Below are 64,902 nucleotides of genomic sequence, written 5' to 3' on the forward strand. Positions count from 1 at the left end.
ACGCTACCGATCACCAAGTCCACGGCCATCCTCGATTTCACCAAGGCGTCGTTCACTGAGCCCACGTCCGGAAAACTGAAGCGAGCGACCTGTGGAGGCGAGGCCGCTGACGTTCGAAAAAGCCAAGATCCTCCGTCAAGTTTACCGAGCAGCCGCGACAAACAGAAGCGGATGAATAAGATAAGTGAACAGAGAATTTCTTCGGACTTGCGCATTACAATAGACGGTCATGAATTGAGTGCATTAGTTGACACAGGTGCCGATTATTCTGTCGTAAGATATGCACTCACCAAGGAATTGAAAAAAGTTTTGATGCCATGGAGTGGACCCCAGATACGTACGGCTGGTGGGCACCTCATTACACCCCTGGGTAGATGTACAGCGAGAATCGGAATTCGGGGTTTTTCTTACGTCGCTGATTTTGTCGTGCTGCCAGAATGTTCGAAGGAGGTAATACTCGGAATGGACTTTCTCCTAACAAATGGTGCCATAATCAACCTGCAGAATTCTAGCGTGTCATTTTCTACGAAGCAGGCTATAGACATGCGAGAGTCGGAGGAGCTAGAACACGTTGCCTTGCGGATTACCGACGATGACATAACCGTGCCACCACGATGCAGCATGCTGGTTCGCGTAAGAAACGAAGCATTCGACGACTCGGAAGGTATAGCGGAGGCCAACGTCGAGCTACTGTTGAAAAAAGGCATTTGCGTAGCACGAGGAATTGTTCAACTACGCGATGGGTGTGCTGATGTATTGTTGACGAACTTCGGAAGTGAATTTCAGCACGTCGCAAAGAACACAACCATCGCCTTCCTGCACAGCGCTACTGCGGTCACAGATGTATGTAGCTTAGCGTCAAGGCCACCTGCTGTCCAAACTATGCATGACGCCGTAGCATCAGTTGCGATCAACCAAAGTCTGACGCCAGCCCAGAAAGAAATGATGGAGGACCTTATAAATGAATTCGCAGATTGTTTCTCCACCTCGTCAAAGGTACGGCGCACACCAATTGTTAAACACCGTATAATAACAGACGAAGCGACCAGGCCAGTATACCAACATCCATACCGAGTGTCACCGGTTGAACGAGAGATCATAAAGAGTCAGGTGCAAGAGATGCTTGAGGACGATGTCATTCAGCCATCAAACAGCCCGTGGGCGTCGCCGGTAGTCCTTGTGAGAAAGAAGGACAATACATTGAGATTCTGTGTTGATTACCGGAAATTGAACAGTGTGATCAGGCGGGATGTATACCCCCTTCCCCGCATTGATGACACGTTGGATCGCCTACGACATGCAAAATTTTTCTCTTCATTAGATCTCAAGAGCGGATATTGGCAAATTGAAGTAGACGAAAGAGACCGTGAAAAAACTGCTTTCGTAACCCCAGATGGCCTGTATGAGTTCAAAGCGCTTCCATTCGGCCTCTGCTGTGCGCCGGCGACATTCCAGCGCATGATGGACAGTGTCCTCTCGGGTCTTAAATGGCAGTCATGCTTAGTTTACCTAGACGACGTAGTGGTATTTTCTGCAACATTCGACCAGCATGTCCAGAGGCTGCGTTTAGTGCTTCAAGCCATCCGCTCGGCAGGCTTAACCATTAAACCGGAAAAATGCCAGTTTGGATTTCAAGAACTTCGTTTCCTGGGTCACGTAATTAGCGCGCAAGGTACTGCTCCGGATCCCGACAAGACTGCTGCCGTTGCACGATTCCCAAAGCCTACAAACAAGAAGACGGTACGGCAATTTTTGGGACTATGCGCTTATTACAGGCGATTTGTAGAAAACTTCTCCAAAATTGCCGAACCTCTGACGAAACTAACTAAAGAAGACGTACCCTTCATGTGGCATGCTGAACAAGAGGTTGCTTTCAATGAACTAAAGGAACGATTGCAAGCCCCACCGATCCTCGCCCACTTCGACGAGACAGCGGACACAGAAGTCCACACAGATGCAAGCAATCTCGGTCTCGGCGCGGTTTTAGTTCAGTGGCAAAATGGGGAAGAGAAAGTCATAGCGTATGCTAGCCGCACTCTCTCGAAAGCTGAAACAAATTACTCTGCGACGGAAAAGGAGTGTTTGGCTGTCATATGGGCCATCAGCAAGTTCCGACCATACCTGTACGGCAGGCCGTTCCGTGCAGTCAGCGATCACCATTCTCTTTGCTGGCTGGCAAACCTAAAAGACCCATCTGGACGACTTGCGAGGTGGAGCCTCAGGCTCCAAGAATACGACATTACTGTCGTGTACAGGTCTGGAAGAAAACATAACAATGCTGACTGCTTGTCCCGCTCACCAGTGGAGTCGACTCCTTCAGTAGAAGAGGATTTCCCGTTTCTTACAGCGATGACAGCTTCGGAAATCGCCGAGCGTCAACGGGCCGACACAGAATTGCTGCCACTCATCAAACACCTCGAAGGATACGACGTCCAAGTCCCACGCATGTTTATGAGAGGTTTATCGTCATTTTGTCTCCGAGATAATGCGCTCTACAAGAGATACTTTGAACGCAACCAGGAAAAATTCTTACTCGTCGTACCGTCAGCCATGCGACCAGAAATTTTGGAAGCTTGCCATGATGAACCATCCTCGGGTCACTTAGGTGTCAGCCGGACGTTCGCCAGAATTCGTCTCAGATACTTCTGGCCTAAATTGTTAGCGTCGGTGCAGCATTACGTGAAGACATGTCGCGAATGTCAAAGGCGCAAAACACCACCCGTGAAACCGGCCGGACTTCTTAAGCCCATAGACCCACCAAAGACTCCATTTCAACAAGTTGGGATGGATCTTCTTGGCCCGTTCCCAACATCATCGTCAGGGAAGAGATGGATCGTAGTAGCGACGGACTATTTAACACGATATGCTGAAACTGGCTGCCTTGAGCGAGGAACGGCAGTTGAAGTTGCAAATTTCTTCGTTTGTAACGTAGTACTGCGACATGGTGCACCAATGGTCGTGATTACCGATCGAGGAGCGGCCTTCACTGCTGATTTGATGCAATGTTTGATGAAGATGACTCACACCAGTCACAGAAAAAGCACTGCATACCATCCCCAAACAAACGGCCTGACGGAACGTCTAAACCGAAGCCTGGCCGATATGTTGTCCATGTATGTCGACCTCGAACATAAGACATGGGACGCAATCTTGCCTTACGCCACTTTCGCCTATAATACGGCAGTACAGGAGACAACCCAGGTCACTCCATTTCAACTAGTCTATGGCCGCACAGTAACAACCACACTGGATGCTATGTTGCCGGTAGATGATGAAAACAACAACCCGTACGACGTCGACGACTTCCTACAACGAGCTGAAGAAGCCCGGCAGTTGGCACGGTTCCGTATCCGCCAGCAACAACGTAGGGACGCAAGCTATTACAACCTGCGCCGCAGAGAAGTTGAGTACCACCCGGGCGACAAAGTGTGGGTATGGACACCAGTGCGTCGTCGCGGACTAAGTGAAAAACTCCTTCGCCGATACTTTGGACCTTACGAAGTTATTCGCCGAGTAGGTGACCTGAATTACGAAGTCATCCCTCATGAGCAAGAGCGATCAAAGCGGCACATCCATGCGGAGGTCGTACACGTAGTCCGCATGAAGCCTTACTACGACAGGCAATGAAAACACTTCTATAGATAAATTTGTTTCATACGCATCGGGACGATGCGATTTCGGAGGGGGACTAATGCCGCAGAGAGCTCTCCACATGCCAGGTACGAGCACTCTCGTGAGGCACCTTTGCAAGCGTCTCATCGCTAAAGCCCACTACTCGTCGCATCGCCATTAGAAGAGCGCCAGCAACGCCTCGCGCGTGGCGATACAGCGCGTGTCTCCCGTGCACGCGCTCACGGCAGCGCCCGAGTCTGCCGTCCAATGAGAAGCCACGGCGTGGCTCTTGGCCTTCGGGGCGCGTGAGAAGTGCGTTCGGCGGAGAGACGCGGTTGACTGTGGAACAGGCTGCTGTTAACTCCTCTTTTAAAAAGTGTGTGAATGCTTAATATTGAGTTTCCGGGCACAAGTTCGCCCACAATAAACCAGTGTGTTTAGTGTGCTTCATTGAAGAGTGCTACAATATTATTAAAGGCATATACTTCGCGATTCGCTGTCTCAACGACATGACATGATGTGTGTTAAAATCGGCAAAAAATGAGCATTGATATGCTCCAATGTTCTCTGGGTGCTTCTCCGGATTCCGTTGAAAGATGTTCAGTTCTATAAACACAGGGCTGGCTCGTACAATGCCGCGTTGACACTGTTCACTGAAAGTAATGCAGCGCTTAAAAACGAAGTTAGACAAGCGAGTAGTACGCACTGCGGCGTTACTCACTTTGTTGAGTCACCATCACTGTCCACTTTGTGAGCTTTATCTCTTTTCTCTCTGGTACTCTTGTTTGAACGTGTCAGTATGCCCTGCTACAGGGGCGGGGAGGGGGGGGGCATGCATAATTAATGTGGCGCTCGTTTTTTCGTGCGAGGCATCTCGTTACAACGCAGCGACTATAGATTGCACAAGGTGGAACAGCACTAGCCCGTGTTTAGAGATCTGAGGCCATCGTCGATGTCTATCAGTAAATAAAGAGTCCCTTGGTAAACGCGCCAACATTCTTGCAAGTAATCGAGTCATCCCTGCTAGCAGGAAAGAAAACAGTGCAAGTTAAACACTCGTGCCGTTCAGCACTTCAGCAGTATTCCTGTACTGTATCACGGAAAGAGCACTGGAGCATCATGGGAAATACGCAGGTTATGTAAACCACATCCGGACACAAATGTTAAATCTGGCTTTCGGCGGACGCTAGCGAAAACAGCTGTCGAGATGTTGCGGCGGAGAGCAGGGCACTTTTTTGTCCCAGCATTATACATTGGCAGCGGACTTTCCAACTGTGTTATGATAAGCAATCAATTCAACTGTCTGCCCTAAATAGTTTCGACATCATCATCAGCTAATTTCTGTATATATACTGCAGGACGAAGGCCTCTCCCAGCAATCTCCAATTACTATTATCCTGCGCAAGCTGATTCCAAATTGCGCCTGAAAATTTCCTTATTTAATCACCCCACCTTACTTTCTGCCATCCTCGACTGGCGCTTCCCTTCCCTTGGCGCCCAATCTGTAACTCTAATGATCCACTGGTTATCTATCCAGCGGCAGCTGATGCACGTCTTCTAGTCAAATAGAACATCGGCTGTGTTAACGTATTAATGTATCAATGTGTATTATATATTGCCGTGTTAACTCAATATGCATGTTTATATAGCTATCCCATTTCTAATGCGAGCTTCGAGGCTATCGCCAGGTTCACGGGGACGGTCCCCAAAAAACAACAAAATACGCAGGTGCATCAAGTAGCACTTTCATTTGCTTGAAAAAGCACTTTAGCCAAAACATACGTTAAATTATGGAGTTCTGCAGTGAGCCTGACGATTACGCTAACCTCGGGATTCCGAGCAGCACTGCGGAGCTCCAGAAATCGCTGCCTCCACTTGTGCAAACTCAAATCTACATTCGAATTTGTAATATATCATTTCAATACTGCACTGAGAGATATTGTTTTGGACCTTAGTTCACATCAACTAGCTCCAGTATTAGCTCTTGAGTCCTAAGCATGACATGATGCTTCAGACACGCTGGAACTAGCCTACGAGAGAAGTGGATACAAATTGTAATCAAAGGCGCTTACGCTGCGTGTGCTCATTGTTTCAGGGGAGCCATCCTTGAAGATTCCTTCGAGTGATGACCTTCTCGTAATGTTTCTGCGAGCCAGAAAATACAGAGTAGAAGAGGCCTCCGAAATGGTGAAAAACTACTTCCGCGCGCGGCGAGATCTACCGGAATTCTTTCATGAACTTGTCCCTGAGAAAGTTCCCTTTAGAACCATTTGCCACGACCACAAACTCCTGATGATATCACCCGAACCAGGCGAGAATGGCCGGTGCATGGCAGTCTTCAAAGTAGGTAAGTTCCCATAGTAACAAAACCTTCCTGCGAATAATTCTTGTCTGCTGCACACAAAGAGAACGTTTTGCCACAAATGTATTGGTCTATTTTATTCATTCACTCGATGCGAAACCAGCGGCTGTAGAAAGCCTCGCCTGCATACCAGTTTAGAATTTTTTTTTTTTCGCAGGTACAAAGAGAGGGAGAAATGCGGTAATAAGAGGCACTTTTTCTCCAATACTATGAAATCGCAAAACTCACTCCTCCACGTTGCAATCTATCAGTGCATAACATAAACATACATTAGCAGTAAAAAATGTGCAGTTAGAATTCCCAGGCGAACCACCTAACTAAAAGTAGTCTGGGCACGAGTGCATTAGTGAGCAGGCAAGGACAGGTTCCGGAATAATGAATACGAAAAAATACATCCAACATGTGCAAAAATATTACAGCAACAAATAAAAATAATTACATGTTGGTTAAATGAAGGAAACATAAGTAGGAGACCAAGGATATAAACCGTTAAGTTATCTAAGAATGAGTAAACTTGGCGGGTACCTCTTCGATACATTATTTCTCGGGTGTAAACACCATAAAAGACAATTAATCAATAGTGACATGGTTTTAATTGGCAGCATTTGTTTTCATGACATCGAGGTGCTGCCCTGTCTCCGTAAGAGCACAACAGATAAAACAATAATTATGCCACTTGTCGTTGATTTATGGAGGTTTCCCAGAGACCCTGTTTGAGGGAAAAAAATAACTAGCGAATTATCAACTGAATTCCGCACAATATCTGCTTGGTTTTATTCACCATTTTGTCCTTTGTTTACTCGGTTCACGCTAACTGGAATTCCATTTTAGGTTTAAACGCTTTTGTTTCCAAATATGCAGTGACCCATAAGATAGGTTATTTAAGTTCATCATATTGTCGCAAACTGTGATGAATGTATGAGTTGTACTCTCATTTCTTCGTATCAAAACAGCTGAATTTTTAGAGTAGCGACTAATTCTGTACGTTTAGATTTTCTATATTTGCTGCTTTATGAAGTGTTAGCGCTTGCATTGTTGCATGCCTTATATTTTTTTTATACATACGAGCATGTACTTATTTCCGGCTGGCGAGTAGCTCGTGGTTGTCTCGTGATTTGCCTTGGGCGTTTGAGTGGCAAACAGCCCCATATGGTATATGTGCAAATGTAACCAGACCATCGCACTACAATTCTTCATCTGCTCACGCTATTGTATCTTATCTCCTTATCTCCAACGTCATAACTAAAGATGCTAGATCAGTGCTCCCAAGGTAACTCCATGCAGAAGTTTATATCGGTAGTCCTTCACCTCTTGAGGTTCACGGGCGCGAAAGAGGAACATTAAAAACGCTTCGTGTTGCACCTGAATTATGTGCAATCCACGTTCTGTGGGCTTCTCGCCTTTACTTTTCACTTTCTGACCACCTCTCGTCCCCTCCAGATGGAGGGTAGCCTACAACTACTATTATTCTTTCTTTCTTGATGTCCTCACCTGCGCATTAATGTTTTCAATCTTTGAAAGCGCTGACATGGGAGTTTCTGCTCCACTTTCTGCAGTTTCTGGTCTGACCACCAGATAAAGAAACACGCTATAAATATAACAAGTGAGACCAAGCTTGTGACGCGCGGTGCGCCAATGGAAGTGTTCTCTCACACCTTTTGTTCAAGTTCGCATTTCCTGCCTGCCAGCTTGAATACTGTGGTTCTCCAGTAGGAAGGGTGGCCTAGGCAGCTGGCACAGTTTTATAAATTAGTGGCCCCTTACGCCTCGTACTCGACTGTGTATGATGCTGCAGTGAACACTGAATGCAACCGTGGGATGTAGTGGTGAATTTAGCCTCGAATGCTTGCAGGGAAAGTTGGCAGTCACAGTTTTACAGTCTCGACAAAGTTGTTTAGGTGTTATATCTGGCAAATATTTCTCTGTCATGAAGGCCGCCCTAAAATAACTGCGATTCTTCTTCAAGTGTTCTGTGGCCATGACATTGCGATGTCTGGATGCAATCAAGCAAGTACTCCGCAGCTACACCAATCTAATATACTCTCTCATGTTAAGTACGCTGGACCACTGCTGAACGTGCCCCATATCATGTCGGCTTACCTATAACACTGAACTCCGCCTTTTCTTCCAACTGACGCTCAGATTTCAGCCCAAATCCCTATTTACGCCTTTTGGTCACTGATGTGTAGCAAATGCGTCCTTTGTGAATCATCTATTCAGTGGGACGATGGTTGAACACAATCAACACAGCAGCATGCTTGTCACCCATTTTTCTTTTTTGCTCTAAAGAATTCCCAGAAAGTGTCGCCCAATAGCAGTGGACAATTCCTCATTTTTATTTTCATCCAGAGCTTCCAGTTGGCCTGTATTTAAGACAGAAAACTAACCAAGTTGGTGCCATTATTTTGTCGTGTTTGCAGCACAGAAAAAAAAGCGGGAATATACAAATAAACTGGACGGAGGCTAATCTTGGTTTCTACCCATCCTGTATTTATAATGCGCGTGCACGTTTTTTCAGCACTGTAAATATGTCAGACTACGTTGGTCGGTACTCTATTTAGAAATATTAAAGAGCTTTTTTAGGTTCCGTCGCACAACTATGGTCACTGCTTTCACTAACACGTTCCACTGTAATGCTAAAGAGATACAGAAAAAAGAAGAAATGCAGACGAGCTAAAAAAGGAGAGAAACTTTGATATGCTACCCTGCACTGTGGAAAGTGAAAGTGGGAGACTGAAAGAAAGACATAGCAAGAGACAAGGAGCACAGATACACGGATCACCGGTACTCACAATCACCGCCCGCTATCACAGAACGGTAGCACTTGTAGCGTAACGAATTCAGACTACAGCCGTTTGTGCAGGTCGGTTGAACTTAAAAAGTGTAACAATTCCCTCGACAAATTTTGCCGCGATGACTTGTGATCTTGGCATTCTAAAATTATTTTCAGTGATAATGGTCTTTGATCAAAGCCTGCTATCGCGATTGCGAGGGATCGTCTCCGTAAAATTGTAGGGAAGACAGCCACAAAAGACGCGTTGAAAATTCACTTCACTACCACAGCCATAACGTCCATCAGAGGAGGCACGGTCGGCCTATTTGATTCGAAAAGCAAAAGACTTTGTAAAAGCCACTCCTAGCCATTGCCGGCAGAGTCCTGTTCGAATTTGAATGTGTAGAGGAGAGTCCAGGTGGGGCTGCTGCTCGCCTTGAAAATTTAGAGGGTTCCACACGGAGAACGTGATCTCTCGTGCGAGCACTCGGACTTTTTTAACGGCATCTGTCCTTAATGATGGTATCGGCTTCTCTTTGCTGCCCTGAGGAGCGCACTGACCAATGTTATCGGTGCGATCCTTGCCTATGGCGCCGCAGTGGCTTTGAAGCCCTTTAAATATCACGTGGTTCCCTTTCTCGACAAGAGCATGGATTTGCTGTATTGATCAGTTAACTATAGTCTAACTTCCATTGATCCTGCTTGGATAGTATTGCCCTTTCTTTCTCATACTTTTCGAAGCTCAGATATGGCCACTGAAGCATCATGATTGCGAAATTGTCTTTACTTGAATATACAACGCCGCCGAGCCAGAAGTGCAATACTGAGGAAAATTTTCAGCATGTGCAGAAGGCTAAGGAAAGCTTAAATAAAAAATAATTTCTTGCAGATAAGCGCATATGATATAAAGGTTAGCTCGTGCAAAGTGCCCGAAAGAAATTACGGCACATCACGAAAGCAGTAATTTTCAAAAGTGTAGCAATAGGCTGGAATATTTATTCAGACATGCAGTGCATTTTACGCTGTAAATACGTAAAGCATCCGCCAAACATCTGTGACTTTGTCATTCAGCCAGGGGCACCATAGTATAATCTAATGTTGCTTAACATTCTAATCCAAATTAAGTAGAAAAACGGCTGCTGTAAGGCAAGGGAAAAAATTGAATCCTGCTCTAACGACCTCACGTAATAAGTGGGTACAACTTCATTTAATTAATGCAGGAATAAAAACAAGAAAGCCATTGGCAGACGAATTCGCCATGCTTCACGTGGCTGTTCGAGGCCTTACCTGAAGCTTCCTGACACCGCACCGCCGAACCCCCGATAGTAAGCCACATGTTCTTCACCAAATCGGTCAAAATTCAAGCCGTACTAGGCTCCCAGCGTTCTTCAAATTGTGCGTCTGCGAGCTAACTTAATAGATTAGTTACTCAATATGCAGCTGAAGCTGTCGAAAAATGTTTCACGCCGACGCCATTACCTACAGCGAAATCACTCGTGACGTTTTCTCCTTCGCCAAGTCTACGCATCTCACAACTACGCAGTTAATGATGTGCACTATGACTATTCTTTCTAATAGCGTCCGTGTTTAATTTTGTTAACCTTCATTAAAGTTTATGCTAGTGTTTTCCCCGAACTAAATTCTAGAGTCTTACGTGCCAAAACCACGATATAATTATGAGGCACGCCGTATTGGGCTACTACGGATGAATTTTGTGTGCGAGGCGATCTTTAAGATTTCTCCCGTGTACGTTACATGGGCGATTTTTGCAATGCGCCCCCGTCGAAATGTTGCCGCAGCGGCCAAGATTTCACTTGTGGGGTACAGCGCGAAGTAGGGACAAGGGACCCAAACCACCCATCAAATCGCCCTTCTAAGGGATTTAACCCCTCGCCCTTATGCTTAAGCGTGCAACACTATAGCCCGTAAGGCACATGGGGGTAGCTGATTTTCCTTGCTCGTGATTCCTTTATCCGACACAAACATGAGATGACAGCTTTTCTTTGTGCGTGCGTGTCTATGAGAAAGAGAGAGAGAGTAGATTTAATGAACAGAAACGAGGAGAGATTGGCCTGGAGATCATCTCTCTAGCCTGCTACTCCTCACTGATTGTGGTGATCACTCAGGTGATTGTGTTATGATGCAGTGAGCAACTGTGCGTGCGTGTGTATGTCTGCGTGTGCGTGTGTTTGCGTTTGTGTGTTTGTTTGGAGGGGGGTTCCCTAAGGAACGTTCTATATTCAGCATTAAGCCATGCTAGTGCAAGTGCGATCCTTGTCAGAGCCGTTTCCACTCTCTCTCTCCAGGTGCTTGGAACCCTGACATCTGCAGCCTTTCGGATTATACCAGAGCAGGGATTCTGTTGAGCGGCAGCTGGCTCCTTGAAGATGCTCCATCAATATGTGGGATCGAGTGTGTCTTGGACATGAAGGGACTAAACATCCATCATCTGACGCAGCTCACACCATCGTACCTGATGAAATTGGCTAACATTACACAGGTGCAGAGTGACAGCAACGTTCTCGTAACACAATATGCCTTGAAAGGTGCAAATGGGCTGTTAACTTTCCCGCAGTTTCTTTTCTTACTCTTGTGACTAATGGCCATCCAACGCTGGCTTTTCATGCGTTCAATAGTTTGGTGGTGCAAGGGCAAGTAGAAAGTGTCTATGAGCACTTGTGTTTGTAGTATTTTTCCAGGAAAGGGCAATGTTATAGTTAATTTCCACCCGACACGCTGTTTTGAAATAGCTAGGGCTTAGAAACAAGTAGAAAACAAATTAATAATTGGTTGGCATGGGTTCGCTAAAGAAAAGAACGAAAGAATATGTTGGGTCGAGTTCGTCATGGCCATGAAGGGACTAAACATCTGTCACGTGACGCAGCTCACACCTGCGTACCTGATGAAATTGGCTAACGTTATGCAGGTACAGAGAGACAGCTCCGTTCTCATAACACAATCTGCCATTATTGTCAATAGAGAGTTTTAGCCCAGCGGGTTTACGGCCAGCGGAGCGGAGCGGGCGAGCGGAGACACGACTGCGCATGCGCACAATGCTGAGGCGGCCAGCGGTTTTACGGAGCAGCGTTTACGCCCGCTGGAAAGCACTCCCCAGCGGAGGGTATACGCAGCGCGCGAGCGTGCGTAAGCGCGCGCGGGCGTGTATGGGAAATGCAAGATGGCAGCCGCGAATATGAACGCCGGCACTTCTGCATTGACGACGGCGACTGCGGCGCTGACCCGTACCTTAGTACTCAGTATATTATTAACAAATAATGTACTGAGAACATGTAATATATCTTTATTCAACATTTCTTGCATTATAAAAGCAAGCGTAATTCAAATTCATTTCTCAGTAACTCCTATTCGGACCACTAGGTGGGGAAGCAGAGCGCCCCGCTCTCCCCGCTCGAGCGGGTGAGTGATCCGCCGGGCTAAAATTCTTTTTTCGCGAGCCGCTCCGCCGGCGCAACGGTGGAGACCGCGAGCGGAGCGAAACGTAAACCCGCTGAGCTAAAACTCTCTAATAAGGGGGCAGCTAGCTTCCCCGCATGTAATTTTCTTACTTTGTCACATATGGACATCCAACGCTTGCTTTTCATGCAACCAACAGTTTGGTGGTGCAATGGCAAAATGAAGTGTCTATAAACACTGCGTTTCTCGTATTTTTCTATGAAATGGCAATGCTATTGATATTTAGGTTTGACCCGACAGAATGGTTTGAAATAGCGAGTGCTTACAAACAAGTCAAAGCAAATTTATTATTGGTACGCATTGGTTGTCCCCTTGGCTCAAGAAAAGAAAGATATCAAAATGTGGGGCTGCTGAAAAATGACCCAATACACAACATCCACTAAATAGGAATAGTAGTGCGGTGCACTTCCATAAAGTGACAATTAGTGAACAGCAAGATACCAGGGTCGTACAGAAAGTAACGAGCAATAACTTTGCACGAATGATTGCGCTTCTTTACCATAAAAAACTGTGTCTTTATTTCTCAGATTTCTATTCACTTTTTTTCTCTTAGTCTCCCAATTTTTCTGCATTCATTTTTCCCACAGAGCGGGCTGCATAAAGTTATCCTTCCGATAGCACACCATTTCAACTTTGTTGACATAGTGCAATAATGCTGCAGACATTATCTTTGCTGTCTCGCAGCGATGGCCTAGATTTTTCTAGATTTAGAGGTAGGTGGGGGGAAGCACTTCCCTTCTTATTCCTTAAATTCTCTCCGCTTTAAAATAGGAAGTGTTTGGGTGGGCATTCTCGTGCTGCAACATTACTTTTCTAGTAGTCGCCTGTCTCTCAAGAAGCGACGGAACTACTGCAGTGTTTCAACGTATATAACATCACTTAAATTTCGGGGACCTAAGCTTTCAATACCCAGAACTTCACTGTGCACCATTTAAAGCTTTCTGGCCATTTCGTAGCTGGTTACTTCGTGCTCTTCTTCAATGAGTGCATCAGCGGTCTCCACGTTGTATTCAGTAGCGGCTGTCCGACGGTGACCATTCCGAGGCTGATGAGCAGCGCCTGTTATGTCATCTTTAGTATGCCTGATCCATCTACGTACACTGCTCTAGCTCCCTCACGCGTCGCCATGCGCTAGCTATAGCCTCTTATTGATTTCTGCATCTTAACTTCGCTTTTTCACCACAAATTTTAACAACGCAAATTGACGAAAGGAGAGGTCACTTGCTGTCAATTTGCTTCCTAGATTATTTAGGCTGATGATAACAAATTGTCATCCATGATTGCAGAAAAAAACATAGCGCCACATCAACTCTTGTGAATTTTCACACATGCGTGCACAAAAATTGTTGACCAATACTGTCAGTGCCACCTTCGTATATCAGCCGAGATTTAGTAAAAAAACATTCAAAGTAGATGAGAGACGCCCTAAAACCTTTATCGTTTAGTGCTCGAACAACACCCACAAATGCAATGTATGTTTCCTTCTCAGAAATAGGGGTAGTTTGTGCAAATACACGCGAGTATCTCATAATCAACCGACATAATAGGTCCATTAACAAGCATGCACCCACTAAAGGTTGGCAATATTTCACATGGGTGACGTCACTTCTCTTCCATTTAAGAGGAAGCTTTAGCTCGGGTGCTCCTATCTAAATACATGCAAAAGGAGATTCGTTTCTCTCGGCAACCGCTATACCAAATTTGCCGAGGTTTGTTGCATTTAAAAGAAAAACTTAAAATTTAGTGACTGCTTGTTTTGAATTTTCGATTTAGGCTGTTAGTATTTTAATAAAAATTCGCAAAAATCAAAAATTTTCATAAAACTACAATATCAAGTTTACAACTCTGGAACTCACCAATGAAAAATGATATCGCAATCCTGCGAATTGCATCTACTATTACATATAACGCGGGCAAACTTGATATGTTACGCATGAATCTTAAAAAATTTAGTAATATGAAAACACAGCTTTTGCAATACCCTTGTACACAACGTAACAAATTCACCTATGATATAAATTTAGATAAAGAATTTGTCCGCTTTCAATGATCTAATGGGTGCCGTTTTCAGAACCGCGATATCTGTTCTTGATGCATAGCTGTTAATTTGTAAACTTCATGCTTCTATTTATTTTAAACTTGCGAATTTTTGAAAATCTTTTTAACACAAATCAACTTTTAAGTCGAAATTCTGCTTCAACAGTCACTAGAATTTATCTTTCTCTCTCAAATGTAACAAATTTCAATAAAATGTTTCCGGGACTTATCTCAGAGAAACGTTTTTACGTTTTACATGTATTTGAATAGGCGGCGTCGGAGTTGTGCCCCAGATACAGCGTCCTCTTAAGTGGTGTACGGTAGCGCGAACAAAAGATGGGACAAACGAAGACACGCAGGGACACACACAGCGAAAAGAATACACACAGGGACACACATAGCGCTGTGTGTGTCACCGTGTGTCTTATTTTGTCCCGTCTTTTAATCGCGCTACCGTACACCCCTTCAAGATGCGCTACCAATAAGCCCGCATTGCAACCCTCGTGAACATTATTCCTCTTAAGCATCAGATTCGAGTGCTGAATTTATTCATGGAGCTCACATTTCATAGTGAACTTCAATTGCCACTATGCCATATCGGAGCCTGTAACAAACGAGAACGCCTTAGTGAAAACGCATTCACTTGTCTCTTTGTACATTATTAAATAATGATGCCATCAAAGTTGAAGCTTTTCTATGTATTTTCTATGTATAGCAAATGTATTTCTCATCCATTAACCTGATGACTGCTCACCATCGGCAGTTGTAGCTTGGGATGTGCGCTCTAAGGCCAGTTACATTTAATTTAGGTATCACTTGTTTTCTCTCTATGCAAGTTATTTATAGTGATCCATTGCTTTAAAAAATGACTACGTGTTCTTGAGAAATTATTGCTTCCCATGGCATGCAACAGCACTGTTCGAAAGCAGCGACAACCTACAGCTATGCAAATGGGCACGTTCTCAGCCTAATAACTAGTTCGCAGAATAGGTGAAACAGTTTAAGCGACGCCAGCAGTAAGATGTGAAAGGTAGGAAGAGGAGAAGAGGACAAAGCAGTTGTCTTTCCACTACTACAAAAAAAGATCCTACAGAGACCAATAAATGTTTTGATGATGATGATGATGACCTAGGCGCCCCGCCACAACATAATAGCTATGTTATCGGGGGTAGAAGATTGCCCCGCATGCAACTGGGTGTGTCTAGTCTAACCGACACTACATGAAACAGTGCAGGACTTATTGCGCCCAATATTCCCCTGGCCCCGATATTACACCAGAAAAAAATATGCGCCAACCATGATTGGCTTACGTGTTTGGATTCGCTGACAATTTGAAGCTGATATATAAAACAACACCGAGCTGAGCCTTCTTAAACAAAGCACGAGGTGAAAGGCGAACGGCGGGGTAGTGAGTTTAAAGAAAAGGTTATATCTTTCGACTTCACTACTAGAGACGCAATGTACATGAAAGAGCAGGTTGACATTCATAGTTACTGTGACCCGACGAGTTGCCCAAACAATGATTTGACGAAAACGACTGGGAAATATGCACTTATGTATTTTTTGTGCTCGAAATATTGAAGTACCGAACACCATTAATTTCTACAAGGTGTAGGTTTCCCACTAAACATCCCTTTTGAACCCCGTAGTTAAAGGGTCCACCAAGGATGTTCCGCTAACGAACGCACTTATGTTAGAAATATTGAAAAAAGTAAAGATGCGTAAAAGTAGTCTTGACTTCTAATTCAGCCTCGTGGGTGTATTTTTCTTTCTGTGTGGACATAAAAGAGCCTCCGTGGAAAATTGGACGTTCGCAAAACGATCGGAGTCATTAGGAAAATCTCTCAAAGTGGCAGTTTCTTACAACGAAGCTGAAACAGAAAACGCCGCCATTACTGCTTGGCGAAAGTCACGTATGATCTAAGGCGCAGTTTGTCGCCATGACCTCCAAGAATGCAACGACGCGTCCGGGCAAGATCGGAGACGTGCTTTGATTGGTCGCTGTGGTTCTCCTGGCGTTGAGGCGCGAGCTGGCCCGAATGCCCAGCGCCCGAGGCGAGCTGCGACTTACGTCACTGCGCCACCACAAGGCGCACGCATTCGCTGGTCAGGTGTTGCTTTAAAGGCTTCTAACGAAAAAGAAAAGAAAAATAAAGAATGCTATTATGAGCTCCGTGGCTTTGCCATGACTTTTTCATTGCCACTACGCTAATCATTTATACCAAATTTAGCCAAAGTGAAAATTTTCTTGCAGTTGCCTTTTAAATGCGCTAATATCCTCATATTGATGAGGGGTTTTCTTGAACATCTGAGACCTAATGTGTGTCACGTTTACCCAAAACCCACCATTAAACAATCTCAATAGCAAGCCCGTTGATATTGTCACGTCGCAACCGAGAGTGGCGTCAGCCAGAAGAAGATGATTTGACGTTTAGTGGTGGAATCAGTCCGGACAGCCATCTTGTTTATACATCTTCGTCTTGCTTGTAAGCATTGTAAACACATCTTTATCTGGGAATTCTGCAAAGTAACAATATAAATGCATTATCCGCTCCTACAGGCCGACAAATTACTTGCCGCCAGCATTGTTCTTTATTTAATGCGCTTCATAGTGATACTTTTTAGCCATCCTTGCTAATTGAAAGTGGTCAATTTCTCAAACAATTTCCCCCAGGACTGCTGTCCCGTACGGATAAAGGCTGTCTACATAGTAAACTACCCGAAGATCTTTGAAGTCCTCTTTGCTGCAATCAAGCCGTTCCTGCGCAGCAAGCTGCTAAGCAGAGTGAGTGTACTCCGTATTTTCCTCCAGTTACGTTAGTTCTGCCCTGTGTCTTCAGGTGTGTACGCACGTGCGTATCTGAGACTCCCCACAAGCTCCCCTGGAGTCAGCTTTACAGACCAAGTGCAGAAGTTCACCGCTTCTACGGCGTTGAAATAACTGCAAAGGCTTAGCCGTTCATATGGAGCAAGCTTATAGGCTTGTTTGATTTCAGCCAATCTTAGCCACATCTACACAGTTCTTTGGTCAACTGCGCCAAATGTAAAGTCATCCCTAAGAAAATGGCACCTTTTTCTCGAACGTCGTACCCGCGTTATACACCAGCACAGCTGCCGATGACTACGATTAATATTATTATTAATATGATTGTTGTTGTTGTTTCTAGTGATGTAGCCTTTCAAACCAACCGGTGACGAAAAGGCATGCAACCTGTTTTAGCTAATCAAGCTTTACTGTATATATAAGAGCTTTCACGCCATCTTGAAGCGTGAGTGCGTGCACCACCTCCTCCTCCTCTTCACACAGCGCTTTCGAGTAAATCACGCAGCATCCTCATAACGCTCAAGCCAGCTAAGCTGCCGCGGAAGAACACGGCTTAATTAAGGAAAAGCTCCGTCAAGTCAACAGTTCCAAACTTGGACTATCTAATGAACAGCAGTCTGTGATAGTCAACTTATTTGAAGGAATTAAGGGAGTGAGATCTGCCTGACCTGGGGCGCTCTAGCATGCAGCCCGGTACAAGGGGAGAGTGAGCGGAGACATAAAGGCGTGATGAGGGATGATGATGAAGTAGAGAGATGCACATAGGTGAAGATAACTTAATTATTCCTATTATCAAATTAGTCCAAAGATGTCATTTAGAAGTGTCAACAGACTTCCAGAGCTCGCAGTCCATGATGTTATAACTGAGACGTATAAAATACATGAATGACAATTCTTTATGTCCTTTCGCAATGGCACAGAATGTACATAACAGGGTAATATACGAAGGTGAAACAGAAAGTATTTGCCCCTATTTTTTAGCCAAATTACGCCTGTAAATGCAAAGTCAGCATGTCCATTCCCAGCGGTGGACCTTTCTTGGACCGGCCCGACCGTAACTGCCGGTAGCTTCGCGGTACGCCGCTGCTGCCATTTGTTGAAGATGGTGGCTGTGCTTCGCAGGTCCACGGCGAACGAACACCGAAGTATCATTTATTTTCTATGGAGCAAAGGGTGAACGTTCATCGAAATCCCACGTAGAAGGATTTCGTAGATTAAAACCCACGTAGAGGAAAGAGTGTCTCGCTTTGAGCCATGGGAGGTTACAGGACAGCGATAGCCGTGCAACGATGCAGCCAGGACAGCGGTCCGACCGTGGTTGCGTAGTCAGCCGGACATCACAAACTAAGTACTGCGATGGAACAAATCTCTGAACCGGTGTGACGAATATGCCGAAAAATTGTGTAACGTACGCACAATAATATCTATATTTGTAACTATACCTGCGGACCTTATTTTGCTTTATAAAAAGTAGGGATACAAATTTTCTTATTCACCCTCGTAGTTTACGATCGAGTTCGCTCAAATGCTTCAAGCTTGGTCTTTGGAGCCTTACTTGCGCTAGCGCCGTGGTGCTGCCTGCTTGAGCTTAGTTCGAGCATAACTTGTTTATCGCCTGAAACACTTAGCACCATAAGGCTGACTTCAAGAAGGGGCAGAAATTACGTGTACATTAAATCCCAGTGACCAGGTACCTGATTAAAAAAACGCGCAGTTTCGCCCGAAACGCGAAGCATCCATTGCAACAGCAAATTAGTGGACAACTATACAAAGCAAGGATAATACTTTAATCGGGCTTATGAAATTGTAAACATAGGTGTACTAATTAGTTTAACAAGGATGATGTCACAGGCACGAGCAAACATGAATACAACTCACACGATGACCGCAGAAACTCACTGTCAGAACGCGGAAGTGAGGGAGCGCGGCAGCAGCAGCGAGCGAATTGGCCACCGCGCTGCCTCTCGCATCAACGCGAACTAAGCCGCGGAAACACTGCGCACGGCTAACTCTGTAATCTTAGCAGATGGCTTTCAAGATACAGCAGTCCTGCTGGGCCGCCTGGAGTAAAACGTGCTTTTCCCCTTCCACCCTACCCCCGAAGCTTAGCCCTTGACGGAAGAAGACGTGCTTCCTACCCGCTTTCCTCCTTTGCCGTGCGCAGGCAGAGCCGCACTCGCTGGCTCTATTTGACACGCTTTTACTCAAATGGACAGAATACGGCACGCGGAGACAATTTCACATGGCCTTGGACTTTATACAAAAGCTCACGGAGGCGTCGACAGCAGTATTGCACCTGTAGTCTCCGCATATTTCCTGTCGCCTTAGAAGATGCCATATTAAACGTTTTCTTCAGACAGCGATTACATGAACTGCATAAAGGCAGGGGTGGGAGCGATAGCCTTTCGGCCACTGCCACTCCATTTTGTGCAAAGGGCTCGCACCGCCATCCCTCCCCCTCGGTAGGTCAACTGTATCGCTGCAGCACCCATTCGACAAGCGCTGGAGAGGATTTTATCAAAAGCAGTGCCTCGTGCATGATAATTCTAGCTCCAATTTTTCAATTTATGGTTTAATCGCGATTAAGCAGTTCATCTGATATGATTCGAAAAAGGAAAGCAGGGGTTGTCGTACTACTGCGTGCTTTTCCCCGAAACACTGCGCATTAGGGCCAACAACCTTTTTCGACTAAGATTGTTCACACAGGCTACTGTATAATGAGCCACGTGGGCGAGAAGCTATCTGATTTTTAATTAGTGAAGGTTCATGTTAGTTTCTCTAGGTGACCAGTTAGTTTACATTCGTTTAGTTGTGCACTATGAGTGCTGGGTTTTACCAAAGTACATGCATTTTATCCACTTGTAGGTAAGTAGGTTTAAAAACACAAAGTATATTGTTGTGGTGCGTGATGTTGTCAGTGAAGCAATGCAACTAATGTTCTGTCTGGCTAATTTGGTTTGAGTTCACACATTTTTAACCCGTCATAGCCCGAGCTATTCCTGAAAAAGCGTTTCCAGAATGTTAATTCTACCTAAGTGCTTGATTTTTAATGCTTGAAGAACTTTGCTGCTTCTTGGATCTAAAACAAAATGATCAGACAGACAGCAGCCTAAGCTGTTCCCGAACTAGTAATTTTGCTTGCCTCGTGAACTATATAGGCTTCCCCAGCTAACGCTAGCTAAGCTGTTAACGGCTGGCGACAGAACACTGTAGGTCGCATAGTAAGACCTTGCACTGTGCTTTTATTCGTTCACCTGTTTCACTGTCGGAACCTGTGGTTCAACGCATAATATATATATATATATATATATATATATATATATATATATATATATATATATATATATATATATATATATTAACGCTGGTCGCCGCTCGGTGAGCCTCCCCCCCCCCTCCATTCAACGGAGACTTAAGCCCTGGGAGTGTGTGCCGGCGGCTGCGTGTCGGCGGCACAGGTGCGGTCCGCGCGTGGAAGGTTAAAACTGACTCTCCCATAATCGAGACTAGATGTAAGCACGAAATGGCTACCGGAAAAGAAGATTGGTTGGAGATGATAGTGGCCACAACCTTAAAATGTGCGTAGTTCATATTCGCAACGGCACATCACACCGCACCACACCCCGCCATGCTGTGCACTGGTCCATATGGGCGCAATAGTTTCCGGTCACAGACAGAACCTAGTAGCAAGTCTCGTCTCGGTGAAACAGCCATCAGCGGTGCGCCGGACGTTACAGGCTTGGATGCTGCCGGACGCTGCCGGGGCGCCGGACGCGCCGCGGAACTCGCAGGCCGATCGCGTTGAAAAGAGCACAGACAATTCGATCTCAGCGCCAAAAGATGACGGTCAAGTTTATCTGCCTTTTGGACGTCGCCATTGGAAGCGACAAATAAATCTTCAGCGTACTAGAAGTTAGAGCTTGAGGGATATTGCGAACAAACATCAGGAAGAGCTTGGAATCAATTATTTCTTGGAACTTGTTTGAGAAATACTCAGCGCTTGTATGCGGTATTGTCTGGTTGCCCGGATGATCCCCTTTTAAAGCGAAATCGTTACTGGCCGCGAACTTGCGATTTCTCTGTGGCGGTGCTCCGAGGAGGCACATGACGTCACGAGGCGCGCCTCGCCGCGGATATTCCTCTCTCTCGCTCCTTAGTCACTACTGCGCATGCGCCAATAGTAGCACCGAGCCACAGGTGTTCCGCCGCTTTGCAGCGCCGCGCCCTCCGCCGCCGCCGTTTGGTATGACGTCACACCGCGTTCCTCGTCGTTGCGCTCGCCTCCATTCGCTTCGCCAGCTGCGTCGCATGCCTGATAACATGTCGGAGAATTGAAAAGGAGAGCTCGAGTGCTTCGCAACCACAGTTGAGGCGGCAGTATGGACAGCGTCAATTCTGATAAGCAGGAGGAGTCCTGGAATCGACACCGGAACGAGATGAAGAGGAAACGAATCGCCCAGGAAACAGACGAACAGCGTGCCGAACGACTGGCTAAACACCGCAAGATAGCTAGACAACCTGACTAACCTGGACTTGCAATCAAGATTAATCAAGGCTAAACATGCTATGCCTTAGCTTTCGCGACGCATATCCTGGCATAGCCGAGCTAAGCCCGTGCCAATTTTTCATTCTCGCAACTTGCCTGGATATCAGTGCCCGCATATCAGCTCTGGCTTTAGGCTCAATGTTATCGAAGGTCGCAAACAGCGGGGAGCTAGAAGCATTATTATGCTTAAAAGGTCTCTAGAGAAGCGAGAGACGCGCAGTGCCTTTGGTTCCACAATCGACGAAGCCAAGCGGCAGCACGCTAGGCTCAAAAGGAGCAGCGTTGTGTCTCCCACTACTGACGTGAGCGTTGTTTAGACGTACACTCTAAAGTGCCGCAGAATATACCACCCTTTCCTTTCTACTATCACTCTATGGCACAAACACACGCTTTTCTAGTGATCAGATATGTGCATACTACATCGTTCTTAATACAACAGGTTATCTCAGGTTAACGGACAGTACATTTCAAGTTACGAACGCTGGCGGTTATCCTTTTTTCTCACATCATGCACCATTGATGTACGACACCAGCAACGCTGGTGACAGCGCTCCTCGCTAGGCCAGCGTTGTGAGACGCCCAACAGCTTCGAAGGCACTGTTTCTGCTGCACAGACTCCACCGCGCTATCTTAAAGCAGCATCTGAGGAAATGCAGCTCAATGCAAAACGTTGCTAACGCCCTCAATGATTCGTGACTAAGCCACAGAAATATTTTAATTTCCTACTTTAGGACACGTTAAAGTTGTGCTATCAAAGACGATCAGTATATGAAGCCATGTCTGCTTAGCAACCCTTACAAAAAATGTTGTTGGAAATCTATTGATTTTTCGTCGATATTTCATTGTACCATCACCAGAAAAATTGTGGTACCCTTCCTTGAGATATTGAGATACCCTTCCTTAAAGTGTTTTCCAATAAATTGCGGCCATTCCATTTCAACTTTTCTCAATATCATCCCTCTAGCGGTTCACGACAACCTTGGCAGATATTGAGGCCGGACATATCGAAAGTGATGCTATAGCGTTAAGATTTATGGTAGGAAGACGCGAGTTCTGTTAGCGTGTGCTTCAATATTTCGCAAGGGCAAGAATGCTCTCAAGGGAATAATTAAAATTTTTTTGCTAACTCTCTAATTATATAGACAACACGATTCCTCATAACGTTAATTTCCGCCTGTTCGAGAAATGTGAGTGGAGCAGCTGCAAGTTTGGTACCTTTCTGGAGTGAAAGTAAAAAAAAATCAAGCAGGCGGTGTGCTGAAGAAATGTAGATATAGTGTGATCTGGACGGACGCGTATACAAAATGAAGCCACGAAAAAGAGGTGGTGCCTTGTACTGAATATTTCTCTTGCAACTTTCTTCCTCCTTAGGTCCACTTCGTTGGCGGCGAAGCTTCTGAGTTTTGGGGCCGCTTTCCAGGCGACCTCGTACCAGCGGAGCTCGGCGGGAGGCGGGAGCAGTTTGATTATGATCGTCAAGAGAAGTTGGTGCACAGCAGCAGCGCCTTCTTCGAAAGCTTGTGCACCTGCGGATACAGAAAGAATAAGATCTGACAAAGCATGACAGAGGGCGGCGCAAAGCCCGTGTACGATACATTGGCCGCATGCTTGCAAACATCCCGGAAACACATCTTTATACAGGGACACGTCACACGCTCAAGAGGGCTATACCACGGTAGTTTTGGATGGCACCGAATCCCTGAGAGACTCTGCTGCAATGCGCGCAACAAATGCCGCTTACGGAGAAATTCTCGGTGTTGCTCTTGCAATTCGATACGCCATCCGTGTTCCTGAGGAAGTGTATATATTGACAGACTCGCAACAGGCATGCTGGACGCTCCTATCAGGACACGGCATCCCGAGAGCGGCGCACCAAATTCTCAAATAGATCTCGCAAAATACACGTACCACATCTCCCCGCATCCACTTACTCTGGACCCCTGGTCATACCTCGCTGCCGGCTAACGAACGCGCACATGCGGTTGCCCGAGAAATTTCCCTCCGGGCGACTCGGCGTGGTGAGGCGACTAGTTCAGAGTGGGGGGATCCCTTGCTCCGTTACAATGACACACTCCGTCATTATACATGCATTCGTCGCACCCACGCCACACCAACGCCGTCCTTCTCGCGGGAGGAAGCAGTGGCATTACGCCAGTTACAAACCGCAACTTTTCCAAATCTTGTCTCTCTCAATAAATTCTACCCACACTGTTATGCAGATCGTTGCCCTGGCTGTGGCAGCTCGCTCACAGTATTCCACGTCACGATTGAGTGCACTGCAAACCTCTTTCCTCCCTTGCCAACTCTCTTTACCCCCTACGCAACAAAGAGCTGTGGGACGATGGCCTCCGCGACGGACCTCCCGAGGTCCTCCGAGCTATGATACAACGGGCTCGAAACATCGCCGGAATCATCTTAGGGACCCTGGACTGAGGGTTCCTCCCACACTGCTCTCGTCCTTCAAATATTATTAATAAAGATGTTTTACTCTCTTCTCCTAGTGCTAACTTCGTGGGGACATTTTGAAAGACGCGCACACTTATTGTGCTTGGATGAGGTAAGGTAAGTTCACTGTTCCTTCGCATAGAGTTCTATAGGTGCGCATTTATATTGTGTGCTAAAGACATGCAATACGAGGACACGTGAGCTGCACTGCATGCGCTGTTTTCAAGTGAGCAGCGATTGCTCTTTTAAGAACTCTACTGTCTGTTTGTCATGCTCAACGCAGTTTTCTAACTTTTACACAAGACGTAAAATGACATCACCGAGGCGAGAACAGCGTCGTGGTCGATCAAACCGCATGCAAAGCTTTACTAAATCATCAAATAAGAAAATCAAATCGCGCATACCATTCTGCAAAACACTGTCACCTACTGTGCTAATCTGGGCTTCATAAAAGCATTCACTGAGCGATAGGATACCGAAAATTGGCAAAGATGCTTCCAGACGTGGCGTGCACTCCTAAACAATGTCGGCAACATAATGCACGTCTAGTTCTGAATGACAGTCCATTTTTCAGGCAGCCACGTTGTTTAAGGCCACCCGTTAATCTCATGAAGGGTTGAGAACCGCACCTTCTTCTCATTCGCTACGTAGGTTGTCATAGATTCCTCGAGCGCCCGAGCAAGTTGTGAAGCCTTTTGCCGGCTCCTTCTCACATCACGGCCTTCTCGTCGGCTTTGTTCTGGCTTAGAAAGTACGATGGGCACCCAGGGAACAACGTTGGCACAGCATCGCATCGCAAGCGGGAAAACGACCACTCCAATTCCAGAATCATCGTAATCAGCGTAACACGTTTTCAGCTCCAAACACGAAGCGGTGAAATGCACGACGCGTACCTGCGCAAAACCAGACAACGCGGTGTTAGTGAAGAGCAAATTAGCATGATTAACATTTTATCTAGGGCTTTCACGGTATCAATTCTGTGCTCTGAAACGCGACACTTGCCTTTTCCAGTGGAATGTTTGAAGGTGCTTTTCAGGATGTTCCTTAACGTTTAATTTCTCGGCTCATTTCATTACTCGCATACTTTTTTTATTGCACTAAAATAGAAGCGTCGGGTTGCGTAGAGTCAACAATCAGAGCAAGACGGCGCTGGCGCTTCTTGATTCGACGCCGTATGAGTCGGATGCAGCGCCGATGAGTTTCTAAGGGCGTGACGATAATTCACGCGAAATTATTACATTCTTTGGCGAAGCTCTTAGCATCTAGTTGGCCTGAATTTTTCGAATGTGCTCACTTAAAAAAGGCCGTTGGAAAAGGGATTTGTGTTTGAGTTTCCGCGTAGCAGAATTAGGCTTTCTCGTATATTCGAATTACAATCTCATGCTATCGTGTCTTCAGGTTGTGCGTTAGTCGTACTTTATGAATTTTCTGACGCATTTCCCTTTGCGAAATTCAGTTACTTCAACAGCACACTTGCGCTAGGCGAAGGGCCTATAAGAATGAAGATGTATGCTGCGTAAAAATTCTGCGCTTACAATACTGCCACCTAGCGGCCGCGGCCACTCAGACAGACCTTGAACGGCAGCTGGAAGGGGGCTTTATTTTTCAGTTTATGCGTAACAGATTTATCTTTTCTGCTACATTCGAATAACAATCCAAAGCTATCATGACATCAGCTTGTGTGTAAGTCGTACTTTACGCCAACTGTGACGCAATTTTCTTTTCAACATTAGCTTTGTTCAAAAAATATCAGGACCCTTCCATTCTGTGAAGAAGGATTACCAGCGAAGCTGTGTATGAGGCCCCGTGTGTATGTATGACGCCCTGTGTATGAGACGTGTGGTGCAAAAGGGAGTGTTTTGCGCGGGACACAGATCGACCCTACCCACATACTTCGCTGTTCCCGCCAATGTATATCCTGCTCACCGGTTACCTTACCACTGAATTACTTTGAAGATTCCAGTTTTGAAGGGAGGCATGGCAGGCGCGCCACATTTAGTCCCATTGACGTATAGAGGTTTATATTGCGACTGCATCTATTCTTGCGCAGATAGCGCAAGTAATGGTAATGGTTGTAGCACCCCTGCCATAGGTTAAGGTTGAAGCGCATAAATCTTCGTAAGCCACTTGGGGCTTTATTATTACTATATTATTACTACATTATTACCAACGCTGCAATGATGTAGAGGTAGCGGACGACTTCTGCAAAATGATTGTGGGCACAACTCAACCAGCCTCAACCCAATTCGAAGTTTTTGCGCCACCTTCCTCAAGTGACCACTATGACTTGCTCTTTACGATGCCCGAATTAGAGGCTGCTCTTGCGTCGTGTCGGCATTCATCTGCTCCTGGCCCTGACGGGATCGCGTACTCGTCTCTCTCTCACCTTGTCAGGGCTGGTCGCACTGCGCTGCTCAATTATTACGACGACACATGGGTCTCCGGTATTGTTCCGCAGCAGCGGAAGATCAGCCACCTGGTTGCTCTCTTGAAGCCTGGAAAGACTCCTTATGAGCTTACCTCATACCGGCCAGTTGCATTAGCCAGCTGTGTTGGAAAAGTTACGGAACGAATGGTCCTGGCGAGGCTCGAATGGTTTCTGGAGAGAAATGATCTTTATCCGAACATGATGACCGGTTTTCAGGGGGGTCGTTCTTCAATTGACAGCGTCATTGACCTCGTTACCACAGTGGAACATGAAAAACGTCAACGCCGACTCGTCACCGCTGTTTTCTTAGATATCGAAGGGGCCTACGGCAACATCCTTCATGAAGCCATTCTCGATGCCCTAGATGACTTGGGTATTGGCGGCCGGCTCTTCCTGTGGATTGTGAGCTACCTCAGCGGCCATTTCGTTTACATGTCCACGCCTGACGGAGAGACTAACCGTCATCACGTATGCCGCGGAGTTCCTCAGGGAGGTGTTCTCAGCCCAACATTATTTAATGTGGCAATGATTGGCCTGGTGAGCGAAGTTCCACCTCACATCCACATCAGTGCATATGCAGATGACATCTGCATCTGGGCTTCTGCTACAACACGCCCACAACTACGTGCGAAATTACAACGGGCTGTGTCATCTACTTCACTATACATACGGCGTCAGGGTTTGCTCTTAGCTGCCGAAAAATGTGCCGTGGTTGCATTCACGCGCAAATCCGTCTGCCGCTACCCGATCTCAATTAACAGTGTCATAATACCTTATGTCTCCCACCACAGATTCTTCGGCATTATCATCGACCGAGGTTTGTCATGGTCAAGGCATGTTAATATGTTGAAGCAAAAACTTAATATGTTTAGCCATGTTCTTCGCTTCGCAGCAGGCATGAAATGGGGCGCCACGGAAGGCTCATAACTAAGACTTTATCAGTCTCTTTTCGTAGGCTACATTCGATACAGCCTTCCGATACTCTCAAACTTGAGCATTTCCTGCTTATGGACATTAGAGAGCGTTCAAGCGCAGGCACTCAAAATATGCCTTGTGTTGCCACGGCGTGCCTCCAACAAAGTCACAATTGAGGAAGCCCGTGTATGCCCATTATCGATATACCTGTTCCACGAACCACTTCGTGTGTATTTACGCTTACTGACACGACACCATTGCCATCCACTGACGTCGGTTCTACATGAGCGGCCGGACAGCAGTTTCACAGGGGCACTCCGCTACCATCGACCCCACATAACATCAGGCTATGCCCTTCCATATCACCCCGTCAAACCACCGTGGGTGATGGTTCAACCTTCCGTATGCGTACATGCCCCCGGCATACTAAAGAAATCATTGGTTCCCGTCAGTTGACTACAACAACTTGCTCTCGCGTACGTCTGGTCAGAATACCAGACATATGGGGCCCTATAAGGTAAAACTATTCCAATATGTTTCTATTCCAATCTCCTGACGTCATATTTGCGTAACCACCAACGCAAGCACCGGGCGGTCACCCGCAGGGTTGTCTGAACAGACCAATCAAACGCTCTCCTCATTCATAGGAGGTCACTTTTGTTTGCTTGAAAAACGAATAACATTGCCTACACTGAGCGGTTTGTCGTATCTAATTGGCTGACAAAAGGCCAGGAGAAAGCTCAAGCGGAGAGGGATTCGATGGGGCCGAGCCACTGCACTGAAAGTCAATAACCAGATGAAGAGGGTGGTGCCGGCGTCTACGATTGGTCGGGTTTCCCTTACTTAGCGTGCGGTGGCTGGTCGAAAATCGCGCCGGCATGCAACTAAAGCTCAAGAATGACGCTAAAACGGACCCTCAGCAAAGAAGAGCTTTTTTTTAGTGGCGTAGATTTCTTTTCAATTCTTAGATTTTCAATTCAAGACATAGAACACACAGAAATACCAGAACTCGTTGGACCCATAGCCACAGGCTAGTTGCGGGTCCAATGAAAAATAATAACAATTGCAAGTACAAAGCAAATAAAATACATCACGTGCGTACACATATTTGTCGCATACCATTAAGTTGCACGAACGTACACAATGAAATGCGAAACAGTGAAAAGCATCTTATACTATTAAACATTTCTAAGTAAGCACAATACACTAGTTAGGAGGATTGCAGGCAAGTTTCGGCATTATTATGAACACACATTATTAATCCAGACAAAATCGGAACACTAAGATATGTTCAGCAGGTGTCAGCGAGTTACTAAAGAAAAGAAAAAAACATCATGATTGCTACCATTGAAAAGCATTATTGAGGCTAAGCAATATTTCTTAAGTACCGATGAAAAATTATTTGCTTGTTTTATTTCTGCTGGTAGTTTATTTCAAATTTTTTACCCTGAAAACTGTAGCAAACGTTGTCCGTAAATATTTTTAGTTGGAGAAAGATTAAAATTACCGCACGTTTGAATTCTGGTCGCACGAAAAGATGAGTAAAATGTAGAAACATGAAAAGGGAGGTTGTGTTTAACAATGTTGAAGACACACGTGGCAATTTTTAATTCGTGTATCTTGTCATACGGCAACACATTCATTCTATTAAATAAAATCAGACTTGGTTTATCGTAACTTGAATGGGTAATTATTCTCAGGGCGCGCTTTTGAAGTTTGCGTACAGGTTCAAGATAAGTTTTGTATGTCGTACCCCATGATTCATTACAACATGTGATATGGCTATGGATAAGTGCAAAATATAAAATACGCAGTGTGTTAGTATCGAGACTATGCCCTGCTTGTGAGAGTGCATAGCATCCTGATGCGAGCTTTTTACAAACTGCGCTTATTTGTTCTTGCCAGTGCAGATAGCTGTCGAAAATCACGCCAAGATATTGAAATGAGTTGACTTCGGCTAATGGAAAATCGTTTATTTCTAAATCTAATGATTTAGCAGCAAAGGTATTGTTACGCGTTCGAAATACCACATACTTGGTTTTACTAACGTTAATCGTAAGTTTGTTCATTGAGAACCATTCACTTGCTTTATTCAACTCTTCGTTGGCTTTAGTTTCTAGATCACAAGTGTTATCGGCTGTTACTACAATACCAGTGTCGTCGGTGTACATAAGGGTTTCACTTGTACCAAAAATAAGTGGGAAGTCGTTAATGTATAATGAAAATAAAAGGGGTCCAAGTACGGATCCCTGAGGGACTCCAGTGCGCGTATGCTTAGGCGATGATGCAATATTGTTCATTCTTACTACTTGTACTCGTTCATAAAGGTAGTCAGTAAGAAGATCTAATGAGCTACCGCGGAAGCCATAATGTTGTAGTTTATGTAAGAGTATGTTGTGATCAACTGTATCGAATGCTTTTTTTAGGTCCAGGAATATGACACGCACAAGTATATTATTTTGCAGAGCTTCATTAATCATTTGAGTTAACGTTAACACTGCTGACGAAGTTGTATGATTCGGACGAAAGCCACGTTGCTGTGGGCACATTACCTTGTACTTATCAATAAATTTGTGGAACCCATGCGTTAGAATTTTTTCAAATATAGTATTAATGGTACTGAGCACGGATATCGGCCCTTAATTGCAAGGGTCATTTCGGTCTCCATCTTTGAAGATAGGGACAACCTTAACTATCTTCAGCTGAGACGGATATCTAGAGCAGTTCACGGAGTGGTTAAATAGGTGGCACAATACTGGCCCTAACATATATATATATTCTCTTTTATCATTCGAATAGAAATACCATCTAGTCCGGGGGCTTTAGAGGCTGACATCTTATTGATTGTTGCCATCATGTCTTCAAGTTCAATGGTATACATAACGAAAGTGTTAGGTACGGGACTCTGCAAGATAGATATATTTTCTGATTCACTAAACTTTTCAGCCAGGGATGGACCGATACATGCGAAGTATGTGTTAAAATTCTCTACAATGTCATTATCAGTGGTTTCGGGAAGCACAGTTAGCTTGCGTTGTTTTCCTGTGATTTCGTTTATAATTTCCCACAGCTTTTTAGTGTTACCAGCGGTCTGTGTAATTAGGTGAGCATAATGAGTCCTTTTGTGCGATCGAATCATAGCGACAGATTTATTCCGCTGTACTTTGAATTGCTATAAGTAGTATATATTATCTGTATTATGGCGCCATTTGTCATGCCAGTACTTTTTGGCCTTATGAGTTTGAAGTATGTGCTCTGTCATCCAAGGGCACATGGGCGTATCATGTCGACCCTTCGAGACCTTGCGATTACTCCTATCTACGGCGATATTAAGATATGCAATTAGGTTATTTATTTCCATGTCGATATCCTCGTTCAAAATTTCACTGAAATTAATGCGAAGGATTTCTTCTCGAATACCTTGTAATCTATTTTCATTACAATGCTGTTTCTTATTTCTTTGGTACTAGTTGGATGATCTAAACCGGCAAAGATAGGTAGATGATCAGAGATTGGCTCTTGGTAAACGCCTCCGGTAACCCCCTTGTCTAGATTTGTTAATGCGTGGTCGATTAAAAACGAAGATGCTTTAGTTATACGCGTCGGCGACGTAATTAAATTACGATAGTTGTAAGATTGCAACAAGTAGCTATAGTCGCGGTTATGCATGTCATATGTGTTTATGTTCATGCCGCCTACTATAATCACTGGTTCATTTCGCTGCTTTGACACAGCGCAGAAAATTGTTTCCCGCTTATCGAGAAATCCTGCGAGGTTACCGCTGGGTGGCCGATAAACTGCACCAATGATGACGTCACACTCTAGCCGAATGAAAAGGGATTCAATGTCATTGCAACTATATGTGGCCGCTGCAACTTTACTATACGATACATTATCTTTTACAAACAATGCAACGCCACCCCCGCGTGAACGTGTGTCGCGCGCGTTTGATTCTGTTCTGTAACCTGGAAGCCTGATTATTTCACTTTTCCGCAGCCACGTCTCAGTTGTTGCAATGACACTGAACGAATGTTCATATAGCGACAGGAAAGCAGAAAGCAAGTCTACGTTATTATAATACTACGGATATTGCAATCAAAAACTGATGTACATTTGCTCTACAAAGATTGTCAATCTCTTCGATTGAATAAGCCATTGTTAACGAATAGGGTGTGCATGTTATAAAAGTACTTAAACTATTTCTGCTAAGTCTTCTTCACGTGTTAGATGCACTACTTTGGAGTTCTCGGATTTCCGCATTAGTATTTTCCCCTCAGAAACCCATGCGAATTTCCATCCTTTCCCTTTATTGTTGGATGGCCTTTCCCAGCAAGATTTTGTTTTCGGGGCACAAGTGTTCGTTTACGTACACTGGATCATTATTCTGAAAACCCAGCATGGCTGTATTCAGTCGCTTCTTTTTGGCGGCCTTCAACAGTTTGTCACGAACTGATCTTGATGTGAACTTCACAACTACGTTTGGAGGCGTATTGTTCTTCGATGAGACGCGGTGAGCTACGTCAATGTCACCATCAGAAAGCTGGACGCACAAGGAAGATGCGACTTTTCTGATTGTTCCGAGGCCGTCTTCATTGTCAGCCTTTGGTATACCTCTTAATTCCAGGTTATTGCGCCTGCTGTGCTGCTTTAACTCAATAAGCTGCTTTTTCGTTTCCTGAAGCTCTCTGTTTAGTCTTAGGTTCTCTTTCTTGAATTCCAGGCCCTGGTTTTTCACTTCAGTAAGCTCAAGTCAAAGACTTTTCATTTCTTTGCGGTAATCTTCAAAGTTTTCGTTCATGTACCCGACTGATTCCGAAGCTATTCCGAAGAAAATTATTCAGTTTTGTTCGGCATATTAATGCATCTTTATCGCGTAAACGTCACTTTGACGCGGAGAGTTCTTGCGGTTTTGTGACTTCGCGTGACAGGCAGGTGAAGTGGGTGCAGCCCGAAAATTTTTACCAATAGCCGAGGGCTAACGGCGAAAAGGGGTCGAATTAGAAATAAATGTTTTTCTTTTTTTCTGTCAAATCATGCATAATCAGTGTGTACACATCATTTCAGATGGGGAGGTATCGCAGTTTTCGTGACGTCGCGTGACAGACAGGTGAAGTGGGCGTGGTCGAAAAAAGTTTTCACCAATCGTGGAGGGCTGATAGCAGAATTGGAATAGAAAAGTTTGGAATAGTTTTACGTTATAGCGCCCATGTTCATGTTTACACAGACGGCCCCGCGTCACCAAAGGCATCAACAGTAGCTGTGGTGGTACCAGCCCAACAGATGACTCGAGGCTTCATACTAGACCATAATTCTACTTCAACCGCTGCAGAGCTTGTGGCTATTCGGGAAGCGATTCGCCACATATGCGCGGAAAGACCTCAAGAGTGGTGCATTTTCACGGACTCAAAACCCGCGCTGCAAATATTGCGATGCTTTCTGCGCCACACCGCATATCAGGTTCTGGCACTGCAGATCACCGAGCTACTTTCATGCGCTCAAGAAAAACACCACCGCATAGTGTTCCAATGGATCCCGGGACACTGTGGGCTCAACGGTAATGAGATTGCCGATGCTGCAGCAAGGCGCGCGCTCAGCAATGGCCTGCGAACTGTAGGGCCATTCTCCAGACCGGGCATCACATGCCTCCTGTCGGAATTAATGAGGAGTGCGACGAGAAGATACTGGGTCCAACCAGACGCTCATCACGTCGGCCTTAAAAGGCTGGATCCCGATATGAAATTTCCTATTCTGCGTAGAATTCCTCGCCCTCATACATGCCTGATACACAGACTGCGATTAGGCGTCGCCTTCACGCGCAAATATTTGCACATTATTGGACGGACAGACTCCTCGGACTGTTCAGTGTGTGGCACTGTAGAGACTATAGAACATGTGCTCGTGGTGTGCCCTGAGTATGCACGCGAAAGACTGACAATGGCAGATACCTTGAGACATTTACAGAATGGACCACTGTCGGAGGACCTCTTGCTAGGCGCATGGCCACCGAGTTGGCAGACGACAGAGACAATGCGTGCTCTTTCACGTTTCCAAGGTGACACGGGCCTGGACTCACGCCTGTGATACCAGTTGTGTAATGTGTCCTTCACCTCGTTCCTCCCATTATCATCCCCCATTGTGACCCTTTTTCTTCCCCTCTTCCCCTTCCCTTACGTAGAGTAGCAGGCCAGATGCTCCATTATCCGGCCGACCTCTCTACATTTTCCAGTCATTAAAAAAAATACGTCTTGTTTACCTGTTACAATGCTTTGACTTCCTTATTCCTGAAGCCGCATATTGCTGACGACAAAAAATACTAATGAAGACAATAATGTCCTCACACTTTAGTATTTATGCTGGTCGTTTGAATCGTAGCCCCGACGTCTCTGCGACACATAAGCATTGCTGGAAGGTATAAATTACATTTTCATTTCATTTCATTCATTAATACTGTTGGCCCATTTTTTGCAAGTGCATTGCAAAAATTGATTGGTTCATCGACTTTCTTGAAACATGTAGATCGGCTGTCATAATCGCCCTGGGTTTCCACCACTAGCCTGCGAATGCTCATGTTTATTATTATTATTATTATTATTATTATTATTATTATTATTATTATTATTATTATTATTATTATTATTATTATTATTATTATTATTATTATTATTATTATTATTATTATTATTATTATTATTATTATTATATCGCTGCAGTCGGCAGCGATACGTTGACCTGTTAAACTGATCGCCTGTATTTCCGCAGACCCCCTGGCCTGCTGTAGGTTTTTCCCGCTGGATTGGCGGAGGTGCGCTCATCGACGCCTACCGACACTGCTCGGTTGATTTCGTCGCCTGAATCTCGCCCTTCTCGCAACGCTGGCCCGGCGCTTGAGCATAAAACGGCCACTCAACCCAGACCGCTTCGCACTCGGCAGTGACACATTGGCCTGTTAAACTTATCGCCTGTACTTCCAGAGGTATATTTTCCTTTGTAATCTTTTGCTTCTCATTGTATGTCGAGTGCCGCTGACTGCCAAGCGTTGCTTGCATAACCTGTCGAAATGTTTGAAGACACCATTTGTATTGCCTGTCAAAAGAGTCTGCCTAGTGATGCACTGATTGTGGCGTGTTGTGAATGCAAATATTCATATCATTTCGGACTGACTTGCTCGGGTATTGTCCCTAATACGTTTAACACGATGGGACAGGCGAAACGTGAGGGTTGGGTATGCAAGACCTGCAGAGCCAACAAAAAGCAACCTTCTTCATCCCACTCGAATTCAGCGCAGGCGGCAGGCAATAGTGACGCTATTTTAGCTCTTGTTGCGGAAATCAACGACGTAAAAAAGCTTAGAAGTACTACCGGCACTGCATGCTAAAGTTGTCTTGCTGTTGTTTCTGAAAGCAGAATTCTTAAAGCTGATGAAGACCGCCTCTGACCTTGAAGACGCCGTCACTTTCTTGTCAAAGCAGTACGAGACCACACGAGAACAGCTCATGTTATCTGAAGATGCCGCAAGGTAGACACAAAGAAATTCAGAAGCTTAATGAGACTGTCCGTGTTCAGGCTGAGATTTTGCAACGATGGCAGAATGATCAAAATGAATCTGTACAGCGCAGCAGAAAGGCAAATTTGGAAATTCGAGGTTTGCCGGTTGCCGATAAGGAAGATCTGAAGAAAATACTGCAAGATCTGGCTGACAAAACTGATTTACCCGAATTTTCTGTCGAGGCTGACATCGTTGCTGTCCACCGACGTTCTGACAAAACAGACTCTATCCCTACAGTCTTGGTTCGTTTCTCAACGGTAAACATGAAAGAAAACTGGATCAAAGCTCCTGGAAAACATCGAGAGCTCTGTGAATCAAAAGTGCTTCCGAAGCTATACTTCAATGACAATCTAACCAAAGCAAATAGGCATCTGTTCTGGCTTTCCAGGGCCACGGGCAAGCAACACAGGTTCGTTTGGGTGAGAGCAGGCAAAATCTTTGCTATAAGAAGGACGAAGACTTTTCACTCATTCGAATTACCAATGAAACGGCTGTTGAAAAGATCCAATGCAGATGACTCCGTCTATTTTACTTGATTTTCCCAGCTTTCGAACTTTTAAGGACAGCTTTGCCAGGCTTCGCTCTCGCTTTTATTGGCATGGCATGTACGCTTTTGTGCGAAAGCACATTCGCTCGTGCACAGCTTGCCAATGACGCAAGCTTCCTGCCCCGCGTCCTTCTGGTCCTTTGCAGCCCATTCCTTGTCCGTCCCGACCATTCGACCGCGTCGGCTTCGATCTCTACGGTCCCCTTCCTTGCACATCAGCTGGCAATCGCTGGATTATTGTCGCCGTCGACCACCTCATCCGCTATGCAGAAACTGTGGCATTGCAAACAGCGACAGCCCGCGACATTGCGTCCTTCATCCTGCACCACTTCATACTGCGTCATGGGGCACCACGGGAACTTCTGAGTGACAGAGGGCGTGCGTTTCTTTCCGAACTTCTCAACGCTCTTCTGGCCGCGTGCCATACCGTCCGTCGCACCGCTATAGCTTATCATCCGGAAACGAACGGCGTAACATAACGGTTCAATCGTACTTTGAGCGACATGCTATCCATGTACACTACATCGGACCATACCAACTGGGACCTTGTTTTGCCATATGTTACGTACGCTATAACACCGCTTCACAGGCGACAACGAGATTTTCGCCATTCTTTCCCGTATATGGCCGTGAACCTACCTGTACGCTCGACACCATTCTCCCCTACCGGCCTGACCCATCAGAGGGCACGCCTCTGTCTGAACCCTCCAAGTATGCCGAGGAATGCCGTCAGCTGGCCCCTTCGTTCACGGCGGAAGACCAGAGTCTCCAAAAATTCCGTCGCGATGATGACCGATCTCCCTGCACCTTCTAGCCGGACTCACTAGTCTGGCTGTGCATACCTTCAAGCACCCCTGCTCTATCCTCTAAACTCCTCGCTCAATACCACGGTCCCTACCGCGTCGTACCACAGACGACGCCAGTCAACTACGTCGTCGAGTCGCTAACGCCATCTACTGACTTGAGGCGCCGCGGACACGAGACAGTGCACGTCCAGAGGCTTAAACCCTATTACGACCCTCTTGTCCTCGCTCCTCCTTGAGTCGCCAGGATGGCTCCTTCTTCTCTAGATGGCAGTTGTAGTGAAGAAGACTGGCGCGCCCTATGGACGCACTATCATCATCAGCCCGCCGACGAAGAGGGGCGCGCGCTCTCGGTGTCTGACGCTCGACTTAGACGGTCGCTTTCCTGACTGCTTAATAAACCGCATTATATTATTATTATTATTATTATTATTATTATTATTATTATTATTATTATTATTATTATTATTATTATTATTATTATTATTATTTATTTGGTGTGATAACACAGTTACACTTGAAAGAGACAGAAAGCAAAGAAAAGAATGGCAGGGAGGTTCCCAGTGGAGTAATGACGTGCCCACCAGTCGTCCGAATCTGCCAGAGATGCCAAGGAATAATTACTTTCTTCAGAAACCTAGCCATCTTCCCGGTTAAGATAAAAAAGGCCGCACCGGTATCCACTAAAGCCCTAACCGCATAACCGTCGATCACCACCGGTATGTCGAGCGAAAGCCGGTCATTCCGTTCAGCTGCAGTTGACGTCGGATCGGTGCCCGTCCTTGTTCGCGTCGATCGGAGGTCTTCAGCGCGTCCACTGCCAGCGGCCTGGCCCACAAAGGTCGCTGTAGTTAGTTTTCCCAGCGGCGACATCGCGATCGTGCGCTGGAATATCACTGAGGCGGTGGTGAAAATCGCCTTGGCGACGGTGAGCGTGACTGTCGTGCGGTAGGCGGTGGCGTGCGCTGTTGCGCCAGATAATGATCTATATGCTGTGGTCGTTTGCCAGGTCGTGGTTGCGATGAGTAGGTGGAAAATCCCCGCAACCCGACACGTCGGTATGCTTCCTGGCGGTACAAATGATCTGCCTCACAGCAATGGAAGCACAGAGGACTGCGGTCCGGCGTGCGCCAAGCATACGATCTCCGATGGGTCATGCGTCGATTGTCGGCGTAATTCGCTGGCTGCTCCGGATGAAACACAACATAAGGAGCGGCAAGCGGCAAAGCTGAAGGCGCGCGTCGTTCGGCAACGTATTGTGCCGGTTGGGCTGGTGAAAGTGCAACCGGATGAGCGGCGTGAACAAACAGCGGGGGTGACCAAGCAGGGCGTCTCAATGCTTCTGCGTAGGTCGCACGGCGGTGTTCAGTCGGTGCAGGCGCAGTGCTAGCAAAAGGAAAGCTGGACCGTAGTGGTTGGTGCACTTCATATTTTCTAAAATTTGCAATGGGAACTCACCGTAGCTTGGGACGCGCCGTAAATATTCTGCATTTCTTCCCGCACAACAGTGTGGATGAGCTCTCGGAGGTTGTCACAGTTGCCTTCAGTCGCCATGAAACTATCGGAAGTGGACGTTACGTTCCCTAGCTGCTCGTAGAAGTTCGATTGCTGTGGAAGCATCTTTATACTTACTGCCTCCGATAAAAATTCGGCGGCAGTCTTCGGAGGGCTCCGCGCAAGACCAGCGAAGAGCTGCTCCTTCACTCCTCGCATCAGGTGACACAACTTCTTGTCCGCTGTCATTCCAGGTTCTGCTCGTCTGAAGAGACGCATCATGTCTTCGACGAAGGCGGTGACACTTTTCTTGGAAAGCAAGACGTGGGCCTGGATTGATCGTTCTGCTCGTTCGCAGCGATCAGCATTGGTGTAGGTGCCGGCGCATGTAGTTCACGGCGCTACTCGACCACGACGTCAGCTTCTCCTCACGGTTTTGAAACCACGTACGCGGGCCATCTTCCACGCAAAAATAGACATTTCTAGGTTTAGTGGCGTCGTCCCATTGATTGTACTCGGCCGCGCTCAAAGTCGGCCATCCAGTCTTTGACGTCTTCGAATACGTTACCATGGAACGACTTTGGAACCCGTGGCTTCTGAAGTGTGTACCGGGTTGTCACCGCGCTACCAATACCAGCTGACGTGGTTGGAATAGCTGTGTTCTGTTCTGGAGGCAGTCCCCTGATACTGCGGCTTGCCCGATACACGGGCGTCTCTATTGGCACTGGATTGGTTGCTTCGCTCCCAGGAGGGGTCTGCGGCATGAATGTGAAATGCCCAGCACCTCCACCAATTTTTCACGTGTCTCCAAAGAGGACTGGCGACGTTTAATGAGGACCCCCCCCCCACTGGCTTCTGAAAAACAACGGCAGCGGGACCAGGTTATCGAGTGGGCAGGGGTAGCACGCGCACTTTGAATTCCTTCTCGTCCTTCCTGCCTCTTCCTTTGCACTGTGCCCGCTACTGCAGCTGACAATATTGTTTCCCAGAAGATGCCCCCAGACCCGACGAATCGTCGTATGGACGGGCGCCTTGGTGGCGTTCACCCGCTTGCAGGGCGAAAGGTTCCCTCGTTTCCTTGAAACCGCTTCTAAACGCGACCAGTCGTCCTTGAGATGGTCGTCGCGGGTTGTCGGGCATAATGCCGACGCCTTCGTTCGATTGGCGCCTGTCTGCTGCTTGCTTAAGCGCCAAGCTGCGTGGTAGTTCGGTGTTTACCTGACTGACATATAGCACAGGCTCGACTGCTTCACGCACTTGAACTCTTCCACGGCGTGCGTGGTTGAGTGAAAAAGGAGCGCACGCTTCCTTGCGTAAACATTTATCACTCCGCTTCCCTCGCAAGTCCCGCTGGCTGCAAGCAAGCAGATTGCAGAATGCAGATTAGACAACTGCAACGGCAGGCAGACAGCGGCAGACAACAGACACCGCGGCAATCGTGCCATTGAACCCGCATACTTTTCGTTGACTGCAGTACAGTAAGTATCGTTGCTGGATTCCGCTGCTCACATTAGCCTTAGTGTTAGTAACATTAGCGGCCTAGTGTGCAGTTTCTGCGAAGACTTCATATCCTGGGACAGGTTCTGGTGGCATCATACCAGCAGAGTGTTGCTCGCATAAGGCGTCTGTGCGGTGTATTGGGTAGCCGTGCCTTGCAAGCCACGATGGCGAAAGTGTCCAAGATTCACAATCAACTAGTAAGCATGATTTTTTTTTATTTCTCCCCGAACAAGCCTCTTTTTAGCAAAGTGAACCAGTGACTTTCAGTTTGCCTATGTGTTGCTGATTATTGAAGTGACTAACAGTCAACATAACGTTAAATGGCACGATGTTTATGCTGTCATTTTACTCGTGCGCATTCATGTTCCGTGCAAGAATAATTAGCTAACTCTGCCTGAGCGAGTTTTTTTTTATTTAGATGAACAACGCAGTGCAGCATCTCTAGGGTTAACTATCATTAAACAAGAATAAATGAGACCGGCATCTCTTTAGCAAATGGAATCAGTGATGTTAGACTTACCGATGCATAGCTGAATATTGAAGTGATTAAGATTCTACATAACGCTAAATCGTGCATTATTTATACCGCCAATTTCACCGGTGCGCCGTCGTATTCCTTGCGAGAATGCTTAGCTAACTCTACGTAAGCGAATTTTTTCTTTAATGCGGCTTGAACAACACAGCGCAGCATCTCCAGTTTTGGACTACCATCAAACAACAATAAAAGATGGTGTTCCTTTGCGTTTGTTTTGTGTAGTCCCCAGCTAGTTCACTCTGTGAGCATGCATTTCACACCCCTCCGCATAATAACGAAAACAGTAATGTTTGAGAACGAATACCAACAAAGAAAGACTCAACAGCCCGATATTTAAATATTGCCGCCACCATATATGTCGGCGCTATATGCTCTCCAGTACAGTTGCGACCACTTCGTCTAACGCAATTTTCATCATGCGAGTATCTCTAAGATGACATAAAAAATGAAAACTTTGAAGTATTCAATGTATGGCTATTTCGGACGATGCAGCGATGGAAGCGGCGGTCACTGATAAGTAAACTGCGAAGTCGTTAACATAATTGGGCACCTCGGTTCCTCTACGTGGATGTGTCAGTAGCCGAAAAACATAACAGCCCTTTCAGGAACGCTTTTCCAGTGCTAGATTCCCTCTGTGCTCATTCAATCAGGGTAACGCAGTGCAGTTTCTGTCAGAATTTGAAGCAGCCATGAGCTAGTAAAGCATGTTTGCCAAGCCATAAAAAATATCCTTAAGGTACTGATATCCTCTGCAAGAGCATATTAAAGATGATCCTTTTGCTTTAAGTATTGTGAAAGTATAAATCATTGCAACTACTAACAATTGTTCGGAAATCATGGTCGGTATTGTGCAAGCGGTCCTTTGGTTTGATTGTTATCATTTCAACATTCGCGGCCAGCCGAACGCGTTGATAACGTGCGTAGAGCGCCACTCTGACCCCTGCTGAAGTCCGAGAAGGAGTAACATTAGAATGGAATCACTGTGCACTATTATAACTCTTTTCTTATTTAAGGTTGTTCTTTCATTTGACCACTCCCGACAACGATATGCATGACAACGAGATTATCACTTCGGTGATTGCTAGTTGCACAGGGCACTTATCGATGAGGAGGTCCGTAAATGCCAGGACCCTATTTTGCATAGAAAGCCGATCCCTCCGATTTTCCAAATATTTCTTCTTTACATGGGGTCTCGCCGATTGACCGTTCCCGGCAATAGCAGTGGCTCGTTTTGGTGCGAGTCACAGATGAATACTGTGCAAGCCGAGATTCGCCGTAGATGGAAAGAATTATACAAGCACTAAACCTTTGACTTTGCCGTGTAACGACGTAAAATAAAGCCCCTCTCACCCCACCCACATCTCTAATATTTATTTTTTTTATTCATGATCCTGTGCTGCAACCTGCCGGAATACCGATGGCTAAGCAGGATGCCGCCGTCACTAAAACTAAAGCAGCGCTGGACCTTGAAGAAGTGGCTAGGCTTGAACTCGGTGAAACGCCTGAAGTCAAAGCGGACTCGTTGGTACGGCTACGCCAACTGTTAGCAGGTACATTTCTGTTTTCTATCTTGCGTCTTAAAGAAGCGCCATTGAGGTGTGTCTGATACCTAACGTAAAGTCTTCTATATCATGTTGGCGAGACCACACCGGTCCCGTTCAAGGCATTCAAACTCAGAACACATTCATAAAGCTTCCTAGTGCACTTAAAATATTGCAGCACTTATTATTTATATACCTCGCGATACGCTGTCTCAATGGCATGTGCTTTAATGTACACTGGGAGCTTCCACGGCTTCCGTTGGCAGGTGTCTAGTTCTAGAAACAGAGATCTGGCTCGTACGATGCCCTGTTAACGTTCTGCACTCAAAGTATTATACTGCTTAAAAACGCACTTTAAAAAAGCAAGCAGTACACACCACGGCGTTATTCACTTCGTTCAGTCACCATCACTGTCCATGTTGTGCGCTTTCCTTATTTCCTTTTCACTGGTACACTTGTTTGAATGTGCCAGTATCCCCTGCTACGAGGGGGGGGAGTAGCAACCAAAGGTGGCTCTCAATTTTGTTGCTAGGCACCTTGGTACAATAGCAGTGACAATAGATTGCGCAAGGTGAAATAGGACTAGCAATGTACTTAAGGGTCTCAGGCCATCGTCGATAACTATCAGTCAATAAAGAGTCCCTTGTTCAATCGCGCCAACGTTCTTGCAAGCAATGGAGTAATCTCTGCTAACAGGAAAGAAAAGAGTGCAAGTTAAAGACTTCAGCTGCTCAGCACTTCAGCAGTGTCCTCGCACTCTAGCACAGAAAGAGCACTGGAGCATCATGGCAACCACACAGGTCTTATAAACGACATCCGAACACAAATGTTACATCTGCCTTTCGGCGAACCGCTAGCAAAAATAGCTGTCGAGATATTCCGGTTGAGAACAGGGGACTTCTTCGCCACAACATCATGTCATGCTGTCACAGCGTTGGCAGCGCACTTTCCGATTGTGTAATGATAAGCAATCAGTGAAATGTTTGCCCGGAATAATGCCGTCATCATCACCAGCCTATATTTATATATACTGCAAGACGAAGGCCTCCCCCAGTGATCTTAAATTACCTTTCTCCTGTGATAGCTGATTCCTAATTGCGCCTGCACATCTCCTAATTTAATCACCCTACCTTACTTTCTGCCGTCTTCGACTTCGATTCCCTTCCCTTGGCGCCCATTCTGGAGTCCTAATGATCCACCGGTTATCTACCCTATGCATTCCATCACCTGCCAAGCTATATTCTTCGCTCTTTATGTCAGCTAGAACATCGGCTCTGTTAACGTATTAATGTATTAACGTGTGTTATATATTGCCTTGTTAACTCAATACGTATTTGTATGCAAATATATACATTTCTACAGCCAGTTTCGTAGCTATCACCAGGCTCACGGCCACAATACCCAAAATACAGCAAAATATGAAAATGCATCATGTAGCACTGCTTTCATTTGCTTGAGAAAGCACTTCCATAAAAAAAATACGTCAAATTATGAAGTTCTGTATAAGCCTGACGATAATGCTAGCCCTCTGGATTCCGAGCAATTCTGCAGAGCTTCAGAAATCGCTGCCTCCTCTTGTGAAAATGCAAATGCACTTAGAATTTGTAATCGAGTATTTATTTGGCAAGCTTCTGTTTTTGTTCTTTCCATTAAGTATCGCCAACTGATTAAAAGAAATATGTGGCACATGTTTCTGATTGGGTGCGATTTTGTTCCTGTACGACTTAAGCACATTGCTTCCCGCTTTCGCATGAAACACCTCACAGACTAAGATATTGCAATGCAATTCCAAAGCTTTTCTTTTATTCTTCAGATATTCTGTGAAAGCGTTGTATGAATTGCTTGGAATAATCTTGCAGTCACAAGTTTAAAAAGGCAAAGAGTTTTAACTCACATATTTTTTCTTATGTTAAACCCTGCACTCATGTAGCAAGATTACCTCGTGCCGTTCCGGGAAATTATTTAGCGTAATGTAAGTAGCACGACACGAATTTTATATTGCAGTTAACGCTAATACTTTTGCTTAGGACTGCTTTTAATAGTGCACTAAGAGATGTTGGTCTGGATCTTAATTTAGATCAAATAGCTCTAATATTAGCTTTTTTCCTAAGCATGACATGATGGTTCAAGACACGCCAAAACTATTCCACGAAACAAGTGCATATCAATTGTAATCAAAGGCGCTAACGCTGCGTGTGCTCATAATTACAGAGGAGCCATCCTTGAAGATTCCTTCGAGCGATGACCTTCTGGTAATGTTCCTGCGAGCCAGAAAATACAGAGTACAACAGGCCTCCCAAATGGTGAAAAACTACTTCCGCGCGCGACGAGATGTACCGGAGTTCTTTCATGAACTTGTCCCTGAGAAAGTTCCCTTCAGAACCATTTGCCACGACCACAAACTCCTGATGATATCGCCCGAACCAGGCGAGTATGGCCGGTGCATGGCGGTCATCAAAGTAGGTAAGTTCCCATAGTAACAAAACTCTCCTGCTAAAATTTCTTGCCTGCTGCCTCAAAGACAGCGCCCTATTTTGTTCATTCACTGAAAGAAATACCAGCGGCTATAGGAAGCCTCGACTGCATACAAGTTTACAATTGTTTTTTTGGAGATACCATGAGACGAAGAAACGCTATAGCATGGGGCACTTTATAACTATGAAAGCGCAACACTGCTTCTTTCAATTTGATTTTGCTCAATTCAATTTCAATATTGCTCCGTAACATACACATACATTAGTACAAGAAGAATGTGCAGTTGGAATTCCCGAAGTGATCATTCGAAGGGAACCTCCTAACTTAAAGTAGTCTGGGCACAAGTACAATACTCAGCAGGCAAGATCAGGTTGTGACTAATAAATACGCAAAAGAGTATACAGCCTGTACAAAAAACATACTTTTTTACAACTTTTAAAGGAGCGTATTTAGGTACTGTCGCACAACTATGGTCACTGCTGTCACAGACGCTTTAAAATGTAAATACTAGAGAGAGACAGACAGAAGAAAGAAGAAATGCAGGCAGGTTAAATAGGAGATGCATTTTGGTTTGCTACCTTGCACTGGGGAAAGCGAAAGTGGGAGGCTGAAACAAAGAAAGACAAGGAATACAGATGCACGGATCGCCGGTATTCACAATCAGCGCACACTACCTTAGCGCAGTAGCACTTGTAGCGCAACGAATTCATAGTGCAGCCGTTTGAGCAGGTCCGTTGGGCTTAAAAAAAGGGTAACAATTTTCTCGTCAAATCCTGCCGCGATGACTTGTGAGCTCGGCATTCTAAAATTAATTTCACTGATAGCAGTTTTTGGTCGAAGCTTGCTATCACGATTGCGAGGGATCGTCGCTGTAAATTGTAGCGTGTGCTGTCAGAAAGGGCACGTTGAAGAGTCAGTTCGTTACCATAGCCATCACAGTAATCACAGGAGGCACTGTCGGCCTACTTCATTGCAAAATTAAAAGACTTTGAAAAAACCACTCCTAGCAATAGCCGGCAGAATCTTCCTGTTGGAATGCGAAGGTGTACTGCAGAGAAGAGTGCACGTGGTGTGGGTGGTTGCCTTCAAAATTCAGAGGGTTCCACGCGGAGAACGTGATCTTTGGTGCGAGCACCCCGATTTTTTTAGGGGTGTCTGTCCTTAATGGTGGTATAAGCCACTCTTTGCTGCACTGAGCATCCAACCTAGCAATGTTATCGGCGCGTTCCTTACCGATGACACCACAATGGCTTTGAAGCAGCTCAAATATCACGTAGTTCCTTTTCTCGGCCAGGGCATGGATTTGCAGTACTTATTAGATAACTATAGTCTAGTTTTCCTTGGTCCTGCTTGGCTTGTATTGCCCTCTCTTTCCCATAGTTTTCCAAAGTGAGATATGCCAATCAAGCAGCCTGATTGTGAAAAAATCTTCACTTGAATATACCACGCCGCCCAGCCAGCAGTGCAATATTGCGGGAACTTTTCAGCATGTTCAGAAGGCTATAGAAGGCTTAAGTAAGAAAAAAGTTCTTGCAGAGAAACGCATAGGAAAAAAAGGTTCTCTCATGCAAACTGCCCGAAAGAAGTTACGGCGCATCACGAAAGAAGTAATTTTAAAAAGTGTAGCAATAGGCTGGAATATTTGTTCAGACAATTAGTGTATTTTCATCTGTAAATGCGTAAGGCACCCATCAAACATTTATGAAACATTGTCGATCAGCCAGGAGAACCATAGTATAATTTAATGTTGTTTAATATTTTCTTCCAACTTAAGCAGAAAGACAAATTACGCATCTCCGGCTGCCGTAAGACAAACTAAAACATTGTGACAATCCTGCTCGAACGCCCTCACGTAATAAGTTAGTACAAGTCCGTTTAAATAAGGCAGGAATAAAAGCAAGATAGCCATAGGCAGACGAGCTGGCTATGCTTTATGAGGCTTTTAGAGGCCTTACCTGAAGCTTCCTGACACCGCACAACGAAAGCTCGATAGTACACCATATGTTCTTTAATTAATTGGTCAAAATCTAAGCTGTACTAGGCTCCCAGCGTCGTTTAACTATGGTGTCTGCTAGCTAACTTTATACATGAGTCACAGATTATGAAGCTGAAGTGTTCGGCAAATGTTTCACTCAGACGCCATTACCTATAGCGAAATCACTGGTGACGTTTTCTCCTTCGGGCAAGTCTACGCGTGTCCCTGCCACTCAGTTAATGATGTGCACTATGAATATTCTTTTAACAGCGGCTGTGTTCAATTTCTTCAAACTTGATTAAACTTTATCCTAAGGTGTTCCCAGAACTGAATTCTGAGGTATTACGTGCCAAAACTACGATATGATTATGAGGCACGCCGTAATGGGGGAATCCGGGTCATTTTAAACTACGAGGGGATCTTTAACGTTTGAACGTGGGCGTTTTTGCAACTCACCTAAGTCGAAATGGGGCCTCCGCGGCCGGGATTTAATCCCGCAAATTCGTGCTAAGAAGTGCAACTCCATAGCCCGCAAGCCACCGGGCCGGGCTACTGTTTTCCCTGCTTGTGATTCCTTGATCCGACACCAAGACGAGATGACAGTTTTTGTTTGTGTGTTTGTTTGTTTGTTTGTTTGTTTGTTTGTTTGTTTGTTTGTTTGTTTGTTTGTTTGTTTGTTTGTTTGTTTGTTTGTTTGTTTGTTTGTAAGTGCGCGTGTGTGCGTTAGAGAGAGAAAGAGAGCAGATTCTAAAATTATGCGGTTTTACGTGCCAAAACCACTTTCTGATTATGAGGCACGCCGTAGTGGAGGACTCCGGAAATTTCGACCACATGGGTATCTTTAACATGCACCTAAATCTAAGTACACGAGTGTTTTCGCATTTCGCCCCCATCCAAATGCGGCCGCCATGGCCGGGATTCGATCCCGCGACCTCGTGCTCAGCAGCCCAACACCATAGCCACTGAGCACCCACGGCGGGTAAGAGAGTAGATTAAATAAAGAGAAACGAAGAGAGCTCGACCTGGAGAGCGTCCCTCTAACCTGGTACTCCTCACCGGAGTAAGGGTAAGTGGGAAATAAAGGAAAAGGTAGGCGCCAGGTAATAATCTAATGCTGTAATGAGCAACTAGAGTTACGTTTGCCGATGTGCGTATGTGTGTTTGTTTCTCGAAGGAACGTCCACTGTTCAGCAGAATATAATTGCACCATTCTAACGCAACTGAGTTCCACGTCAGAGCTATTTCCACTCTCCCTCCAGGTGCCTGGAACCCTGACATCTGCAGCCTTTTGGACTATACCAGAGCAGGGCTTCTGTTGACCAACAGCTGGCTCCTTGAAGATGTTCCATCAATATGTGGGGTCGAGTGCGTCTTAGACTTGGCGGGATTAAACATCCTTCATCTGACGCAGCTCACACCAGCGTACCTGATGAAATTGGCTACCATTACGCAGGTGCACAGGGACCACTCGGTTCTCATAACATAATATGCCTTGACGGTCAGTAAGGGGACTGTTACCTTCCCACAATTTCTTTTCTCAATGTTGTCACATATAGACATTCATCGCTGAATTTACATGCAACTAATAGTTTAGTGGCGCAGTGGCGAATAGGAAGAGTCTAAGAACAATTCTGTTCCTCGTATTTTTCTATGAAAGGGCAATGTTATACTTAATTTCGACCCGACAAAATGTTTTGGAACAGCGAAGACATAAAAACAAGTAGAAAACACATATAAAGTTACTTGACATGGGTTGGCTAAAGAAAAGAAAGATGTCAACTAGTGGGCTGCTGAAAAATTACGTAATACACAACATGCACAAAATAGAAACAGCAGTGAGGCGCACTTCAGTAATGTCGCAATTCCTGAATAGCCAGAACCCAGACTCATACCAAAAGTAACGAGTTGTTACTTCTTACTTCCCACGAATGATTGCGCTTCATTACCAAAAAAGAAAAGTTTGCCTTTATTTTTCAGACTTTTCTGCCCTTTTTGCTCATAGCCTCCCCGTTTTTCTGCATTCGTATTTCCCGCCAAGCGGGCCACATAAAAATATCCTTCCGGTAGCACTGCGCTACTACTTTGTTGACATAGTGAAACGATAGTGCACACATTTGTTTTGTTGTCTCGTAACGTTAGCCTCGATTTTGCTAGGATTCGAGGTGAGTGGCGGAAGCCCTCCCGTTTCTTAATATTTCGATTCTCTCCTCTTTTAAAAAAGAAGTGTTTCAGCGCGCATTCTCGTGCTCCAAAATCACTTTTCTCATAGTGCCTACCGCCCAATAAGAGTCGTAGCTTCTGCAGTGTTTCAATGTAAAGAGCAAAACCTATCGGTGACTTAAGCTTTCAGTCCCCAGAACTGCACTGTGCACCATTTAAGATATTCTCGCTATTACGCCTCTTTGTTACTCGTTTGTCTTCTTAAACGAGTGCATCGACGGTTTCCTGGTTGGAGTGAATAGCGATTGTCCGAGGGCGACCCTTCCGAGGCTGATGTCCAACGCTTGTATAGCCATCTTTAACATCCCTCATCCATCTTTCTACACTGCTCAAGCTCGCACACGCGTCGCCATACCCTAGCTGTAGCCTCTTCTCTGTTTCTGCAGCTGAAGTTGGCTATTTCACCAAAAATTCTAGCACCGCACATTGACGAAACGAGACTTCACTTGCTGTCATTCTGATTCGCATGCTCGTGGCTAGATTCTGTAACCTGATGATAACAAATTGCCATCCATTATTGCAGAAAAAACTGAAGTACCGCCATATCAACTCTTGTGAGCTTTCAGACATGCATACAAAAAATTGTTGATCAGTACTGTCAGTGCGACCCTCGTATATCTACCAAGATTTAGTAAAAAAAATATTCACAGTCGGTGAGAGGCACTCTATAAACTTAATCGTTTATTACTCGAGCAACACCCACAATTGTGCAGTTGTGCACATTTACTCACAAGGAGTCCTGATTGTCAGAAAGAAACTTACAGAAGAACAAAAATTGGTTGCAGTGCATACGACAGGCATCACGAAATCCAAACTGAGGCCTTACCACATTCGTTGAAAAGGAATATGTCCAATCATGGAATTCTATCAGTGCTAACATGTGCAGCATAAAATTGGAGGTTAACAAATAGGCTCGAGAACAAGTTAAGGTTGAGTACAAAGAGCCATGGAACGATAAGTGTTCGACGCAATTTTAAGAGACCGGAAGGGAGTGGTGGGGTATCAGAGAGTAAATGAGAATTTACGATATTGTTATTGCCATTAAAAGAAATAAATTGAGCTGGCCAGGCCATGTAATGCGTAGGGCACGTCACTGGTGGAGCATTAGCGTTACAGTATGGGTGCCAAGCAAATGGAAGTGCAGTCGAGGACACCGTAAAATTAGGTGGGGTGATGAAATTGGGAAATTCGTATATGCAAGTTTTAATGCAGTATAGTCCAAAACTGGGATAATCGTAGATCGCTAGGAAAGCCCTTCATTCTGCAGTGGACATAAAAATAGGCTGTTGCTTATGATACTGATGACGAAATCAAATCAACCCCAAAGAGGACACGGGCTTTGATAAACGCTGCACTGAGTGGCTCCCGGCTAACTTGGAACCCCTAGAGTTTTTTAACGTCTACCTAAGCAGAAGGGAACAAAAATTTTCGCATTCTTTCCTCGTCAGACTGCCGCCGAGGTGGTAGGGAATCGAACCCATGACCTAGTTCTCGACAGTACAACGCCATATTCTCTCAGCCATCTTGGCGGGTTTCGTTTTGCGTCATTGCGTCGCAGCTGGTTATTTTTCAAGTCATCTATACACTTAGCACACATCTTGACATGAGTGTCAGTCGAACTTGCAGTGAAATGCATTCGAGTGCTAGTTAACATATTAACCAAAACCTTCCTTCCATGAACGTGGTGCGAAGCTCAGTGTAACAACAGCGCATGTTATGATCTTCTTTAAACGCAAATATTCCGAACCCCGTGGCAGTGTCTGGATTCCGGCTACGAGTGCATAACTCGGGCAGAGACGGGCTTCAATTTGGAAAATGCAAAATGTTCCCTTATGTGATTATGAAGTGAGTTAACATATTTAAGGTAAATAGTTATTTTGTCTTTGGTTGTTACTCTTTTTGTTGGTCCACAGCTCCTTGCAATGCATTTCGACAAAAAATTATTAAGCCCATTGCACTGTCTTAATGAATTTAGGCTCTTCCTATTTGTAGCAGTTTCTACGGCCATAATTATACTACTGGAGCCTGTAGTTTGATACTCGGCTCTCGTATTAGCGATCAATATACATTTCCTTCTGAGAAATAGGGGTCGCTTGTGCAAATATGCGCGAGTATCTCATGAGCAAACAATATAATAGTTTCATCAACAAGCATACACCCACTCTACACTGGCAATGTTTCACTTGGGTGACGTCACTTCTCTTCCACTTAAGCTTCAGATTCGGGGGCTCAATTTATCCATGGAGCTCACATTTCATCGTGAACTTCAATCATCACTAATATGCTATAGCGGAGCCTGTAACAAACGAGAACACATCAGGCAAAACGCATTCACTTGTCTCTTTGGACATTAATAAATAATGAAGCAATCCAACTTGAAGCTTTTTTTTAGTGCAGATATAAGCGTTGTTGGTGAGCTCAAGGCTTCAACAAACATGTAGCGAATGTAATTCTGAGACGCTAACATGATGACTTCACACCATTGGCAGTGGAGACTGGGGATGTGCGATCGAAAGCCACCTACATTTAAGTATAAGTTGTTTTACTGCTATGTAAGGTAGTTATAGTGATCTTTGCTTTAAAAGTTATTACGTGTCTTTTTGTGAAATTGTTGCTTTCCATGGCATGCAACAGCGCTGTTAGAAAGGAGCGACGACCTATTACGATGCAAAGGGACACGTCCTAAGCCTAATAACTTCTTCGCAGAATAGGTGAAACAGTTTAAGCGACGATAGCCGTAAGATGCGAAAGGCAGGAAGAAGAGAAGAGGACAAAGTAGTTGTATTTCCACTACTGGAACAAAAGATCCTGCAGAGACCAAAAAATATTCTGATGATGAAGGCGATGGTGACCTAGGCGCACCACCCCCACAATAATACCTGTGTTATCAGGGGTAGAAGATTGCCCCGCACTCATCTGAGAGTGTTTATTCTCACTGATACTGCATGAAACAGTGCAAGACTTACTGCGCACAATATTGCGCGAGCCCCGAAGTCACACGAGGAAAAACATGTACCTTAAGAACTATGATGGCTTACGCGTTATGATTCACTGAAGATTGACAGCTCATATATAAAACAGCACCGATCTGAAGCTTCTTAAACAAAGCGAGTGGTAAAAGGCGAACGGCAGGGGGGTAAATTTTAAGAAAAAGCTATCTCTTTCAACTTCACAACAAGAGACGTAATGTACATGAAACAGCAAATTGGCACTCATAGCCCGCTGTTACCACACGAGTAGCATAAACAATGATTTCCCGCAAACGACTGGGAAATATGCCCTTATGGTTTTTTATGCGCTCACAATATTAAAGTACCAAACACAATTAATTGCTACGAGGAGTAGGCTTCCCAATAAACGTCCCTATTGCACTCTATTGATTTAAAGACTCCATCAAGGATGTGCCGCTAGCAAGCGCACCCATGTTAGAAATATTCAGAGGAAGTAAAGGTGCGTGAAAGTAGTCTCAACTTCTAATTCACCCTCGTGGGTGTAATTTTCCTGTGTGTGTGAATATAGAGGAGCCTCCGAGCAAAATTAGACGTTTTAATACGATTGGAAGCATCAATAAAAGCTCTCAAAAATAGCTGTTTCTGACAATGAAGCTGAAATAGAAAACACCGCCATTATTGCTTGGCGAAAGTGACCTATGATCTAACCCTCGGTTCCTCGCCATCACATTCAACAATGCAACGACGCATCCGAGCAAACTCGGAGGTCCTGCTGCCTTGTCGCCGGTCCTTTGATAGGACTCTGTGGTTCCCCAGGCGTTGAGGCGCGAGCTGGCCCGGATTCCCAGCGCCTGTGGCGAGCTGGGATTTACGTCACAGTGTCACCACTAGGCGCACCCATTCGCTGATCACGTGCAGCTTTATAGGCTTCTAATCAAAAAAGAAATTAAACGAACATTTCAATTAGCAGTTCTGTGGCTCTGCTAAGTTTGCTTCAGTGGTATTACACTGGCCATTTATACCAACTTTCTCCAAAGTCGAAATTTTGTGTCACTTGGCCTTTAAATGCGCTAATATCCTCATATTGATGAGGGGTTCTCTCGAAGATCTGAGAGCTAGTGGCGTTAGTCAGAAGAAGACGATTTGACCTGTAGTGGTGGAATCGGTGCGGAACATCATCTTTTTTATGCATCGTTGTCTTTCTTGTAAATATTGTAAACACATCTTTATATCTGACTTCTGCAACGTAACAATATAAATGCATTCTCCGCTCCAACAGGCCAACAAATTAACTGACGCGAGCATTATTTGTAGTTTAATGCGCTTTATAGCGATACCTTTCGGCAATCCATACTAAATGAAAGTGGTAAATGTCAAAAACTAATTTCTCCAGGAGTGCTGTCCCGTGCGGATAAAAGCTGTCTACATAGTAAACCACCCGAAGATCTTTGAAGTCCTCTTCGCAGTGATCAAGCCGTTCCTACGCAGCAAGCTGCTAAGCAGAGTGAGTATACTTTGTCTTTTCCTGTAGCTACGTTAGTTCTGCCGTGTAGGTTCATGTGTGTATGTGCGTGTGTGTCTGAGACTCGCCACAAGCTCCCCTGGAGTCACCTTTGCAGTCCAGGTCCCGAAGTTGACCCTCTCGAAGGCGTTGAAATGTCCGCAGAGGTTTAGCCGTTCATACAAAACGAGCTGATAGGCTTGTCTGATTTCGGTCAATCCTAGCTACATCTACATAGTTCTTTGGTCAGCTGCGCCAAATGTAAAGTCATCACTAAGAAAAAGGCACCTTTTTCTCAAACGTCCTACCCGCGTTACACAGCCGCACTGCTACCGATTATTATTATTATTATTATTATTATTGTTGTTGTTGTTGTTGTTGTTGTTGTTGTTGTTGTTGTTGTTGTTGTTGTTGTTGTTGTTGTTGTTGTTGTTGTTGTTGTTGTTGTTGTTGTTGTTGTTGTTGTTGTTGTTGTTGTTGTTGTTGTTGTTGTTGTTGTTTCTATTGACGTAGCCTATCCAACCGAGCGGTGACGAAAAGTCACGCCATCCGCTTGAGCTTATCAAGCTTTACTGTATCTATAAGAGCTTTCATCGTGCATTCATCACCATTTTGAAGCGTGACTGCGTGCGCCACCTGCTCCTCCTCTTTGCACAGCGTTTTTGGTTAAATCAGTCAGCATCCTCATAAAGCTGAAGCCAACCATTAAGGAAAGGCTCTGTCAAGTCAACAGTGCAAAACTTGAACTACCTAATGAAGAGCAGTCTGTGATAGTCAAAGAACTTAATTGAAGAAATTAAGGGAGCGAGGTTGGCCTGCGCTCATGCGCTCTAGCCTGCGGCTCTGCGCAGGAGGAGAGGGAATGGAGACGTAAAGGCGTGATGAGGGATGATGATGAGGTAGAAGGATTATTACTATTAACAAACTAGCCCAAAGATGTCATTTAGAAGTCTCAACAAACTTTCAGAGCTTGCAGTCCATTAGGTTATGAGTGAGACGTATAAAATCCGTGTATGAAAATTCTTTCTGTCCTTTCACAATGGCACAGAATGTACATTGCAGTGTAATATACGAAGGCGAAACAGAAAGTCTTGCCCATATTTTTTAGACCAATTATGGCTCTAAATGCGAAGTCAACATATTCATTCCCAGCGGTGGACCTTTCGTGGACCAGCCCGACCTTATCTACCGGTAGCTCCGCAGTACGGCGGTGCTGTCGGCTGTTGAAGACGGCGGTTGCGTTTCACACGTCCATGGTGTACGAGCACCGAAGGATCACTTGTTCTCTATAGAGCAAGGGGGAACGTCTATCGAAATCCACAGGGAAATTCAGCCCACGTAGAGGGTAGGGTGTCTCGCTTTGAGAAGTGTGAGGTGACAAGACCGCGATTCACGTGCAATGATGAAGCCAAGGCAGCAGTCCGACGGTGGTTCCATAGTCAGCCGGTAATCACAAATTTAGTGCTGCGATGAGACAAATCTCTGAACCGGTGTGGGGACTATGTCGAAAAATAGTGCAACGTACGTAGAATACTACGTATATTTGTAATTATCTGTATGGACCTTATTTTGAGTTAACTAAAGTAGGGGCAAAGACTTTCTGATTCGCCCTCGTAGCTGTCGATCGAGTTTGCTCAAATGCTTCAAGCTTGGTCCTTGGAGCCTTATTTGCGCTAGCGCCGTGGTGCTGACCTGCTTGAGCTTAGTTCGAGCATATTTTCTTTATCGCCTCAAACACTCAGCCCCATAAGGTTGATTTCAAGAAGAGGCGGAAATTACGTGCACAATAAATCACAGTGGCCCCCAGGTACCTGAAGAATAAAAGGCTCAGTTTCGCCCGAAATGCGAAGTATCCATTGCGGCAGCAAATTAGTGCACAGCTATAGAAAGCAAGGATAATAGTTTATACGGCCCTATAAGCTTGTAAACATAGGTATACTAACTAATTTACCAAGTATTGTGTCACCAGCACAAGCAAACATGAACATGTCTCATTTAATGACTTCAGAAACTCGCTGTCAAAACACGGAAGTGAGGAAGCACGGCAGCAGCAGCGAGCGAATTCGCCACCGTGATGCATCTCGCATCAACGCGAACTAAGCCACGGAAACACTGCGCACGGCTGGCTCTGCACTCTTAGCAGATGAGTTCGAAGATACAGCAGTCCTATCGGGGCGCCTGGACTAGAACGTGCTCCTCCCTCCCAACTTACCAACGAAGCCTAGCGCGCGAAGGAAGTAGGCACGCTTCCTCCCCACTTTCCGCCGTTGCGTGCACGAAATTGAGCCGTACTCGCAGGCTCTAGCTGGTACGCTTTCACTCAGTACGATAGCGTACGGCACGCGGAGACGATTTTACCGGGCCTTGGACTTTACTCAAAACCTCACGGCGGCGCCGACGGCAGAAATTTGCCTGAAGTGTTCATATATTTGGTGTCTCAATAAAAGCGCAGTACTAAACGCTTTCTTGCGACAGCGATTATATGGACATTAGAGAAGCGCGTGCAGTGTTGAAAGGCAGGAACGGAAGCAGGAGGTTTTCGGCCGCCGCCCTTCCATTTCTTAAGAAGGGGCTCGCCCCCCACCCCTCCCCCGCATCTGTGTAAGTCAACTATTTCACGGCGGCACCAATTCGACAATCGCTCGATATGATTTTATTAACAGCAGTGCTTTGTGCGTGGCAATTCTAACTCCAATTTTTGAAATTGATGATTCAATTTCGATTAATCAGTTGATGTGATATGATCGAAGAAAGGAAAGCAAGTGTTCTCGTAGTATTGCGTGCTTTTCCCTGAAGCACTGCAAATTAGCATCCCCAACCTTTTCGACTAAGATTCTTCACACAGCAAACTGTGTATTTAGCCACGTGAGCGTGAAGTTACCTGCTTTGGAATTAGTGAAGGTTCACGTTAATTTTTTCAGGTGGCCAGTTAATTTACATTCGTTTAGTTGTGCACGGTTAGTGCTGTGTTTTAGCAAAGCACATACATTTTATACACTTGTAGGTAAGTAGGAGGTAGTCTTAAAGCACCTTCTGAGGAAATTCAGCTCAGTGCAAAACCTTGATATCGCTCTCAATCATTCATGACGAAGCAACCCAAATATATTTAATTGCTCTAGGACACGTTCAAATTGTGGCATGAAAAATGATCTGTATATGAGCTAAGTCTGCTTAGTAGACTTATGCCACTTTCGAGATAACCTTCCTTAAAGTGTTCTCCAATAAATTATAGCCATTCCATTTCAACTTTTTCGCAAGATCATCACTTTAGCGGTTCACGACAGTCTTGGCAGATATTGGGGCCGCACATACCGAAAGTGATGCTGTCGCTTTAAGATTTATCGTAGGAAGACGCGAGTTCTGTTAGCATGTGCTTCTATATTTCGCCAGGGCAAGAATGCTCTCAAGGGAATAATTAAAATTTTTTGTGAACTCTCTAATTATATAGACAACACGATTTCTCATAACGTTAATTTCCGCCTGTTCGAGAAATGTGAGGGGAGCAGCTGTATATGTCACATGCAAGTTTTGTACCTTTCTGAAGTGCAAGTAAAAAGAAATAAAGCAGGCGGTGTGCTGAAGAAATATAGATATAGTGTGACTTGGATGGACGCTTATACAAAATGAAGCCACGAAAAAGAGGTGGTGCCTTCTACTGAATATTTCTCCTGCAACTTTGTTCCTCCTTAGGTCCACTTCGTTGGCCGCGAAGCTTCTGAGTTTTGGGGCCGCTTTCCAGGCGACCTCGTACCAGCGGAACTCGGCGGGAGGCGGGAGCAGTTTGATTATGATCGTCAAGAGAAGTTGGTGCAAAGCAGAAGCGCCTTCTTCGAAAGCTTGTGCACCTGCGGATACAGAAAGAATAAGACCTGATAAAAGATTCATCATTCAGTATCAGACATTCAACGGAGCTGCAATCATTCCCAAGGATATCACTCGGCTAACCCGAAAGGTTGTATACTCTGGCCGAAAATGTTTGTTCACAGAAAACAGCGCCAGTGCGGCTTCGTCTCTTCCACTAGCTAAGAAGATCGTAGAATAACAACCCGAACTTTCAGCTTCAGCACTCTATGGCTTATTCACACGTGGTTTCTCAAGACTTTTGTATTTTGCAAAATTGCATATTCTGGTGCGCTCATTATCACTTGACAACCCCACCCGCTCCTTCCGATGTCTTCGTGCTCGCAAACTCGTTTATTCTTTTTCTTTATTTTTGTTGCATCCCTAATAAGTGAGACGTATATCAATGACTTATGATCAGAGCCTTTGTAATTCGTCAATATAAATAGCAATTGGGTGGTATAAACTGCCCGCGATTTTCCAGCAATCTTTGCGAAAGGTCAAATGGCAGTCTTGCATTTGATTGCATACGAGCCATTTAAAAGAATTGATGAAATAAATTATTTATCTGACTTACAAAACCTAATTATCGACATTATCACTGATTTTTCTCCAGACAGCTTTCACACGCTTTGTTACCGTTTCCGAACAGAAAAATTCTAATATGATAATTTCCTTTCCGACGTAGAGGAAGTACACTGAGTTTAATTATGCAGCAATTTATCGCGATATTTGGAGAAAACGCGAGGACTTGGTAAGTGCTCTGCTCCGACACCTCGCTTCACTTTTCCCTAGATAGGAACTGTGCGCTTTGTGACGCTAAAGAAATGCTCAGCGGTGCTGCTGTGAAAGCCCGATGAAGTGTCTTCGTGGGCTCGCGTTACTATCAACAAGTACGTCTGCTCCCAGGTAGACAAGTCTGATTACGTCAAACCAAAAATTTCTGTACATTCGGTAGGTCATATTCGAGCGCTCATTATGCTGGGCCAGCGCGCGTGAAATTGGCCAGGTCGGAAGGCAGTGCTCCAAACACATTCGCCTGGTGCTTTCAGTGCACCGCGCTCCAGCTCAGAGCTCTCGATGACTCTGTCACATTTGAACTGGCAGCGCGACCGAGATTAAGGGTTCTACAACTTAAAACTTTTCGAATCAGTTTTGATTACACTGTCATGACGTCAAAGTTGCGTAATTACCGAAGCTAACCACGGGCGGTAACCCGCCGCGTTGTTTGAAAAGCCCCGTCGAACGCGCTCCTCGTTTCTGGAAGGTCACTCTTTTCTCCTTGCAAAGCGAATATTAAGGCCTGCATTAAGATGATTCTGAATCAGCTGACAAGAGGCGAGGAGCACGCTCAAGTGGACAAGGTTTTGATGGGGCCGAGTCCGCACAGTGAAAGTAGATAATCGGATGAAAAGGGCTTTGTCCGCGTCTCCGATCGATCCGCTTGCTCTTAGTCTGCTTGCGGTGGCTGCTCGAAAATCGCGGCGGCGTGCAACTGAAGGGTAAAAATGCTATCAAAACGGATCCTCGGCAAATGAAAGTTGGGCAAGTCATCTCGTGTACGTGCTGAATGGCCTTGATAACGTTATACTGTCTCGCAAAACTTTTTGTTAGACGGAAATAAATCCATGCACCCCGGCCGCTCCGAGCACCGTGTGCCAGAGCAATCGGCGAGCAACCATCTTCTATACCTTTCGGGAAGGTGTGGTCTCGGACTATTCAGAAAAGAGAAGTCAGTTTCGTTCGGTATAATTATTCGTCCTGAACGCGTACATGGGCCCTATAGCGTAAAACCACTTAAATCTGTTTTTATTCCTATCTCCTGAAGCTAAATATACGTAAATACCGAGAGCAAGCATCGGGCGGCAACCCACACCGTTGTTCGAAAAGCCCAATCAAACAGCCTTTTCCTTTATAGTAAGGTAAACTCCCCCAAAGGTTGAATCTGCAATTTCGGCACAGAAATATCGACTGCATTATGAGAAGCAAACCTGCGGAAGCGCGACATCGAGCGCCCGCTCAAAGCGGTTCAAATGTCGTGCCGAAGTGTGCGCACGCCCTGGCGTTTAAAAATGGCAGGCGGAGTTCGGAGGCCGGTTTGTTTATCGTTGTCGTTGGCAGTGGTCATCGTTATGGCGGTTTTTTTTTTTTTGCTTGTGTGTTTGTGGCAAGTAAATGATTTCAACTGAAAGATCACATATTCATTAAAAGAAAATGAGACATCTACCCAATCTTAGCAATTGCAACAAAAGAAACCCATACGGGTTCCTCGAAAGAAAAGCCTCGCAGTTGAAGAAAAATTGGTCCTGGTAGGGGCACGAACCCGGAACAACAGCATTTCCGGTGCAGCCGCACTATCATCGGAGCTAACCAAAGCGGCTAACAGATATCAGGGCGTAGTGGAATTTGTCAACAACTTGAAGCAAAGGCAAGAGTTTGACGTAATAGTCCATTGTAGAAAAGAATTGTTCCGTCAAACTTCTGCCTTTGCTTCGAGTTGTCGAGGAATTCGACTTCGCCCTGTCATCTACTAGCCACCTGGTTAGCTCAGATGGTGGAGCGGCTGCCCCGGAACGGCGATGGTCCTGGGTTCGATTCCGGGACGAGTTTTTCTTCAACTGCGAAGCTTTTCTTTCGAGGAACCCTGATGGGTTTCCTTTGAAGCAACTGCTACGATTGTGGGGATGTCTTTTTCTCTTAATTCTCTCCACCTTGCGGGTTTCTCCACAACTATTACGTCAAAATCATATATTATTGAAAATATTTCCTTTTATAGCAGATGTGCCGCTAGTGGTGCTGTTGTAGCCTGTTTCGTCTTTGTTATTGCTCCCACTATTACGGTCGTGGTCACCACTGTTTCTAGTTTCAAACGTATTACTTCCCTCAAAAGATGGCACGGCCGTCCAGAAAATAAAGCAGAAGGAGAAATTTCATAAGTAATCGGTCTTCTGAGCAAATGTCTTCATGGACGAACACAGAACACCAATTAGTCGTTCAACCAACTAATCTGGTACCTCTGCCCTAAGACAAAATTGGTCAATGCTTACACATTGAAGAGAGCAACTATGCTCTAGCCTACTATGAAAACCGTAATTCTGCACAAAAAGCTGTTATGGAGGCCCTTGGAATTGTTCCAGATATGTTTTGTAATATTGCTCTCGACAGGACGGACAAAGAGCGTAGTGACAGGGAAGAATTCTTTGACTACCGAGAGCAAGGAAGGACGATGGATGAAAAGAAACATTACTAATGGTTCTGAAGACACCTGCAAGAAAGTCAGCAGTGAAATACATTCTTCTGGGGCATTTCGAGGATAGTCAGGCAGTATCCGAACATAAAACTTCATTTTTCTGAAATAGTTTTTTCTGTGATTTTCTCAAATTCAATGTAGCTTTTCTCAGAAAGTGTTCATCCCATACTAGTGATACTTCTTACACATGTACTGCAACCAGTCATAAATACTCTGAAATAAAAAAATGTCTGATGATATTGATACAAGGCAGAAACATTTAAACAACGCGCGCAGGTTCGTGCGCCCCCTCAAGACGACAGCGGCGTATTGGAGGAAAAGACGAAGAAATAATGGCACGTGTTTTCGCCGCACGCACTCGCATCGCAGGTGGCCGTTGTCGGCGTCTGCAAGAAGAAGACGAGGTGAAGCGACGCTCGAGAGAGAAGAAGAAGGCCTTCCTGATCTCCCACTTAGAACGCGGCAGTGCTTTTTATTTACCGCCAGGGCACAAGTTCGCCCACAATAAATAGTTTTATCTGGATTCCCTTAACTGTCCGTTACAATATTAAGGATAACACTGGAAAAAAATACACTGCAAGAAACCCCCCATGTGGTTTTGTACATGCGCTGATATTATTTTTTTTTTGAGCGGAGGGTAAAAACTTCCAAGAGGATATGATATTTCTTGAGTTCCGATATAACCAATGGGTATTTAGAATAACACTGTGTAATAGCATCACGTTCTTCTGCATGGTTGCAGAGAAAAGGTACACTAAATTATTAAACACGCCTAAAAATTTGGGCGTGGGCCACAGGAAAGGCAAATCATCTACTCACAAACAAAGTGTTTCATGTTGCACCCAAGAGCAACTTTTGTAAGCGCGTGAAGTGTGAAGCGAATATCTGCAGCCGTTTCTAAAATATTACGTTAAAACAAACATGTACCATTTACCTTACAATACCTCCTTAAACTACCTTTAGGGGTCGTCAACAGTGCATACGAGGGCGACTCTTTCAGCTATTTTCACCATTCATTCAGGGACACGCCGTCCAAGCAAGACCCTCGCTCCAAGCAAAACGCCCCTCGCTCCCTTTGTAATGAAATGCGGCGCAATCCTACCGTCAGATTGTTGATCAATCAAGGTAACTGAATTGACTTTGGCTCAATGTGGGCACATATACAGGGCAGGACATATACAAGGCAGGCTACTCATGCATGCTTAAATGAAGCGTTCAAGTTGTTAGGCCGGGAAGGATTAAGTGCAACGCTCTACGGAAGCATCTGAGCAACATGCGGTTTGTAGATGACATGATCCCATTAAAAATGATGCAGATGTGTTGTGACAAATCATTGATGTCCTTAGCCGACAAAATATCACAGTAAGTCTAAGATTATTATGCATACGAATAAGACAACGTTCAATAGTCTGTCTGGCGAAGGAGAAATATCATTGGCAGTAATCCCGTAAAATTTGTACCAAAGAAAGTGTACCTACACCATTTAGTCACAGGGGACACTTTTAAAACGAAGACAATTTACAAAAAAAATAAAAATCGGTTGAAGCGCATACAGTAAGCCATACAGAGTCATGACCGTCAGCTTACCCTATTCTTAAAAAGAAAATCGTACAATCATTGAATTTCAGCGGCTTTAGCATATGGGGAAGAACTCTAACGTCACCGGAGATGCTGTAAAGGAACCTATAAGAGCCACGAAACGACCGATGGACTGCAAACTAATAGACGTGGCGGTAAGAGATAGTATGGCAACAGAGTGGATTGTACAGCAAGATTCAAAACCGATATTCCTGTGGGCGTTAAGAGACAGAAATGGAGTTTGTGCGGACATGTCACGCAGTGTATATATAACCGGTGGGTAATGACAGCTACGGAGTGGGTAAGAAAAAAATTTGATGTGTAGTCGGAGACGGCAGCACAACTAGGTAGTGTTATGACATTAAAAAACATTGCAGGCATAAGACACTGTCCGCTAGCACAAGAGAGGGGCGGTTGAAGCATGCTGGGAGAGGACTTCGCTCGAGTTTACATAAAGATGTGCTCATGATGATGATGAAGACAAGGCAGGATGCGTAGACAAGGACCACTCTCAGAAGTAAAAAAATTCACCGACGATTACGACACTCACTAATGCGAATTTCGAGTGCAGCTGTTCAGGCGTCTTGAACTCGCGATATATTGTGGCAAAGAATTTGTTTCTTAACGACAGGATCCTCCCGGCGTCAGCCCTGAGCCTCCACTCGGGCAGCTAATTTAGCAGCTGCGGCTGACGAAGCAGTTCCACAGGTTGCGTCACTAATTGTTAAGAAAGAACTGGCTGACACTATTCTGTATTATGACTATATTGTCACGTGGTAGGAACAGGGAAGAGTGACACTGTCTCGAAACTGTGAATTACAAATTTAACTCTTTCTCAATTGCGATAACTTGTGCCCATCAAAACAAGTTACATTCAAGCCCAACAATAGCGGAAAGCAGAGTCTGCGATTGTAGGAAATGAGATCTGCAGGTCAAGCGCGTCTGCTTTGTACGTGACTCGTCGAACGTTCCAGTATAATCGCTGGTGCCCGCGTGGCTCCCTGAAAGTACAAAAGAATCCGCGTCGCACATACAATGATATTTAAAAAATCGCAAACCATGACAATCGAAAGAAGCGCGAGCGAGAGCTGAAGCGAGCAGACGATATTACGAAACGAGCGGTCTGGAGGGTCCTCATGACACCAGTTTCCTGCGCGCACATCACTGAAGGGGCCACTCTTATTGGTCTCCGCCGTTCACGGCTCGCGTCCCTCATTAGACAGCTTTAGTTTAGCGTATGCAACTATAGCGTAGGCTATACGCTACTATATAGCGTACGCTAAGCAGCGCACGTTTTCTACAATTTTAGTTGGCCGATGATATCTTCGGATCTCTGAGGCCATATGCCGTCGTTGCAGCTATTTCGCGCCTGTAGCGATAGGTGGCGCTGACATATCGAACGTTTCTTTCGTTAGGCTTCGACTCGTTCGAAACGAGAAGCGATCTCCAAAACACCACGAAGTTATCCATAATACTCTGTCGTCGAAGCGGCCTGAGACTAAGCGAAAGCCGTTTACACAGTCATTTGCTACGAACGAAGCGCATTTTACAAAAGCAACGCCAAATTCAATTCGAAGCGGGCAGCGGGGACCGCCCCCATGTTTCCCGCAAACTCCGCAAACCACGCAAAAACGCTAACGCTAACTCGTTTGCGTTGCGTACGCCAGCTATACCCGCTATTTCGTTTAGCGTTCAGCGCATGCGCAGTGACGACCCGCTATTTTTTAGCGTACGCAATGGAATAGCGTACGCTATACTAAAACTGGCTATTCTCTCGCTCCGCGTTCACTCTTTCATCTTTCGCTTTGCTGGTTCGCTCGGTTACGCCGCCGACGCCGCCGATGCGGACGCCGACGCTCGGCGCAGGAACTGGTGCATAAACGTTGCGCTAGAAAAAAAGCAGGATGTGGAATGCATCATCAAGACATACAGATGCCGCCAGAATTGAGTAAGGCAGGTGGCCAATATGGTTCCCGGATGTTATGAGAAAGCCTATTTTTAAACATGCCTAAGAATGGACAGAACTCCATCATGATAACAGAAAAGAATACGTGATATTAATGTACAACGTCCTATAGGTGGAAACCGAGCATCAGGGATGTCGTTTTCCTTCTGGTGATTTACACAGTAACGAGCAGCTCGTGCAAATCTTAGCGGAAAATTTCGAGTCCTTCTTTCTATTTACACTTTCCCTAAATCGTCGAAGCACGAGCGTTTGAAAAACTGTATTCCTGCATTAGAACTATATACTGGGCTAGTTGCCAACCACCCGGCAACGTGTACAAAGCGTTGTGCTGTAGTGCTATTTGTCTTTATCGTACAGTAACAGCATCGTAACAGTACAGTATCGTACAGTAAAAATCATTTGATAGTTAGCGCATTTGGCATATTCGTACGGGTTGTCCCGCTGTGTGCGCTGTTTGCAATTTGACCAGCCTGATCCACCTTACTTTTGGTCAAAGATATAGTGTGCAATGTCTTCTGACACGAGAAAGAGATATGCGAATGAGAGAAAGGTCGGGAGGTTAACCAGAGTTAAAGCCTCCGGTTTGCTACCTTGCACATCAACCGAACAAATACAGGTGTTTATGGAGTGTACGGGTAGTTCGGCTCCACTCGGAATAAGAGTAATACGCTTCAAGAGCTCGAGGAAAGAAAATATATTATCAGCGCTATAAAGAGTTCCGCGACCCCAAGTGACCTTCAGCCACTTGACGAGAGAGAGAACGGTCTCGAAAAACGAGCGCATGCCTCCTTGCCTAAGCATTGCTCCCTCCGCTTCCCTCGCCCGTCCCGCCGGGTGCAAACGAGAACGATAACTTCTTCATATCACACAGCGGCAGGGTAAATAGAAAATTAGCGCGGCAATTGTGCCATTGAACCCGCAAACTTTCCATTTGCTGCAGTACAGTAAACATCGTTGGTGCATTCCGCTGCTCGCATTAGCCCGGCTTGGTTTGCAGTTTATGCGAAGACTTCGTATCCTAGGCCAGTTATAGGGACGTCATAACACCGTAGTCTTGCTCGCATAAGGCGTCGGTGCAGTGTGGTGGGCAGCAGTGCCTTGCAAGACACGATGGTGAAAGTGTCCAAGATTCGAAATCAACAGCTGGTAAGTGGCTTTCTTTTCCTTCTTGCGCGAAGCGGCATCTCTTTAGCAAATTGAACCAGTGATGCATAGCTCAATAATGAAGTGATTAAGATTCTACATAACGTTAAATCGTGCATTATTTATGCCGGCCATTTGACCGGTGCGCCGTCGTATTCCTTGCGAGAATGGTTAGCTAACTCTACGTGAGCGGATTTTTTCTTTAATGCGGCTTGAACAACACAGCGCAGTATCTCCAGTGTGGACTATCCTTAAACAAGAATAAAAGATGGTTGAGGTTTTTTAGCGCACGAAAAGGGACACAGGACAGTGGCAAGACGCGGACACAGCGCTATCTTGAAAGAGCGTAGGTTAGGGCGTGTCGGTTCATACCTGAGGTTTTTTAGCGCACGAAAAGCGCTAGCCACTGGTTGCCACTGTCCTGCGTCCCTTTTCGTGCGCTCAAAAGCCTCAGGTATGAACCAGCACGCCCTAACCTACGCTCTTAAAAGATGGTGTTCCCTTGCGTTTCTTTTCTGTAGACCCCAGCCAGTTCACTCTGTGAACAAACATTTAATCCCCCGCAGGCATAATAACGAGAATAGTAGTGTTTCGGAACAAATACGAAAGCAGAAATACTGA

General features: G+C 45.3%; 1 protein-coding gene across 5 annotated transcripts; it reads left to right on the forward strand.

Annotated features, from left to right (window-relative positions):
* Positions 1–38,895: 38,895 nt before the first annotated feature.
* LOC142579692 (alpha-tocopherol transfer protein-like) lies at positions 38,896–60,117 on the forward strand. 5 transcript variants are annotated; one of them, XM_075690158.1, is made up of 7 exons: positions 38,904–39,284; positions 39,350–39,503; positions 41,268–41,391; positions 43,594–43,845; positions 47,092–47,285; positions 52,397–52,507; positions 56,195–57,272. In XM_075690158.1, exons 2-7 carry the CDS (start codon positions 39,471–39,473, stop codon positions 56,375–56,377), a joined length of 897 nt encoding a protein of 298 aa, XP_075546273.1. In that variant the 5' UTR covers positions 38,904–39,284; positions 39,350–39,470; the 3' UTR covers positions 56,378–57,272. The 5 variants fall into 5 exon arrangements, with proteins under 5 accessions (XP_075546276.1, XP_075546275.1, XP_075546277.1 ...); XM_075690159.1 differs by having other exon boundaries at positions 39,387–39,503; XM_075690161.1 differs by lacking the exon at positions 56,195–57,272 and adding an exon at positions 53,657–53,945 and having other exon boundaries at positions 38,896–39,503.
* The last annotated feature ends 4,785 nt before the right edge of the window (positions 60,118–64,902 follow it).

Source organism: Dermacentor variabilis, chromosome 4, assembly GCF_050947875.1.
Source record: "Dermacentor variabilis isolate Ectoservices chromosome 4, ASM5094787v1, whole genome shotgun sequence".
NCBI classification, from domain to species: Eukaryota; Metazoa; Arthropoda; class Arachnida; order Ixodida; family Ixodidae; genus Dermacentor; species Dermacentor variabilis.

Excerpts from the sequence above, each read along its gene's own strand:
- LOC142579692 (XM_075690158.1), top strand. The coding sequence starts at position 39,471 with ATGGCGAAAGTGTCCAAGATTCACAATCAACTA. Across the intron at positions 41,392-43,593 it reads GCTACGCCAACTGTTAGCAG|AGGAGCCATCCTTGAAGATT; the intron begins GTACATTTCTGT and ends TCATAATTACAG. Across the intron at positions 47,286-52,396 it reads AATTGGCTACCATTACGCAG|GAGTGCTGTCCCGTGCGGAT; the intron begins GTGCACAGGGAC and ends TAATTTCTCCAG.